General features: G+C 49.3%; 4 protein-coding genes across 9 annotated transcripts; 2 read left to right on the top strand and 2 right to left on the bottom strand.

Annotated features, from left to right (window-relative positions):
* Positions 1 to 3,567: 3,567 nt before the first annotated feature.
* On the bottom strand, positions 3,568 to 7,228 carry SNAI1 (snail family transcriptional repressor 1). The gene is made up of 3 exons (XM_075166090.1): positions 7,138 to 7,228; positions 6,008 to 6,511; positions 3,568 to 4,763 (listed from the first exon to the last, which is right to left on the bottom strand). Exons 1-3 carry the CDS (start codon positions 7,214 to 7,216, stop codon positions 4,582 to 4,584), a joined length of 765 nt encoding a protein of 254 aa, XP_075022191.1. The 5' UTR covers positions 7,217 to 7,228; the 3' UTR covers positions 3,568 to 4,581.
* Positions 7,229 to 12,032: 4,804 nt separating this feature from the next.
* RNF114 (ring finger protein 114) lies at positions 12,033 to 18,388 on the bottom strand. 2 transcript variants are annotated; one of them, XM_075166479.1, is made up of 6 exons: positions 18,165 to 18,388; positions 17,324 to 17,474; positions 16,147 to 16,253; positions 15,263 to 15,377; positions 14,271 to 14,378; positions 12,033 to 14,047 (listed from the first exon to the last, which is right to left on the bottom strand). In XM_075166479.1, the coding sequence occupies exons 1-6, from the start codon at positions 18,371 to 18,373 to the stop codon at positions 13,982 to 13,984; spliced, it is 756 nt and encodes a 251-aa protein (XP_075022580.1). In that variant the 5' UTR covers positions 18,374 to 18,388; the 3' UTR covers positions 12,033 to 13,981. The 2 variants fall into 2 exon arrangements, with proteins under 2 accessions (XP_075022580.1, XP_075022581.1); XM_075166480.1 differs by having other exon boundaries at positions 18,142 to 18,334.
* A 1,100-nt stretch (positions 18,389 to 19,488) lies between these two features.
* On the top strand, positions 19,489 to 56,690 carry SPATA2 (spermatogenesis associated 2). 4 transcript variants are annotated; one of them, XR_012676269.1, is made up of 5 exons: positions 19,489 to 19,745; positions 22,725 to 23,150; positions 24,935 to 27,326; positions 49,562 to 49,732; positions 54,812 to 55,209. XR_012676269.1 is itself a non-coding variant. In XM_075166474.1 (3 exons), the coding sequence occupies exons 2-3, from the start codon at positions 22,833 to 22,835 to the stop codon at positions 26,186 to 26,188; spliced, it is 1,572 nt and encodes a 523-aa protein (XP_075022575.1). In that variant the 5' UTR covers positions 19,489 to 19,745; positions 22,725 to 22,832; the 3' UTR covers positions 26,189 to 28,651. The 4 variants fall into 4 exon arrangements, 2 of the variants coding, with proteins under 2 accessions (XP_075022575.1, XP_075022576.1); XR_012676270.1 differs by lacking the exons at positions 49,562 to 49,732; positions 54,812 to 55,209 and adding an exon at positions 56,632 to 56,690; XM_075166474.1 differs by lacking the exons at positions 49,562 to 49,732; positions 54,812 to 55,209 and having other exon boundaries at positions 24,935 to 28,651.
* Positions 23,062 to 67,451, top strand: LOC142089699 (opsin-5-like). 2 transcript variants are annotated; one of them, XM_075166476.1, is made up of 7 exons: positions 23,062 to 23,150; positions 31,421 to 31,497; positions 58,619 to 58,706; positions 60,335 to 60,497; positions 61,124 to 61,251; positions 63,237 to 63,565; positions 64,400 to 67,451. In XM_075166476.1, the coding sequence occupies exons 2-7, from the start codon at positions 31,474 to 31,476 to the stop codon at positions 64,952 to 64,954; spliced, it is 1,287 nt and encodes a 428-aa protein (XP_075022577.1). In that variant the 5' UTR covers positions 23,062 to 23,150; positions 31,421 to 31,473; the 3' UTR covers positions 64,955 to 67,451. The 2 variants fall into 2 exon arrangements, with proteins under 2 accessions (XP_075022577.1, XP_075022578.1); XM_075166477.1 differs by lacking the exons at positions 23,062 to 23,150; positions 31,421 to 31,497 and adding an exon at positions 56,676 to 56,766.
* The last annotated feature ends 1,190 nt before the right edge of the window (positions 67,452 to 68,641 follow it).

Genomic DNA, 68,641 nt, shown 5'->3' with positions numbered 1-68,641 from the left:
TCCATTCCTACTGCCCTGGAGGTGGGGGAGGCATTTTGGGAAGCAGAGGCAGGGCTGCCTCCCACCCACCGCCGGCTTCCCTGCCTGGAGGTGGGCTCTGCAGGGAGCCCCCAGCTCAGCTGAGCCTGAGACGGGCTCAGCATGTTCCTTGTGTTTAAACACTTTCCAGCCCTTCTTCTTTTTCCCTCTTTCCTCTTCCCAATGTCCGGATGCCCCCGTGAGTGGTTTGCCAAGGACTTTGGGTGCAGAGTGGCCCCGGAGCTGCCCTTCGCCCTCACTGCACCAGGGCCAGGCGTGCCTTGTGCCCGTCCCCAAGAGAGATGGGGACAGAAAGGGGTGAAAAAAGCAGTTTTGGGAACGGCAGCCCCCAAATCACTAAGCAGATGAAGCTTAGCCTTTGCAAAGGTGGCTGTAATCCACCCGGTTCCCTTCTCGTCCCCTCTGGGATGCTTTGGATGCCCGCAGAGACAGGATAATTTCAAACAGCGGCGTCAAGCCTTAAAGCCCTTTTTAACCCGTGGGTCTGCCCCAGCTCTCTGCCCCGGGGGGGGGTCCCACGGCAGGGTGGGTTTCCAAACACCCTTAATTCTGCATCGGGTCAGGGAGGGGGAAAAAAACTAGTCCTCTCTGGGAAGAAAAGGCACGTTGTGGTTTCCCCAGAGCCTTTGAAAGGGCTCCAGGAGCCGAGGGGACGTACGTGCTTGTTTAAAGGTCCTGTGGAGGTCCGTGGAAATTAAACAGCGGAGTTCAAACACTCGACGCCATGGCCGTGCCGCCGCCCGGGGAGCGCGGCAGCCCGGAGCCGGCACAGCCCGCACCCCGGCACCACGGCCCCTGCCAGCGGGGCCCCCCCGCTACCTGCCGGGCGCTTGATTGAATCCCGGCTTTTACGAGCGCTGACACCGTAATCTGTTACAGATGGTCACACAAGGTGGTCACCAAATGGTTCCTCCTGTTTAATCGCCGGCTGCCCCCTCCCCGCCGCCCCCACCACCGAAACTGCAGCCTGCGCTACCTGGATGAAACAGCCGGGCTGCAGGCAGCGGCTTTACGGTGTGTTTAGTTCCTGTGGCATTAAAACAGAGAAGGGGGAAAAAACAAGGGAAAAAACTGCTGAGGTTTCGCCATAAACCTTCTGGCTTCGCCATGCAGCACTCATTGCTCGGGCAAGTGCAGGGGACCAGGGGCAGGGGACCACGGCACTGCTGCCAGCCGCCCTTGCTGCCAGGGATGCTGCTCTGGGGGGTTTTCTTCCAAAAATGAAATGAAAAAGCAATTGCAACTCATTCTCAGGCCCAGCTCCTGGATGCAATTCTCCATCAGCCCCAAAGGTGTATGGAGGCAGAGAAAGGACAGAGGGGATTGCAGCAGGTTTGAGCTGGACGCAAGGGTGTCCTTGTCATGGGCCCCAGCCCTCTGCTCACCCCGACAGCCCTCAGTGTAGAAATAAGAAATATTTTTGCAGTAGGAAAACGAGCAGCCGGTCAGAAAAAGAGGGATCTAGGCCATGTCCATCACCCTGCGACAGGGCAGCAGCTGGTCCAGACCTGGGCATAATTTGGGGAGCTGTGGGACAGCATCTGAGTGGCCGCGGGTCCCTGGGGTGCAGGGTGCTTGGGCAGGGCAGGGAAGGGAGCAGATGCAGGGGCAGCCCAAGTGCCAATGGGCTGCGCTTTTGTGATTCAGAACAGGCAGCATTTCTTTTTTTCCAGTGTTTTAAGGCTGCATTTGTGTTTGAATGCCGCGGGATTTGTCAGTCGGAGCCTAGGCTGTCCTCCACCCATTTTATACCTTCTCTCTAAAAGCCTTGTGTCCCAGCCAGGCTCTGGACAAAGCCAGGAACACAACTGAGAGCAGGAAAGATTGCTAAGGAGGAGGGTTCTCACAACTCTCATTGCCTGCCTAGCCACTATTAGTCGAAGCCCACTGAGAAGGAGCTGGCAGGGTTCCCCAGTGGGTGCCAGTGCAGGGACGAAGCAACAGCCTGAATGATGCCAGAAAGTGTCCCCATCCGAATCGGTGACAGCCGTGACACGCGAGGATGGGGGTAAGGCACAGCGCGTGCGGTGCGGTTGGATGCACGCTGCAGGGCCCTAACGCTAAGCAGTAACCGAGGGCTCTTGCATGTCAGAGCTGCAAAGCCACCACCGACCCGGGCTGGTGGGACAGCCTGCGCCGCCTCCCCGGCAAGCAGGGCTCGGCGGGCTTCTGCTCCCTGCTTACCCACTCCTCGACCCTCCTTTCCAGCTCCTGCAGGTGGTCCGTTCTCAAAATTGGTCTTTTTTTAACTATTTAGCTGCTTTTGCGGCTCCAGGATTTTATGGATGGAAAGCTGAAAGTAATTAGTGCCCCTCCCCCGCTTCCTGTTGGGAAAAGGAAGAAAAAAGCACACACAAGAGCAAACCCAAAACTTCCTGCCCTGCTTAATAATCAAGTAATGAGCCCAACTCGGCTGGGAAAGTCAGTTTATACTGGGTGAGCTCTTAATTAAAGACGGGCCGAGCAACAGCTCTGCTCACTTTTACAGCCACACACATCTTCCTGCTCCGTACCAGCCCCTGGGAGAGGCGCAGGGAGCCGGACGCCAGCGGGCTGGAGGGGGGATGAGTGCTGGGGGACGTGCGCTTTTATTCCCTGGTTAAAAGCAATGGCCTGGGGATGGCACTGAGGAAATGCGGGAGGAGAAGGATCAAATCCCAGCCCCTGGGGGAGGTAGGCGGCAAGACCGGCTGTACTGTCCTGGAAGCACCCCAAATTCGGAGGTGGCTGGGAAGGTGCAAGGCAGGTGGTTTGGGGCATTGGGACAGTTTCATTATGGAAATCCTAGAGGCAGGTACCTGGGGTATCCTGGAGCACCTGCCCCTCAGTTCCCTCCCGGCTGTGGTCACGCAGGGGACAGCCCCACCTGCGCTTGCTGAAGGGCTCTGTGGTGACAACAGACGTGTCACCTCTGCTGCCACACCACCCACATCGGGTCACCCACCCGGAGGCTCAGCTCACTGAGGTGCCTGGTGCTTTAGCCATCCCCAGGGAGGCTCAGGAGCCTGCCAAGAGCTGGAGGCAACCCCACCAGCCCAGCGGGGCAGTCCCCCGTGCTGCGGCACGGACCTGCTCCCCAGGGAGTTCTGAGGGACACGGCCAGGCTATGGGTGCTCCAGTAGCCCCGTGGGGAAGCCAGCACCCAGCCGGGCAGGCTGGGAGGGACAGTGCAAGCCCTTGCGCTTTCCCACTCGGAGCCAGGGAGATCCACTGCACCCCAGCAGCCTGATCCCCCCCCCCAGCCTGCATCACCGCACAGCTGCCCCTTCCCCAGCCCCAGCATTTTGGCAGGAACTGACTCAGCCTGCCTTTTCCTCCCCCGAGAGGCAACTGCTCTGCAGATCCCCCCGTGTGAATGCCACTTGCCATCCACCTGCAGCCAGAGGCCACGAGCGCAGGGTTGGGAGCAGGAGAGCCGAGTCCAGTACCCACACCCAGCCCAGCACCCCAGTCCCTGCAGCACAGGAGGAAGCCACAGCACTCCTCACCCGCTGCTGCATATTCACCCTAAGCACCCACAAAACCCTATTATAAATTAACCATTTTATTGAATATCAATAAACTGTATATAATTATATAAAAAGTTTCATCAGTACAAAATTGTGGCACAAAAATATAAATACCAGTGTACCTTTGAAATGTAAACATCCTCTTTGTAATGATTCCATGAAAACAATGTCCAAAGAAAGATGCATTCAGGAGGCACCTGTCAATACCCATAAATAGGGCTTTTGGCACACACCTGTCGATGGGCAGCCTTGGGACAGGCCACCATTGTATCGGCTGACAAGTGCCTGCTATTAGTCACAGTTCTCTTGAAAAGCAGTTGTTAAGAGTCATATTAACAGGTGCTTGAGTGCATAGCTGCTCTGTAAACAGGGTTGGTGTTTGAAATGGCTACCCATGCCTTTTATGGACACTGTTAATCTCGCAGGCATTGCAAATTGTCATTGTGCTGGGGAGAAGCAGCTGCTTCACAACTACTGGGATACTGTATTATTGCATAGTTACACCTTCTACAGGCGGCGTATATACACTCGGGGCGGGGGGGAGGGGGTAACGTTTTGTCCTTCATTAAAAAAATATTGGTTCTTAGAAGTTACCAAGTGGTTACGGTAAAAATAAACACAAAAAACCCCAACCCCTCCAAGCTACATGGTCGCAATGTTTGATACCGGCGGTGGGGCCGGGGCGCAGGTCCAACCCTGCAAGGTGCCTTCGGCAAGCGGGGGCACCTGCTGAGGGGCTGCGGCAGCAGCGGGGCGGGCTCGGGACTGCGTCCCCCGAGTTTCACGCACTCGCTTTGCCACCCACGCTTTGCACCGGAGTCCAATCCTGCACCCTCAGACGCCGGGATGGGAGAAGGATCAGGCCTTCGCATTGCACAGGAGGCACCGAGCAAGGAGTGTGAGGGTCTCGAGGGTCGGAGTAGCTGCGTCCGGCCCGGTGCGCACTGCGATGGCGACGGAGGAAACTAACTCCTACAGAAACTAGTTATAATATAGGTATTTGCGTGGTGAGAGGCCTGGGGGAGCGGAGTCCTCAGCGAGAGCCGGAGCAGCCCGTCTCCTCGTGCTTGTGGAGCAGCGACATACGGGAGAAAGTCCGGGAGCAGGTTTTGCATTGGTACTTCTTTACATCTGAATGGGTCTGCAGGTGGGCTCGGAGATTAGAGCGGTCAGCAAAGGCCCGGTTGCAGTGTGTACAGGAAAAGGGCTTTTCACCTATGGGACAAAGAGAAACGCTCCCAATTAACCAGTGCATCAACACATGGGGAATATCAAAGAAGGAGCCATTCATTAGCCAAAGTTTGTGAAGAGCACAGTGAAAAGAAGTGCTGGCTGTTATTGTCCGGAGGGAAAGCCGGGCGAGGTATGTACAGCATTCACTTCGGGGAAAGCCGCGGACTCGGGAATTTCCTACTCCCAGAAAAGCCTCTCCTATGAGCCACGGAAAATTAATGCTGGAAACATCTGCAAGCAGCAAGGCAGTTGCACATACAAACGAAGACACGATATTCGTCTCCTGTCTGGAGCCAAGTGAACCGTTTGCAGAGAGGCAGGAAAGCCAAGCACTATGTGTTAATTATATCATAGCAGGCAGCGGCTGAAAGGCGCCAGCGCCAGGGTGAGTATAGCTATTTCCTCCGCCGAACCCCGCGCTCCCCCTTCTCCCGCCCGGCTCACATTGAAAAGCCTGGCCAGGGCGAATTCCTCCCAGAAAGACTCTTTTGGAGGAAACAAATGCGTATGCTCAATTTGGAAAGCACAATTAAGTCTTCCCGGCTTCCTTCAGCCATCATCTTTAGTACATTAAGAGGGTGTGAAATCAGTGCCAAGTAACAATTACACTATCCCCGCTGCCCCACAAAGGATGCTCGGGAGATGCATTGTACGGGCGGCCGTGGCGGCCTGCAGCTGCGGCACCCGGACCCGCACCAACAGGTGCAGGGGGTGACGGCCCCGCGCCCCCAGCACCTGCCCGCCGGCCTCGCCGAGCCTTGCTGCGGTGCATCTCGGCAGCGAGCTCATCGCTGCTGAGCGGGACGGCGGGTTGGAGGCCACGGTGGTGGGTAGCTGGGGTGCTGCCCTGGCTGGCAGCCCTTGGTGTGGGCAGGGAGGGATGCTTCGGGCATGGTGGTGCAGAGGGAGGGAGTGTGAGCAGTCTCATAGCCCCAGTTTATGAAATTGAGCTGAGGCGTGCGCTGTCCCACCGGGGCCGATGGGCTGGCTTGCGGGCAGGCACGGCACTAACGGCAGCGGCACAGATTTACGAGCCGAGCCTTGACCCTGCGCTCGATTCCAGCCAAGAGGATATTTAAAGGACATTTTAGAGAGATGTGCCAAGGGGGTTTGGGAAGCCCTTATCTTCCCAGATAACACCCGGCCCGCCGATTCGCTGGGGGCCGCGGAGCTGGGAAGCGGGAGGCGATAAGGGAGGGAGGGAGAGGGGCAAGAGCCGGCATTACCGGTGTGCGTCCGGATGTGGCCCTGCAGCAGCCAGGGCCGGGAGAAGGCCTTGCCGCACATCTTGCAGACGCAGGGCAGCGTGTGGCTCCGGATGTGCATCTTGAGAGCCCCCAGGCTCACGTACTCCTTCTCGCAGTACTTGCAGCTGAAGGATTTCCTGGCCTGGGCGTCGCAGTGCAATTGCTTGTGCTTGGAGAGCCCGGCGAAGGTGGAGTAAGCCTTGGCACACTGGGCGCAGCGGAAGCGCTCGGCGGCGGCGGGGGCCGAGGCTGGGCTGGGGGGCCCCGAGCTCTTGCCTTCATCCTCCTCGCTGGAGAGGGCCGTCAGGTCCAGGGCGGGGGCCGCGCCGCCCGCCGCCTCGCTGCCCGGGCCGCCCGGGAAGAGGCTGGAGAGCAGCCCCGCGTCCCACACCAGCGGCGGGTAGTAGGCGCCGGGGCCGAGCACCTCGGGCGGGGGGATGACGGGCAGCGGGCACGTCTCGTACAGCAGCGGGGCGGCCAGCACTGCGGGAGGCGGCAGCGCTCAGCGGGGGCCCGATGGTCCCCGTGCGAACGGGGGCGAGGGAGCCCCGACCCCCCCCGGGGGACTCCACACCCAGGGGAGAGGGGTGCCCAGCCCATCCCCGGGGCAATGGGACCCGACCCCAGGCCATCCCGTGGGAGCCCCGCGCTCCACCCCGGAGCCGGAGGAGCAAAGGGACCCCAACCCACCCCACAGGGGCCCAGGGCTCCTGCCCACCCCACGGGGCAAAGGAGACCCCATCCCACGGGGGCTCGGCGCCCCTGCCCGCCCTGCTGCGAGGAATGGGGCGAAGGGGACCCCGCGCCCCTGCCCACCCCCGTCATAGGGAGCTCCCCGCGCACTCGTGCCCACCCCACGGAGGAGAGCCCGGCGCCTCCGCCCACACCGGGATACCAGGGGACGGCTCCACATGCCGGGACACGGGGGATCCCGCGCCCCATCCCACCTGAGACGCACGAAATTGAAAAAACCACCCCGCACCCCTGCAAAAAGTCAGTCACCCGCTCCCGTGTGGAGACAGAAGGAGATCCCGCACCCGTACCCGCATCGGAGCCCCCGCACCGCGTCCCACGTGCGTGGCCCGCCCCGCCGCGCCCCGTCCACGCACCGGCCTGGCTCTCTAGCTCGCTGTAGTTGGGCTTCTTGCTGGCCGAGAAGTGCTTCTTCACCAGGAAGGAGCGCGGCATCTTGCAGCCCCGGTGCCGCCGCCCGCTGCGGGGCCGCCGCGTCGCCGCGCCCGCTAATATGGGCCCGGGGGCCGGGGGGGCGGTGCGGGGGCGGGGAGGGCGGTGCGGGGCCGCCCCCGGGCCCCGGAGCCAATGGGCCGGGCGGGGCGGGCGCCCGGCAGGTGTCGGCCCCGCGGCCCCCGGGGCCGAGCCGAGCCGTGGGGATTGCCCACGGGGCTCCGGTCCCGCGGGACGGCCGCGCTGCCTGCCCCGGTGCCGGCGTAGAAACCTCTGCTGCTGCTGCTGCTGCTGCTGCTGCTGCTGCTGATGATGATGATGGTGATGGTGATGGTGATGGTGATGATGATGATGAGCGAGCCATTTCTGGCTTCTCTCCGGCGTGTTTCCCTGTGCCGCGCTCCCCGCGGGGACCCGCCGATGCTCCGGAGGGAAGCAGGGCAAGGAGCCATGCGACAGACCCACGGCCTCTGTGCCCGAGCTGGGGAGACCTGCAGCAGCGGGGCTGGAGGAAGGTGCTGTGGCGGGAGGGTGATGCCTGCGCTCCCCACGCGTGGCTGTCCTTGCCCCTGCCCCATCGCTGGCGACTGCAGTGCAGATTAGGACAAGCCTCCACCGTGCCCCGCTGTGCCGAAGCACTGCTGGGACACAGCCCGGCGGGGGCACCACGCTTCGCCGCAGGTTATTAATCCTCTGAGAAAAGGCAATGACTTGCACAGGGATGGATCCAGCACAGCCCTTGCTGACTCCCTCCCCCAGGCAGGGGTCAGGAGCACCTGCCCGGACACGCTTCTCCCTTCTGCTGGGCAGGTTTCAGGCAGCACAGCCTCCCCGAGCCGGCTGCCCTCTGGTTTTCTTCCCAACTGCCTTCCCCCGACTCCTTTCCCATGGCAGTGGGAAGTGTGGGTCAACAGCCCCAGTGATGCACATGCTCCCTTTGGTTTTCTGCTCCCCAGGGGACGCGTGCCCACAGGAAGGTGCCCAGGCCTTGCTAGCGGGTGCTGGGGGAGTGGTGAGCAGAGCCGGAGTGGTCCCCCCGGCCTGGCACTTAAAAATCCCAGCCCAGGCTTCCAGCTCGCCCCGTCCCCCCAGCTCACGTGGGGATTTCCCCGCTGGAAGGGCTCAGGGCACGGGTCCAGCCACCTGCTGCAGGAGCCACGCTCAGCTCCGGGCCAAGACAGCTGCTGGTGGCAGGCGGCTGCAGGAGGAGGAGGAACGGGACCTGCTGGGAATGCCTCCTCGCTCCTGGCCAGCTCCCGGCCCTGCCACTCAAAAAAGGGCCCATGGAGCTGGGCCACTCGTGACTCAGCTGTCACACACCGCTCTGCCAGCCCCCGCTGACCACACGTTACTGTTTAGCCACAACCCGCATGAAATGCAGAAGTGGGGAGCAAAGCTTTCCACTGCATGGCTGCAGTGCAGGGGGCTGAGCTCACCGTCAGTCTTTCCTCAGGTTAGGAACAGCTTGGAAAGCTTGTCCTGCCAGCCACACACAGTCCTGCGGAGACGAGATGCGTTTGCAAACTCTTCCCCTGCAGCCATGTGCTCTGGAGCTGGATCTGTCCCTCCTTTGCTGCAGAATTGCCCGTGGCTTTCAGCAGGTGTTTGTCTGCACAACCGAGCCCTGGATCAGCCTGAAGTTCAGGGGAAAATGTGCCCCCGAAGACCTTGGGGGATGCAAATCACAGAGGCCAGGTCCACTCCATTTCTCGCGGGGGTCCAGGGGTGCAGCACGCCGCGGTGCAGGGGGCAGCAGCCGGGGTGCTGCTGCAGGTGCCTCCCCCGGCGCCTTGCCAGTGCCCCCCCCCACTCCTCCACCTGCCGCGGATGTGGTTACGCTGGGGACACTTGTACGAGGAACCCAACTAGGTGGTTTTCTTTCAAGAAGCAAAGCCTGCTCCTCTGTTCTTTCTGAAATGTTAATAATCAGATCTGTTCCAACCACTGCGCGTGGAAAAAACTTGCATGTGCTAGAGGAAAAATTGAGATCAAGGGAGAGAGTGTCCTGACCTGCCTGTGCCCGTGAGCCAGCAAGCTATGGGACAGAGAGCAGGAGACCAGAGGGGAGGGGAACCTCTGAATGATTCATGGGCTGGAAATGGCCGTGGTTTCTTAGCTGTTCCACCCTGCACCAGAGCACTGGGCTCTGGCAGCTGCTGAGCCCCAGGGTGGTCAGAGCAGCCCTGCCACCAGTCCGTGGCACAGCTCCAGTCCCAGACCCACATGGACTGGCCCAAGGAGCTCGCAGGCACACGCTAACCTCCAGAGCAGCAAATCTGCAGCAAATTCTTCTTTTTACCTTCTTTGGTCCCATGGCTCCGTGAAGCATCTCAGATACCCTGCTGCAGAGCAAAGCTCCTGCTGCCAAGGGAGACTGTGATGGGGCAAAGGGAAGTTCTGGCCATGAGGCGTGGGGATGAGGTGTGCACCCTCACTGCAAGCCCAGAGAAGCTCTGTGAAACCCACCGCAGGCCCCTCAGCCCAGTGGAGGAGGACCGAGACGAGCACAGGGCCGGGAGGTGTACCGTTCTCTCCAAAATGCAAGACCTCCCTCTGCTGTCGGCGCACGCCGTGCTGGCCACCGCTTCAGCTGCTGCAGCGACCAGGGTGGGTTGATTCCCCCTACGCTCAGGTAATGGAAGGGAACCTCATTGCATGGGGGTACTAAAACAGCTCCCAGAAGCCCCACTGTATTATTTTTTTAAAGCCCAGTGTCTAAGTACTAGGTAAAGACAGAACAAATGTGTGAACAACTAGAAGAGAGACCCAAGCCTGGGTCAACGACACTTATTTTCACTAAGCACTGAGTATTTTCTGGAGTTTTGGGGAAGGAAAAGGAAGTGTTCGTAGCGGTTTCAACAGTCCTCATTTGTATCACCTGGAGAATAATGTAGTTTACCCATAAAAAATGAGTTGCTCTTGAAGAATGAAGCACGGACCACCGCAACTGTGACACGAAGCTCTGCGTTAGAAAAACAAACAAAAACCCACCCCCAAAACAGGCAAATGCCCTGTTGTCATTTTTAGTATATTTAAACCAAAGAAAACCTTTAGGACTGTGAGCACATCCCTCATTTGCTTTTCTGTGACTTAACATAGTCTTGGTATTGCGTGAGAGGTTAATCCTTCTTATGCTGGTCTTACCAGTCACCATCCAGTATAGCTGGCCAAAGGCCCCAATGCAAATTTGCTGTTCCTTTGTCAATCAGGTGACAAGGACCCAGAATACACTATTAATGCTTTATTATAGGTGGGATCCTTTACAAGATCTCATCCCCCTAGTGTAATGAGACCAGGAGGATTTATTGCTGTAATTCCAGACGAAGCGATGCCTTGTGTTAGGCAATTAATGCTGACAACGATTTATCAGACCTATTAAGACCAGTCTTTGACCAGAGACAGATTCATTTAAAAAATAGCTCAACCACAAGCTTGTCTCCTATCACTCTGTCCCTCTCCCTCTGCGCTAATCGTCCTCCCAAGGCTGACTCCCTGTGCCAGACACAGGGAATTTCACAGGTCCGAGGTGGCCCGATTGCATTATCACCCACAATGGGCACTTGGGATTTGCTGCGGCTGCAAGATCAGCTGCTGATGAGGTGAGAGCGGCTCTGGCAGAGTACTTCACTCTTCTGCAGTAACACTACACTGGATTTAGAAGCCCAGACTAGCTTGTTCTATAATAAGGCTTTTTTTCATCACGAGTTTCTGCACACAAATGAGATGAATCAAGGCTATACACAGAACACATGCGCCTCTCAACAGAATGTCTTTTTAAATCAACCAGCAAATGTCGGTAAGACATACCACAGCGTGTGTAAACACGTTTGTATTTGCTAAGTTGATGAAGTCAGCAGCATAGAGACACAAAGATCCTCAGCAGTCAGAGTAAGTGGAAGTCTATGGCTATTTACCTCCGAGGGTTCTACGGATGCTCACCACAGCATAGAAAGCAGTGCTGTGAATTCTGCTGTTATCAAGCTCGCAGGTGCCAGGACGTTGCTTCTTACTCCCACACTAATGTAATCAAAGTTAAAGTAGAGCTAGTGTGCATTTTCCAGTCAATATTTTTGGTCTGTACCTTCTGTGAACTAATTCCCAAGTAATAAATCCAACCCAAGTTGTATAGTCAAGGAATGGGTCTGCACAGACGGTTAGGGTACAATCACTCAGCACCAGCAATTTCTGACCGGTCATTGCTGCAAGCCAGCCTTCACCTCCTCATTTGGAGACACCTAAACTGAGGACAACACAAGGATGCAAACATCACAAACCTAACAGCCAGAGGAGTTAAAGCTATGGGAGCTGTAAAGGTTTCAACAGAAAAGCCCTGCTGGACAGCCACACTTCCCTGATTTAACAAGAAACTCGAGGGGGGTTGTCATGGTTTAACCCGGCAGGCAGCCGAACACCACACAGCCGCTCCACTAACTAAGAATGGCCATGGACCACCACCCACGGAATCGAGAAAGAGCTCTCAATCCGTCAATCCTGTCCGTGTCCATTTCTATAGGTTATAGGAGTATTCACATGCAAGGCTGCACCTGCTGTATTCTGGCCAGCTCTAGCAGAACTTGCTCTGAGCTCAATCCGAACGATTTTTCATAACTTGCATGGTCCTGTTTGAAAAATTATGAATAAATTTGCAACTAATCAGTACAAAATATTTAATGGAAGCCGAAAGTTGAAGTCTCTGCATTTCTCAATGTCTGTTGTGCTCCCCTGCAGCGTTACACAGCCGGCAAGAATTGTTTTTAGGGAGGTGCTGAAATGAAATGTATGGACCACGAGGAAGAAGTGACAAAAGTTGACACGAAGATAGGATTTTATAAATTAAATGACCTTTATTTGTAATTTGTCTTCAAAAGTCAAAACCATGACAAAGTAATTGCTCGGAAGCATCTAACTACTCCTTAAACATTTTATCAGAATTGCATGGAAGTGCACTTAGAATAGTAGCAGAAATCTAGATTCTGGTCAATGGGTATCCAACCAAACTGTGTTCTAGCCAGAACCCAGAAATCCCCATCCAACCACTAATACATTGCAATCTCCTTGTAGATCAAGCATTAAAAATAACCAACCCCAAACACAATACTTTTTCCACAGTATCATGAGATCCCCGCCCCCCCCAACTGATCTTACAGTCACCAAGCAGATACTTAAGGATGAGTCTATAAGAGCCCATACCAAGTTGGGGAAAACATACCAAAACCAAGTTCAACTTAAATATGTCAGAGGTCTGGCTGGACACAAAGTTTAATCAAGAGGTTTCAGGTGGGGTGCGTTTCATTGTTTTAAGGGTAAGGTTACACTGCAGTCTGCAGAGTGCGATATTAAGTTTACTGGTCAAATAAATTAATTAGTACTCAATTCTGTGGTGGTGCAGGTCCACTGCTCCAATTAAACATGCTTAAATTAGACTAGACATCTCAACACTACTGTGATTTACAAGTTCTGGTCAGGTGTCTTAGATCATTAGATCTCAGCATCTTGACTGTGCAGTTAATGAAAACGTTAAACTAACAAGGAATCTCTATAGCAAAAGTGCAGACTTGAATATAGTGTATCAATTTACCATTTACTGGAACTGTCATCCTGCTTTCTGGATTATATTTTACTTTTTCTTTGAAAGCTATACCTGCATATTATACATATAATATTATATGGAAAACAATCTAAGTACAGCTTCATCTACTTCAGCAACATTTAACTGAAGAACAGGAATTCAAAACACCTGTTAAAATCTTTAATGCAGAAAGGTAGTGCTATGCAAGTGCTATGAATTATTAGTAAGTTCTGCTACCAGTTCGCCTTGAAAGATGGAAAAAACTAGGAATATATACGAAAATTTTAGTTCAAATAGAAAGCAGAGGTATTGAAAAAAAACGTTCTGAATTCCCCTATCAGCACAAGGCTTAAAATCACTAGAAAACCAGTTTCAAAAACACCAATTTAATCATAAAGCCAACAAAGATGATTAATATTTGCTAAGATAGTTAAAAAATGATGCATTTTAACCAAGACCAACATTAAAGTTTATTTTCCAGGCTAGAAATTATGGTCAAAGTATGGAAGAAAGTAATAATCATGCATAGAACTAAAATATTTTGAACTAGTTGCTTACACAGGTGCAAAGATTTGCTAAGAAAGTTTGTAGTTTGAAGACTCATACTGAAGACATGTTTTCCATACAGTTGAGAGGCTGCGTGTAAGAATTTAAACACTGGGAAACATAATGAAATCACAGGCATCATAGGTCACTTTAAATGAGAGCTGGTCTGACAATTACAGTTAGCACCTAGAGGTCTCGCTAAAGGAAAACAGAGCTACAAATACACCTCTCATACTATCATTTAAGATATGTAAATGAGATTGGGAAGAGATATTTATTAAGTAGTTCAGGCCATTCCATTTGGAATGTTTTTGTTTTTAGACAGTCAAATGAACACAACTGCAAAAGAAACCAAGAAATAGGCATGGGTAAAGGAAAACAGATTTGTCTCCTCCATGTTGATCTACAATTAAGCTTTGTGGGAAGAAAGTGAGAAAATTAGGCTGACAGGGTTGAATGGCATAGACCGTGTTAACAAAAGACTGAGTGGTACAGAAATATCAAACCAGGATTTGAAACTGAGATAGGGATTAAAAAGTCTTCCATATTTCTGGATGCCTGAGTTCATCTTGGGATGTACAGGGAGAAGCGCGAGGATGGCGGGCATTTCCCCCTCATGGAAGCTTGGTTTTACAGTTAATCTTCTGGTTGGTTCATTTATCACGCAAAGAACGCATCAAAACCTGTGCCATCATATCATCTTCATCAGCATCATAATCCTATGAACAAAGGGTACAGAAATTCTTTTACTGCCACAGCCATGCTGGTTAATACAACACCAAATAAGAACAGAAAAAAAGCTGTGTCTTCCTTTGACTTGCCAATAATCCAATTTCTCTCATGATACCATCTGCGTGGATGAGATTTCATAGTAGTGGCTATGTAAAAAAGCTGGGGTTTAAGAGTCATCAGGCCGTACTCCAAGGGTGAGGAAACACATACCACAAAAGTATCATACGAAAAGCGATGTCGTCTTTGAAGGTGCTCCATGAAGTTAGCACTCCTGTAATTTGGATCTCCCCATGGCATTGAGGCACAAATTGGGCAAACCTTCAAGAAAAACCCAAAAAAGCCAATTAAGCCCCAAAGGTTAAGTGCTTTAACACTTACAGTAAGGAAGGGCAGGACAGAGATAGCATGGAAGACTGAAGGTCAAGGTTTATGACAATCACTATTCTGTATGCAAAATGATGTCAATTAGTTTGCTGGGACTAATACACAAGCCTCAGATAACCTGAATAATTACGATTCAAGTCTTAGACCTCTGAACTGGAATGGCTTACCCTTCTCTCTGCATTCCGAAAATCGGAACTGACTACAGCTGTTTGCTTTAGAAGATTTCAGACTTTATTTCTCAGTAATAGAAAAGTTTCCTTGATCTCCTTTGCAAAGATCACTTCTCTCCAAGGGAAAAAAGGAACTTTTTCCCTAAATAATTTGGAATTCCAAAAAACTTTCCAGAAAAATTGAAGTTTCAAATTCAGTTCCATGTTTTGCAATTCCTTTTATATGAGAGGGAGTATGAGCAGATGAAGATTACTAGAATGATACACTATTTTTTGCAAGCATTTTTCCCAATAGTTTATAATATCTTCTTGCCGAAAACAGCAGAGGAAAAAATTAAATGCCTGACATTTTTTTAAAGTTATATCTTATTAATTTTGTTTGTTACTGTGCCTAATTAACTTTGAATGTCTGCCATTTTTCAAACATGAAAGGAGCATGTGACCTAGCTGCAATAGGAATAGAGACAAGTCACCTCCAGAGAACGTATCGAAAACCAACATCAAAATTACATAAAAGTTAAATGCATGAACAGCATACCCACATTTGACTTTAACAGGAGTAATTATAAATATTTACTTAACTTCATGCTTTCAAAGGGATTTAAGACTAGACTTCATTGCAATTCTTGCACCAAGACTTTTTATTACCACTTGTTTTGCATCCATGCTGTGCAATGTTTTGCAGTGTTCAACTAGTCCTTCTTGATCCAAGTTTTTCTCGCTGCAATACGGGCAAGGAAAGGTAAAGCGATTTGGGAAGTTCCTGGTTAGGGGAAGAAAAAGAGGTTATTTATCATTGTAAAGAAGTTAAAAGTAAACGTTTTAGGATTCAATGCTCAAAAGTTGTCTTACCAGCTCTTAAGAATACAAATAATTTAAAGCAATAGTTTTATTCTATGCAATTAAGACAAGCTAATTCTTAGAATCAGAATTTTAATTTCCAACAATAGCTTAAGGAACTCTTAATATCATCCATATTTACACAGAATGAAAGCTCTTCTATAAATGTCATAAATGCCATTTACCATCTTGTTTGTTTGGTTTTTTTTGTTTGTTTGTTTGGTTTTTTTTAAAATGCACAGGGTACCACCCAGTATGCTACAATGCAGATGAGTGCACTGCAATCTTCCCTTCATTATAAATTACTACAATCAAGAGACAGAAAGATAAAAAGTTTTTATTTAAAAATAGCTACTTCTACTGAGTACCCTGATCTGTAAGATGTCTAGTGCATGGACTACGCAGAAAGCAGAATAGCTTGCCTGTGCACAGTCTGATTCAGGATTAAGGCTTAGTTTTTAACAATGTGAAAGGATTAAAACAATTAATACCCAAATTGAGCAAAGAGGTAAAGTCTGCTTTTACTCCAAAATTCTGTCGTTTGCATGAAACCCCATAATGCAGTTAAATTTTTTAAAGATAAAAGGATTCTTCTCAGAAGAATCAAAATTGAGATTTTATAATGATTAATCAGTAACAGCCCTGCTTTTGTGACAAAAAAAGACAAGTACTTCCAGAGAAGAGCTAGTTACCTGGTGTTGTGAAGTGGTTCTTTAGTTACAGCTTTCACACCTTCCATTATATAATTCTGGTACTTTGAACAAGAAGCTGCATGGCTACGCATCTTTGAGAGATACATCTGTGCGGGCAACAATTGCATAGCATGGTTAATTTAAACTATCTGCAGTTACTTCTACACTTTTAAGCAGAACAAGCAGCTTTTTGCAGGCAGTGTTAAAGCAGGAAAATCCAAACACTTCAGCTGGCGAGGCAGAAAGCTTTGAGATTATAGATTAGTTATCCTGTAACTTTGCTGCCTGTCATATTTTACGAATACAACACTGTTCAGGACAGCTCACTTTTCTTAACCTATACTATAGCATATAAAAAAATGCTTCATATAAAGCCAGTTTACCTGGCCACTGAGGAGAAGAGACAGTGTATGGAAAATAATTTGGCTTTTAGTACAGATCTTGGTGTAGATTGATTGCTAATTGTTCAATTTCATTAATGAAAATTCAAATTTACAATAAGGAAATCTGTAATTCAAGGCACTGCAGTTTTCTATCAGCTGGAATGAAGACAGAATGAAGACACCACCCAGAAATAAAAAGTGAAATTAACTGAACAGTTACCCTCACCTTAGTGTGTCTAATTATACTTTTCTTGTTGTTTTGCCATCTGCTAAGATATTTTCTTATACATTCAATTAACGCTAAGAAGCCCAACCTTATAAAGAGAAAGGAAGTGACAGGAAGGATGCCATACAGGTATTCAACATGCAGGACACTAACAAACAATAAGCCTATGGAATACACCACCCATATAAGAAAACTTTGACTCATAACTATTTTAAACAAAGCAAATATTTCTGTTTAAGAGCCAAAGAGATCACTATCTAAAAACCACATCCACTGTTTCATTACAACATTCCTCCCACAGAGACATGCTCACAGAAGAAACTTCAGAAGCAATATTTTACTATATTGCCTTCACCTGAAATTCACTTCCTGAAGAGGTAACAATAAAAAACTGTGGAAAGAATGTCAACATTTGGGTGCTGCCTATAGAAAATATCTTTAGCACTTAACAGAACAAACATTTTGACCTGATTCTGCAAAAAGCTGAAGAGCAAGCACTTTGTTTCCCTCTAAGCACTACGGCCAAGCAGGCACACCTCATGCATTTAATTTCCAAATACTTTCATACTTTTTTATTGCAGCCATTGCAAGTGGTTTCTGTCGTTTCGATTTGCTTTTCCAAGTCTAGAGCTCTGCTACCAGGCGACAGGGTACTGCGGCAGACACCACAAACTGGCTTTTTCGGCTTAAGACATTCCTGCAGGCATGGAGTGCAAAAGCTAGGGTGCGAGAAAAACAGTAGGTGATGAGAACAGCCCTCCTGGACACGCAGCAGAAATATCCAGAGCCCTTCCATGTCTTCTGCTCTAAGTGATGACGGAATCTCAAGAAATGATATCTAATAAAACAGCAGCCTGTTGACATTTGCGCATGAAGGGAGAAGTGGGATTCTAGTTCGTTACGCCCAGTGTTACTAGCTTTCGGACAGTGCCCCGCTCCTTCCGTTTCCACATCTTTCAGGAGGGAAAGCAATCGAAAGTGAAAAAATACTAGATTTTTTCCACTGCTTTTTCTTTTTTTTTTTTTTTTTCTCTTTTCATGGAAGTCCGAGGCCACCCATAAGACGCTGCCAAAGAGCGGAGCTGCCCGTGGAGCCCCCTTGTCCTCAGGCAGCGCTGCTTCACCCCATCTCCCCCCAGTGGGATCCAGCCCCTCCCGCGCAGGCGGCGGCCTTGCCCATCCCGACCCGCCTCGCTCCCGGGGGAGCGGAAGGGGAGGGCTAGGGGCAACCGAGCCGCGGCTCCCTCCCAAGGCCTCACAGCCCCCAGCCGAGGAAGGCGCCTGCAGACCCAGCTCCAGCTCCCCTCCCGCCGGGGGCTGAGGGCCCCAAACCGCCGCCGCCGCCGCAGGCCCTCACACCGCGCCGCGCCACCGGCAGCCGCTCACACGTGTCCGCAGGGCACGCGCACCGGGCTCTCGTACACCTCCAGGCACACGGGGCAGGTGAAGGGCGACAGCGGATCGTGCCGCCGCTCCGGGGAGCGGGAGGTGCCGCCGCCGGCCACCGCCATCTTCCCGCCGTCGCGCCCCGCCCCGCCAGCCAACCGGGGAGGGGCCCGTGCGCAGGCGCAGCACCGCCCCTGTGGCCGAGACACCGCCCCTCCAGAGGCGTGGTCATGCTTGATGGGCGTGGCACAGTGTGAGGGCGTGGCCCGGAGCTACCCCGCCCCCGCGGCGCCGGTTCGTGCCCGGCGGCGCCGCAGCTCGTCGCCGGTCGCGGGGATCCCGCTCGGGGCCTGCGGGCAGCGGGGCCGGCGGGAGGGGCTGCCCTCGGCGGGGAGAGCGGGCACGGGGAACGAGCGGTATCAGCAGCAGCTCAGCGGCACGGCGGGAAAGCCGTGGACAGCGGCAAGAGGGCGGGTGTCTCACCGCGGGCTGACGGCCAAGCCCGGCCCGTGCTTGCTCCGCTGTGCGCGGGGGCACGCGGGGGTGTGACGGTGCGGCCGCCTGCCTTCACCTCTGGGGCTGTCGTGGCTCTGCAATAACCACTGACCTCGCAAGGGAAGGGGAGCGCAGCTCCCCCCTGCGATTCCCAGGCCAAGGCGATACAAAAACCATTTATAAAAGAACCGCGATGTAACAATCGACCTTTGTTACAGCTGCCGCACCCGCCCCCCGCAGAAATCAAACAGCCGCCTCGTTTCCTGGTTGCATTCCTTCTCCCTGCCTCCTCAGCCGGGGGAAAGCCCCAGGGGCCGTACATTTTGCTCCCACAGACTTCAGCAGAGCCTTCCCGGCTCTGGGACCGAGACCGGCCCCGGCCCCGTAGCGGCGCGGCTCCAGCAGCCTGCGTGGCGCAGGCGCCATCCCATTTCACACCAGCCACCTTCGTTCCCACGCCCGAGCGCACACACCACCTCCGCGCTCGCAAGTGGAGCCGCCGAAGCCGCCCGCGCTACGGGACGAAGGGACGAAGGGCGAGAGCGGCCCCGGGCGCTGCCCGCCCTGGCTGCCCTCACCCTGGGCCGACCCTGGCGGCCGTGGCCTGCGCCTCCTCCCCGCCGGCCCAATCGGCCTCCGCCTCTCCCTCAGCCCCGCGTCCCCCTGCAGCCCGGCAGGCCCCGCGGGTTCCCCGGCCCGGCGGGGGCCCCACGGCCGGGCAGGCCCCGGGGTCCCTCAGCCCTGCGGGCCCTGAGGCGGTCGCCCCGCCCCCTCACACCCCGCCCCGCTGACGTCACGCGGCGGAAGTGCTCCCAACGGCAGGAGGCGGTGCCCCGCCCCCCCGCCATCCACTTCCGGGGCGCCGCTGTCAGCCGTCCCCTCCTGCTGGCCGCCGGCAGCCCCCGGGCCGGTGCCGGGAGCCCGAGCCGCGAGGGCGGGCGTGCCCCGCCGCTGGCCAGCCGGCAGCCCTTCCAGCGGGCCGGCCTCTCCTGGGACGCTGCGGGAGCGTGTGAGGGGCCGAGGGGTCCCCAGTCCGCATCCGGGTCACCGGGCGCTTCCGGCTGAGCGGCGGCGGGTCTCGGGCGGCAGGCGCGGCCCGGCGCGGAGCGGTGAGGGACGGGCCCGGCCCGCGGGTTGGGGGGCTCTGCCCGTCCGGGCTGCGGGCCCTCGGCGCAGCGCTGGCTGCTGAGGGGAGGGGGCGGCGGGTTTGCCGGGGGCGCGGGCGGCGGGGCGGGCTGCGGCGGGGCGGCGGGCGCTGCGCTGCGCCCCTTTACCGGCCAGAGGCTGGAGGAGGCCCCCCTGCGGGGCCGGCCCAGGGCTCGGCGAGTGTCGCTCACACCGGGGAGGCGAAGGCGTTGTCCCGGGGCCGTGTCCGCGGCTCCTCGCACCGGCCGGCGCCGTCCCGCTCTCCCGGCCGGGCTGGGCGTCTCTGCAACAAGTGTCTCCGTGAGAACGAAGGAGCGAAACGGCTTCAAGCGGGTGTTAATTTGTGTGTTGTTTTCTCTTTCTCCCGTGTTTTATGGTCTGAAATCCCTCAGCGGTGCGGTGTGCTCTTGTGCTATTAAATGGTCTTTGTATTCGGGTTAGTTTTCTTTTCACATGTTTGGTGAAAGCCTGGCATTTCTGGTCTCCTTAGCATGGGTCAGGAGAAGGTTGTACCTGTCCTGTGTTTCTCCGCTCTTGCTCTAAAGGTTTTTGCGTGACTGTGCCCTGCCCAGCAGCCCAGGGTAGGCAGAGTGTTGGTTCCCTCAGCTGAGGTTTTGACCCAGGAGATGGATAGAAACGTTGTCTTGTCTCACCAGTAGAAAATAGGCTCAGATCAGAACTTGTTATTTGTGCATCTCTATGAAATCTTGAGGTTTTCAGTCAATAATTTGTAGCAAAACAGCCTTGTTTCGTTATCTGTTCTGTCAGTCAGTGTGTTTCTTAAAACTATATTTATCTGTGCCTGCTCGCATACTGAGGTTTTTATCGAGCCTTGTAACCATGGTGGTTAGCTGTTCGGAGCCTGCCTGGCGCTGGGTGGGCTGCCTGGGACGGGGATGTTTTGCTTCTGGAAGCAACATGTGTGGAGGAGCAGCGCTGCGAAGGCTTGCTGGCGTGTTCGGTTTGTCGTGTTTTGCCGTTCAGCTGTGTGAACTCTGGCTTCTGTACAAACCACAAGGCAAAATCGGAGCTGGCAGTGGCTCTGAGTGTCACAGTCCTTAGGGCCTTGATGAAGGACTTTCATTTGGGGTCTTTCCTAATCCTGATGTCTCCTACATGTAACCAAGCGCTTTTGTTTAGTAGTTATTAACAGTGGAGGTGGAAGAACTGTAATACTCCAGCTCCTTGTCAACACAGGATCATTCCTTGTCCTGGGGGTGTATTACTGATATGCCAGACAAAGGTCTGTCTTTGAAATTCTCTCGTGGAGCCCTTCTGGCTAAGGAACAGACATTCTGTTGTCTTTGTCCACAGACTTCATCTTGCACAACTTAAGGAGGAAAGATCTGGGGAGAGAGAAGGGTTTACTCCTGTCCCTTATGCTCAGATGTTAATTTAGAACTCCACATTTCCTGTGATTCACAGCTTGTCTCTCGACATCAGTGCAATTTCTGGTTGTGGAAAGACCGAGAGCAGTGTGCCTTTGAGCAGAAATTGAACTGCTAGTTAACTTTTCCTGCATGGTGTTGTCATTAAGTGCAGCCTTTCATCAAGTAATATTAACTGCTAGGCTGTTGATTTTTTTGTTTGTTTGTTTTCCTGGCCTCTTGGTTGTTGGTTTGTGTTCCCCCCCCCGATGTATTTTGTGTTATGGCTCCTTTCATTCAGTTAATTTTGCTCTTAACAGTGATTTTCATTTTAACAGGAGTGTGTGGGGGCATTGATAAGTATTCTAGCAGCTGCAATTAATATTGGGTGGAAAGTCTTTTCTAAAGTGCTGTTTCAGACTGACTATAACCGAAACAGTGCATTGATTTCCCCCGCCTCCCCTCCCTTTGGTTCACAGTTGGGAAGTCCGTAAGGGTTAGATTGCATTTTCATTTAAAAAAACAAAGCCTGTGGTCTGCTTTTTGATCACAAGTTCCTCAGGCAGTCGAGGTGGAGTCTGTTGGTTAATTACCTTGGTTTTGGTAAAGTAGCATTAGGAAGCTTTTTCTGTGTAGTATGTAAGCTCAGTGAGGTGAAAATGTAGATCAGTATATACATAAAAACAACTATCCCTGCAAACAAAAGTGTACATGATGTAAAAACAGAATGATTTTGCTCTGTTCTAATAAAGCAGCTAAAAATGGCAGGTGTAGCTTTTTGCTGAAAAGATTACAATCTTTTTTGCAGCTGCCAGCATTCAGCTGAAACTTTGGCTGTACTTTGCAGCATTCAGGGGAGTCTGTTCTCTGTAGGATGGCTGCGGAGCTCTCCCAGCACAGTGATGGCCTGGCTGTGCCATCAGGTGGAATGTGAGCGGCAGTCAAAAGCCTAGCAAATGTTAGATGTAGAAAGGCAAAGTTAATTAATCTGCTCAGTCTATGGGCAGTCCTGTGCCACTAGAGGAAAAAAAAAAAGTAGATGCTTTCCCAAGTTGAGCAAAATGAAACTTCTTTGTGGGATTTTTTAATCTCTGTAGCACTGTGCAGGGCAAAAAAAACCCCAAACAGTGACTGATTAATATAATGTTTGTGTAAGTTGTCTGAGCTGAAAGGGCAAAATATACTGCAGAGAAGAGACCCTAAAAACTCATGCTTCTCCTTTCAATTTTTTGCTGTGAGTTACTTTTGCCTTGGTTCCCGAAGCCAAGGGGCCCTCAGTCTGGGCTTGAGCCTACACCAGCTTTATTGTATCAAACTCTCAGTGCCTTGCTTGATGTAGGCTTGTTGTGCTGTTTTAGGCAGATAACTGGAAGAGGAGTGGAGAATGACAGTGAAAAGCAGGACAACAGCATTTCTGTAGAACCCTTGTGCTTTTTCAGAAACCTAAAGAGGCAGTTCTGGGAGCTGCTGCTCTGTGAACCATTTTACAGAATCCTGTGAAGCAGATAGATGCTGTGGACATCTGGGATTTATGCAACTGTGATGACTTGTCTTTGTTTTCAATTTTTATTCCAGAAGAGTTGCCATTACTGAAGATTCTTAATGCCAGATAATCAACCTACTGCTGAATAACCATGAAAGAGACGAGGTAGCTGCCCAAGTGTGAGATAAAAACTGATTTCAATGGATACAAAATATAAAGACGATTTATTTAGGAAGTATGTACAGTTCCATGAATGCAAATTGAATGCCTCTGACAACAAGCAGCGTCCTATTAATGATGAGTATTTGCGAGTGGCAGCGGCAGCCTTACTTTGCCTTCCCAAAATTGATCCCTTTTATAGATTCCGGTTGATAAAATTTTACGAGATGGCTGAAAACTCACTGAGATCTGTGAAATCCTCAAGTTTACATTCTCTCCATAATGCATTCAGCGTGCTTGAGACAGTTGGAATTAATCTCTTTCTTTACCCCTGGAAAAAGGAGTTCAAAAATATTAAGGTAAGACATTTTATGTGTGGTTATAGTGAGAACGTGATTTGTTTTTTTCTTTTAACATGTTTTATGCATTTCCTTTAGAGACTTTTTTTTCCCCCCACCTATTAGCATGATGTATATATTTGTCTATATACAGTTGGTGAACAGAAGCCATAGGAAAGTTTCTATGTAAAATAAGTGAAGTTTGTGCTGGTGAGAGCATCCTGAGAGCAGAAGTACAAGTACTATCTGCATTTATGATGTAACCATAAAATAGAGGAAGAGCTTATTTAAGGTTTTTGTTCAGCCTACCCTGCTACAGTGTCTTAATTTCTACTTGGAGATGCTTTCAGTAGGGTGAGCAATCAAGTTGTGTTTAAGCTCACTCAAAGTTTGATTTTTGTCTTGCAACAGCTGTTAATGGAGCACAAGTACTAACAACCAATGCATGCTTTCAAGTGGATGCTTTGCTGAGTTTCCCACAAGTTATATGATAATGGTAAAGGAACTTCTCTGAAAGAATTGTTTCCAGAATATCTTTTATCTGCTTGTCAGTTCTCAATTAATGAAGTTTTGATTTTAATGTGCTTTCAAATTATTTACCTATGCCAGGATCTCAGAGGGAAAAGTAGGAACTTGCATATTGCTCGGCTTGGGTGCTGGAAGTCAGATAGTGAGTTTTCTGCTGTTGATTTTTCTATTTTATCTTTTACCTGTTCTTACATGCTTATTCAAAACTGCTGCAGCATTTCAGTAATGAATGCTGCAGGTGACTTACAAGAACAATTTTGAGATTTGAAAGCTGGATAAAAACACTGCTGGTGTAGGTATCTAAAGTAATTTGCAGGTTGTGTGCACTAGTGATGGGTATTTTTGTTTGTTTGTTTTTCTTAAAAAGACGCTGTTTCCTATTTAGCAGAGAATTTGAATATTATTAGAACATTTGAGAGTTCTCTGCTTCCCTGAGGGGAAACTTACCTTTCTTCAAGATCTCTCCATGAATCTTCTTCATCATTATGCTTAAGTTCTGGCCTTTAAAATGTTGGCTGATCCATCGAGGATATCTCTTGATGCACTGCTGATATTGACTTTGGTTGTGCACTGTGGATCCAGTACCTGTTCTATACAAAGATGTGATGGGCAGGCGACTCTCGCCTGCAGTCCAAAACAGTTTGAACTGGGTTAAGAACATACCTCAGGTATGCCAGATGCTAAGGGTATTTCAACTCGCACAAAATCATGTCTTTGTTTTTGGGGCTTTTTTAGTAGAAGTTCTTGACCTAATATAAAATTAAATAAAACAGACATTTGAAATTGCATAGTAATAGTACACAAAAAAGCGCGCACCTCAAATATATTTAAAGCTGAATTGAAGAGGACTTTGGTACTCCTGCAGTAATTCTGAGTTCCTGTTATCTCTAGCTAGCCCCAGGGGCAATACATGAAATCTCTGCCTTTTTACCTTTCATGGTACACTTGCTTGTAAATGCAAACATGTCTGGTATGCATAAAAGTTAATGTCAGCGTATAGCATAGTGATTTAAATCAACAGGGAGGACATTATGCTAATCAGGATTTCAATTTGAATGAAAACTCTCCTACTTTGAATTTGCCTCATGCAGAATTTCCATCTGCTGAACAGGAGGGATGCAGAAATGGAGTTCATCTTGCCATGGGAGTTGCATGTGTTCACTGTCGTTATTATTCTATTTAATTATATAGTATCTGTCACTGAATTATCTGAACATCTAGTCCACCACTGAATTTGTAACCTAGTTTTCCTTTTATTTCCCCCCCACCCCCCTTAGACCTACACTGGACCCTTTGTTTATTATGTAAAGTCTGCTCTAACTGAAGATGATATAAGGCAGATTTTGAACTACATGGGCTATGTCCAAGAACTGGGAACAATGTATAAGCTCAAAGAGCAGGTTGATGCCATTCAAGTGAAAATGGTTTCATTTGAACTCTTTTTGGCCAAAGTGGAATGTGAGCAGCTTCTTGAAATTCACTTGCAAGTGAAGGATAAAGGTTATTCAGAGATTGACGTTATAAATGAACGAAAAAATAGCAATGAAGATGTTAGAGGCTGCTCAGAAGCCATGAAACGGCGTGCAGAGTGCAAAGAAAACTTAAATACTTCTATGGCACGAATGGTACTCCAGAAATCAGCGAGTGAACGAGCCTCTAAAGATTATTTCAAGCCAAAGGTGAGCAAGCCTTCTAAATCAGTGGACACATATGATAATTATTGGGAAAGTAAGAAACCACCTTTGATGAGCTCACTGAGTCTCAGGAAAGAACCTATTTTAGTTGATGCGGAAGATGACATTAAAGATGAAATTATCCGTCCGTCACCCTCTCTCCTGACAATGTCAAGCTCCCCACACGGGTGTTCAGATGAATTCTTGCCAACTTCATCTCATCACAATGGCATGCTAAGAACAAATGTCCCTTACAGCTCCTATTTTTCTGCTCAAGAGGACTTAGATTTATATACTGATCCCGATTCCAGAAGTATGTTAAATTTTAAAAGACAAGAAGCTATTAAGCCTGATGTATGGGTGTTAAAAAGTGATGCCAACCCTGTTTACCACAAACGCACCCACCTAGCCAAAGAGACAGCTTCCCTCAAGTGCCAAAACTGTGGCGTACCTTGTGGCACTTCTGTTTGCCAAAAGTGTGACAATCTGTTCAACTCTAGGCAGGAATATCCAGCAGTGAAACAGAGCACCTATTCAATCAAACCACTTCCAAATGATGGCTTGTCTCCTGCGTCTGCTTTAAGGGAGAAATCTCAGTACACATCACAGACTCAGAGTCAAGAGAGAGCTGCTCAGTTCAGTTCAAAATCCAAACCTTCAGGCACCTCGCGCTGTGGCTTTTGTAACCGATCTGGAGCTGCAAACACTTGCACGTTTTGCTCAAAAGTCTCATGTGACACTTGCCTCAATGCTTACTATTACGATCCCTGCTGTAGGAAAAGCGAGCTTCACAGATTCATGCCAAACAATCAGTTAAACTATAAATCGTCCCAGCTGTCCCATGTAGTTTATAGATAGACTTGATTAGTCTGTTTTGGAGGGGAAGAAAAGGGGGAGGGGAAAGGGCTATCCTAACTAATGTACTGACTCCACTGATAAGAAAATACACTGACCTCTTACAAAAATGACATGTCCAAATACTTGGAACCATGGTTCAGTGATCAGGTGCCAGTTCTTGATTTTTGTGGCTTCACAGATGCTGCAGATACATTAGATTTCATGCTGCTATAATTTAGGTAACTCCTAAATGATCATTACTTTTCAATTTAAATGGGGGAGAAGAGCACATTTTTCTTTAAAACTTGGCAGCTGTTGCATTTTAGAAAAGTGACATCGCACCTTTCTATTACATTGCAGTCATCTCCTTGCCCAAATAAAACCATGCAAGGCTTGAAAATAAAATCTAAAAATTAAGATTCTCATTTTCTATGAGTGAAGAAGCTACTGCCAGTTTTTGATAAAGTATGACTTTAAAATGTGCAAGAAATATGTGAATGGCTTGTTTTGCCAATAAGGACTATTTTTTGAAGTGTGTCTGCATTTCTTGATCTCCAAAATGCAAACACCACAGCATCTCTTCCTTTTGTCTTTATGTTTCTTCCTTCTCCCCTTACCTCCCGGTTGTTTATCTCAAGCTTATATAATCTGAATCTGGACAATACGTGCTTTATTTTCTGGTGTTGCCAATATCATCCTACTGGTTTTACTGTATGGTATTTTAAAAAGGTGAACCTGTATTCATGTCACTTAAACTATGCCTAGAGTGTTGTCCTTCCAGATGAGTACTAATTTTCTTTACTTTCTGTTGCACATGTATTAAGTACTGTTCTTTTTACTGTAAATAGGTAATTTGGAAACAGTTTATTTTTAATAAATATTTAATATGTTGAGTTCTTAAAAGTGGTAAAATCATTATAACTATGAAGTCTCTCTGGGTTATTTGTTCAGGTGACTTTTCGTTTTTCCTTGTACTGTATTTCATAGCTTATTATAGTCACTGTGGCAGACTGATGTTCTTGGCACTGATCAATTTTTGGTTTTTAATCTGACATTTTTTCCCTCTGATAAGGCTACCGCTAGTCTAAGTGGAGTCTTGTCTGAGAATTGCAGGATTTTGGTTCTCAGTGCACGCTTTTCCTTTGTGGTTATGGAAATTGTAAGTATAAATGTTATGCTTGCTTCCAAATTCACTGCGAAGTCTGTAGTGTAGTCCAGCAAGTAAAGCACTGGCCTGGTTAAAAATCAGAGCTCATTTGTGACTCCTCTTAAAGTAAACCCATCAGTTATGGATGTAAATCAGATAATAATATTTATCTGTATTACTGTAGCACATAGGAACCCTAGCTGAGAACCAGGTCTCTGATGTGCTAGGCTCTGTACAGTTTTACCCCTAAACAGCACCTGATTATGAATAGGCTTTAGTTTTTTATTAAAAGGAAACCCACAAGAATCCTTCTAACCTCCTTATTCCAACTAGCTAGTTAGAACAAAGTATCAGGCAACCTAATCCGATGTGCAGAATTAGATGTGTTTAAAATATCTGTAAAGAACTCTAGCTGAGATGTAAACTATGTAGTCCACTTTGCACTAAAATTATTCACCTGGGGTTTTTTAAACACTGTTAGAGTCTAGGCTTCTAAACTTATATGTCCATTGATCCCTGTGTGACAGAAACATGCATGAATGATCGTTTGTCTTACATTTTTTGGGTGGGGGGAGGGCTTGAGGTAGGTAGAGGGGGAAACTATATAGGCTAACGTTGTAAAATAGGTAAAAAAATTTTAGCCATAAATGGGTGTCAGACGTATTATGGAAATAAGATGAAACCCGAGTCTTACAGAGGGCTGAGAACAACAAATTACTGTACAGTTTGCACTAAGAAACAAAGTGAATGGCATGTGTTTAGCAATCAGGGAAATTTCTGAATCAAGTGACTGCAACTGAACATAATGTTATAGGCAAGTATTGCCTTGCTGACCCTGAAGGTTGGGGTGAATATTGTTTAGGTGAATGATTTTAAGGTTTTCAAAATCTTGTATGTTTTTTTATAAATATATATATATATAAATATGACACAAATGTAGATACATTATGTATATAGTGAAGAATTTAAAACAATTTTACTATTAAAATACAGTCTAAGGGTGGTTTTCATTTTGGTGGTTATTTTGTTTTTGTTCATCTTCTGAAGTGTCATGCCTGTTTGGCTGCTATACAGTGTATCTTCTAGTTCACTAGTTCAATTTCCATATGGCTACTCACACTACAGTGAATAACTAAAACTGTGATGCCACGTAATTTTTACGGTGAACATAGCAGGGACTATACTTGCTTTGAAAAAGAAAAGTCCTGTGTATATATGTCATGGAATACTGTAGTACAAAACTGTGTTGAATTGAAGTGATACCATGCTCTATTTTTGTGTATCTTACTGTATGAGGTTGCTGTGATTGATACAGTAAAATATATGCTAATTTAAAATGCAGGTGTTTTGCATCTGATTTGTTTAAATTAATTTATGTTTTGAAGGAATTTAAAAATAAAGAGGCCTTTAAGAAAAGGCTTAACTCTTTTCTTAAAGTTGAGCGCATGTAGCTGTCTGTTTCACAACTGAGTTTCGCATGCAGAAATGAGTTGGTGCACAAAGGTAATCTTGGGGGCAAAATGGGCAAGTGTGTATGTATCATGAGCCTCAGCTTTGTGAAATTGGATGTACTGCCTGCAAAATGCAGAGTTTTTTTAAAAACCTTTATTTTCAAATCTTAGCAGCATGACTCATTTTGTTCCGTAAGAGCATGTAAGCCAATATGTCAGCAGTCTGCAGCAGACAGACCAACGCGGGGTAGAGAGCAGGTTTCATGTGCGAGGTGAAGCTAGCCTACATTGATTTCCAGCCTTGACTCTTGATGTCATACGCGCTTTTTCTAACTAGCTTCCTGATGTAAGCTGCATCTCTCAGAAGATGTGTGATATTACTGATGTACTTTTTGGCACTTGAGTTAGGCCTTCTGGCTCCTTTTTCATCCTGCTAGCTCTAGAGCCGGATAACTTCTCAAGTTCCAAACTAGATTTTTTTCTTCGTTTGTTCTTTGTGTTAAAGCATGTCAGGTGAATGTTTAAATGCCTGAAGTGCTATTTCTACAGGTCCTCTAGTCTTAGGATCTGTTGAGGTTACTGGAAGTATCAGGGATGATTATGAAAATCAGGCTCAAGGTAGCTAAAATATTCTTGCAGGAAATCTTATCTTACACTGCTATGCTGCTTGTGCTGACATATTTCTGGTGCATATAAAACAAGACTTTGTGCTGTCTTACTGTCTGACATTTCTGATTACAGACCTATATGTGTGTCTGATGAATCTTTTGCTCTTAACAGAAGTTTAAAGGTTCAATACACTGCCAAGTAGTTTAGATTTGATAGTTTGAACCGACAGCTCCTTAAATTTATTTTTTCTGGAAGATGACTGTGGATTACAGTCATTTAGTACATGTTGCTAATTATGCTGCAGAATCTTTTTAGAGGAAAAGATTCACCTTTCCAGCATTTGTTTAGAAACAGGAGCTAATCTGAGTATTGTGATAATTGATATGTTGCCAGAGTGACTGAGAGAAAAGCAGGAGGTGACTGCAAGTTAAGGTAACATGTCGATGTACCTGTTTTGGCTCCAATTTAGTTACTTCTCTGCAATCAGTGGGAGTTAATTAGGCCTTTTAGCATGGCCATTATTGTGGTATCTAAGCAGCAACTGAGGTGGGCTACAAATGTTCCTGACTGTTATTTGTGAAGGATGTTCCATGTTTCCTTTTGAAAATCATGGGATGTGGTCATGTTTGTCTAAAGATTGTAAGTATGTAAATGTCTTAGAGCTCTTATATAAAATTAAGTAAAATTGGACATTGCCGTTACTTTCAATTACTTTTTTTCTACAGTTGATCATATTCTCCTAGAAAATATTTTCTATAACTTGTCTTGCTAATCTGAAAATGTAGGGGCAGGGAATAAGTAATTAAGTAGTTTTCTGGTTTTGTACTCCTACATCCCTGCTGTGAAAAACAAACTCCGAGGGCAACCTTTTGTGTTGAGCCACCCTATGAAAATGAACAGACTAGTACATCAGATCTTCTTATGCGGTGCCTAGAGGAAGGCAAAAGGTTAAAGTATGTGATACAGCAACAGCTCTTTAACTCTGAAATCCTGCAGGCATGCCACATAATTGAAGCTCTTCCATCTGAGGAGAGGTGTAGGAGAGCCAGAGAGCAGCTGCTTTGTTTGACAGGCTTGCTGTACAGATTTCAATGTGCTAATGTGTGGAAAGCAAGGCTGTTCCTTACAGCATTGAAAGCTCTCTGCATTGAAAATATCTTGGCATATTTTATACTGTGTAATGGGTCCTTGGTTCAGACTGGGATCTGGAGCCCTGTGACAAGGTAACCCGTGTAGCACTAGAGGTAGATGGTGTGCTGATGGGCAGCTGCCTGCAGCCAGACTCTGTGCCAAAGTCAGGAAAGGTGATTGTAAAACCAGGCTGTCCATGTAGAGCTGCGGGGATAACTGACCTGTAACCAGGAATTTACAGCGCATAGCTGTGCCCAAAGTGGAGCAATCCTTGTAATTCCTTACTTGAGCCTTCCTGCACTGCTTTTGCTGCTTTCACAGTGTGAGACAGGCTATGGGGGCTCTGGCATTGCTATGAGTCATTGCGTTTTTGGGAACAGCTGCTTTGCTGCCCTGACCTCTGCAAAAGAAAGGATCTCATCTCCTTAGGAGTTTCTGCAAGCAGGGGAGACACTGCCTTGCTCAGAGACAGTGGGGTGCTGCCAGTTGGTTTTTGCTATTTTGTAAGGCAAAGTTGCTTCAAGCTTTTCCAAATGCAGGCAAAATGCTTCCTGCATTTGGGCCACGCTGCCACAGGTGCCTTCCCGTAGAGCTGGGTTTGCTGTTTCCTTACCTTGAGGAATGGCAGGGTGAGAGGCTACGATTACTGCTGCTCAACCACTACAGTCAGCTGCCCCTACTCCCGATCCTCTCTCAGCTAGCAGCAGCAGGTCTGGCTTTCCGCTGCAATAGCAGAGGCAAAGGGGCTGTGGAAGTCTTCCTGACACCCAGCAGCTTCTTATGTTGCCTGTGCTTAAAGCCAGGCATGGACTTCCACTGAACTTGGAAAGGCTTTGTGCAGAAAAGAGGTGGGCAGGTGGAAATGTTCCAGATAAAATTGAAACAACCTGCTCTGATTTTTTTTTTTTTCCTTAGCATCAAGAAGAAATTTCTCTTCCAGCATTCAGAATCTGGAAGGCACTGAAGTCATGTTGCAGGGAACTTCAGATGAGGTTAGAGATCGTTTTAATTACTGTTATTTTGTATTGGTGGGATCCTTTCCTAGTGCTGCAGATCCTGAGTGTAAGTGGTGGTGGTCCTGGTACTTCTGTTCAGGATGGGCTCTATCACAGCAGTTCCAGCTTTGAGATGAGGATGTGAAATACCTTCCGACTTGGGTAATACCACCCATTCGTTCTTCTCTTATACTGGGCTTTTAGTTAATTCTGCATGGTGCAGTTCATTGAAGACAATGTCAAAGCTCCAAGTAGCTTTAAGTAGTGCAGGATCAGACCTGCAGTGTGTGGCTGACAACTTCCATGTGGCAGCTGCTTCTGCTGTTGTGGGTGTGGGGCTGTCATGCTTCCTGCTTTAGAAATCATTCTCATGATAGTCATACTGTTCTGAGATTTTTTTCATCATCAACCTGCTTTAAAAAAAGAAAAAGAAAAATCAACCCACAACTGCTCATCAACTCCTTAGTGAAAAATGTTGCTTTCCCCCAGAGTAAGTAAAATCTGTTTTGTAGCTTTGTGTGCAACATTTAAGTGCCTTACCTGAATTTTTCAGACCAGCTTTCTAAAGCATGGCCAGTCGTGGTGAACTGTCTCCACCTAAGCAGCGATCTCTGCACGTCTCTCCATCACTGCACATGTGTAAACACTGCTCTGCACTTTACGTTCCAGTTAGGCAAGACTGAGCTTCTGTAGTGACCCAGTTGTGGATCCTTGCCACTGGCATGTGTAAACCCCAAGCCCTAATAAATGAACTGTTAATCAAAATAGATGCTACCAACCAGCAAGTCTAAAAAGGAACAGCCTGTTTACATGTCTTACTGCACTTATGCTAACTAGTGTATTCATGGTGAACCTTCCCACAAGGCAGCTCTGTGATGGAGAGGAGAGGCCTCTTCCTCTCCTGTGTGGTCTGCTGTGCGTGTCCCTTGCACCGCCAGGAGCGGTGGGTGTGCGTGTGGTCCCACCGCGGGGCCACAGAAGCTGGTAGAAGCTCACTGACTAATAACAAGAATCTGTGTGGTCCCTTAAAGGGTACAGAGGAACCCTGTTAGACACGTTAGCACAGGGTCAGAGGATCTTCTGAAGAGCTGAGTCCTGGCATGAAGATTCCCTCTGTGTTCCTAGGTGGAGCAGGGCTGGGTGGGAATGCTGAACGCAACCTCTGGAAAGAGCTGTGTAACTGTTCCTTGGCAGTTCCTGACACAAGAAGCCAGCAGACACCTGACAGCGCTTTGCTGGCTTGGTTGGGACGTGTAGGCGGGGTTGTCTAACTCTGAAGTGATGGGGTTTTTGCTTGGCTAGGTTTTTTGGACATATTCTCCGTTACAGCCAAGCACGCAGTGGAGCCTGTAGTTACTCGCATGGAGAGGGTTGTGTTGTGACCCCAAGGGGATGGTGGAGGGAATCGGCAGAGTGACGGCTCTTTCCATGCCTGGCAGCACGAGTGCTTGGGTGTGCCCAAGGAGGAGGGTGGCTGTACGGATTTACGGGCCGCAGCTAGCACAGGTTGACTCAGTGGCAGAAGCAGAAGGGGACAAGGATGCCATCTGCCACATCACCTGTTCCAAACCTGTTTCCTCAGGCTGCGTTGCTGGGGTTAGCCATAAGCCTTTCTGTCCGAGGGGTCAGCTCAGCACCGCGGTGAAACAGCTCCCCAGGAACTCAATTTCCCTTGGAAAGAGCTGGTGGAGGTGGCTCATTTATCGGTTCTGGGATGTGCACTGAGGGGAGAATGCCACTTCCATCTCTTTTTGCTTTGTGCTTGGTTCCTGGCCCTGAAAATGCAAACCTGTTCTAGCATCTTTTCACACAGTATTAAATGAGAAGATGTATTCTTATAGCTGTAACAGGCCTGTTTTATAAGCTGGCTTCGGGCCACCTCAGCAGAAATCAGTGGGCTGTATGCATATGCTCTGCTTCTCCTTTTTAGGAGAGAGTGGGGAGAGGGGCTTTATTCCCCATGCTCCGCCTTTCACTCCGGGAGAAGTAAAGCCCCTCTTAGGGTAGCTACTGTTACATCTTTTGCTATGATTAAATTCTCCTATTCTCCAGACCTTAATGACAGAAGTTTCTCTGAGAGGTATTCCTAATGCCAGGAAGGGGAGTGAGCGTGCGTGTGCATTTTCTACTCTGCTTTGCGAAGTCATGTGAAATAGCTATAGATGGCACTCTGGTACTGGTGACTGCTTGTGCCTAGCCGTTTTCGTGCTGAGAGGACAGAGCACAGTGAGACTCTATCCTGGGAGAGTAAGATCAATTTGGCCAGCTTCTGAGAGAAGATTTATGTATAGCTTCTGCAGCGAACACACGGTGTGAGCAAGACTATAGTTAAGGGTAGGAAGGGTAGAAATTAAGTTTAAGGAATAAGATGAAGTGGCAGAACAGCATCGTGTTACAGGAATACTGTTTCCTGCTATACAGATTTTTATAGACAGTGCTTCCATGTAGATGATCTGGCATTTTGGGTCTTGTGTTGATAAGGTTTTAAGGAAACTTTGTACCTCGTTTAGGGGGATGTTTTATTCAGTGTCTGCCCAGGCTTTCCATGCCCTAAGAACTGGTGCTGGAGGCCATGGTGCCCTACAGTACCAAGGGGACGGGCTGCAGTGCCTGTGCTGCTCGGGGGTTTGGCTGTCCTGGTGCTGCTCCGGGGCAGAACTGGGCAGGTGTTAGCTGAGCAGAGGGTGCGTTAGGCTCTGTCTCCCACTCCTTGGTCTCCAGAGGAGAATTTCAGCCCGAGAGCACAAAACCTCTTCATGTAAATCAGTAATAAAAATAAGATTTAGAATGGGTAGAAGGGGATGTTTGCTCTGTGTATGGCCCTTGTCTTACCGGCGAGGGTCTTATATCTTTGGAGTTTGTTCAAACTTGAAAGGCGCTTTATGCGCACAGTCAGGCTGAGGGATCCCTTTCTTTCCCTTTCTTACTCCTGCATTTCAATATTCAGGTAGGGAAGCACTGATTCATTTGAAATGCATGCTCTACTTCACAGATCACTGCCAGGCTCTGTGAAAAGTCTGCCATGTCTAGGTTTTCAAAACTGCCGTTCGCTTGGACTCTTTTAGTGACTTCTACCTCTTTCAGGAATCAAAGTCTGATTCACTTTCCACTGCGACTCTTAAAGTCTTGGACTATTTAGAGGCATATCAAATATTAAAAGAATACCTCCTGGCAGCATCGAAGCCTGTGGTGTTTGAATCTTTGATATGAAGATTTCTCCTGCTTGGAGAATAGTTCATTTTAATGCTGTGAAATAGAGCATGATAACTGTGCTGCTGTATATACTACAGTGAGCATTATGTGCTGCTTAATAAAATGATGCTCCTGTCCAAGAACTTCCTTTCATAATGAAAGAGGCAAGGTGCGGTATTCAGATACCGGTAACTCACACATAAAACTTTTGGCACAAATTTGTCTTTAGTGTAGTTCTACTGCCTGCAGCTGGAGTTAAATTCTTTCTTCCTGGTTCAGTGCTCACTGATTAAAATACAGCCTGTTAAATGTTGCAATGGTCTAGAGACTTTTGAAGCCTAGTGTCTGTCTGGTCTTGCTCTGCAGGGAGTTTGGTAAGCAGAAGAAGGGTTGAGACACGAAGACGTGGTGTGTAGCCATTGTTCTACTTGGGGTTAGCTGCAATACAATGGAAAGCTGAGGAAGAAAACAACCTGTTTTTCATAAAGTCATTTTTGAGATGTGTTAAAACACTGTGAGGTCTATAAATGTGATTTGGGGGAAAGAAAGATGAGAGATCCTAGGAAGCAACATACAGCTGCAGAAGTGCAAAACCTACAGGACTTTGCCACCAAGAACTCTACCTGCTAGGAATGATCAAAACCAAATGTTCCTTGTTGTTGTACAAGCTTAGGGTATAATCACTGTATTTTGCTTCTTGGCTGTTCCTGAGTTTGTAGTCTCAGGGCAGGTTGTAGGCATCTTCTGGTACTTTTCAATGCTTGATCTAAAAATCCTCTTCTTCCTTTCATTGTACTTCCTACTTCTTTTCAACAGCCTCAGAGCCTGTTGGCAAAATGACTTTTACTGAGCTCAAGTAGGGTACTCGCATGTCTTGGGAGTGAATGTAGGTTTGACACTGATTTGATTCTGCTTTTTCTGCCTGCAGCTTATCACTCAGGCTCTCCAATGAAGGACTTCATTTCCTCAGTCAAATATTTTCCATATGACTAGATAATAACTAGAGGCAGTGATTTTTCTGTCAGTGCTTGGCACTGTGGATTTTCTGTTCAAAAATTGTATGGCCATCTGAAAAGTAGTCTTAAAAACAAGCACTGCATTTGTTCAGAGTGACAGGATAAAATGAAGTGATGGGGTATTTTTATTTCCACGGCACTTAACATTGTCTTTTTTTCCTCAAGAAAGCTTGAAGTCACAGGGACGTTCATTCATTGTCAGCAGACACCTTCTCTGTCAAACTGAAAGTCATGTCCCAGTTTCTCCATTTGTACTCCCTGGAACGTGGTGCTTATGAAAAGCACCAGCTCAGCTGCCGGGGATGTCCAGATTTCACCCACGTCCCTGATGGGCTGTAGCTGAAAAGCTTTTTCCCTGATGCACTAACGTCATGACACCTGGCAGCTTTGCCCCAGAAGCAGCTTCGTGAAGGGGAGCCCAATTTCCAGTTCTATTCAGTCAACAGCTCTCCCATCACCAGCAAACCAAGAGGTTTTTAAGTGGGTTTGCGATTAGGGAAAATTGTCTGCTAGAAACCTGATTGAGACACCGAACTGGCTTATGCACCAGCCGCCAAGGCACTGTCTTTTAATTGTGACTACACAGTTTTATATTGAAAACAAAGGCTGGCACCACAATCTTTGTGCTGGTTTTATGCTACTGGAGGACCACTGATTACAATGTGGTTAAACCTGGTCTGTACAACAGGGAGAGGAACTGAGGGTACAGAATTAATACTAGATAAAACCACAGGTGTGAAAGGCTCATTAAAAACTATCAAGCCGTGGAGTAAGGAAATGTGGGAAAGAAATTACACCAGTGCCAAAGAGCAGTATGAGTAGGAAGATAAGGGGAGAAAGTTACTGGCCTGACAGTCCTTCAGAGAGGAGAAGAAAAAATTGGCCTAAGAATTGAGCCTGATAACGAAGTGGTATCTAATGACTCTACATGCAAAAGTGACTTTTCCTTGAAATATTAGTTTTATATTCTAACGCAGAAAAGCTAGGTAGTAGCAAAAGAAGTTGATAGATTTCAAAGAGAATATTAATTAGGAACAATTTGAAAGTCAGCCAAAGATCTATTTAAATTGATGCATTTCTAATGGAAATTAATCTGCCATGTGTTTTCCTAAAATAAAATAACTTGATAAGGTACTAAGTCTGCATGTGCTCAAAGTAGACTTCGAACATTAGAAAAGAATAAAACAAAAATTAAAGGAGTTCACTCCAGTGTGGTATGGCTGGTCTAGAGCGCTGCCTGGTGTGGGGCTGGGTGGCTCCGTCTGTGCCAGAGCGCCCGGCGTGCAGCCCTTCCCAGCAGTGCTGCCGCAGGGCTGGGAAACACAGAGCTAGGAAACACCCAGGAGGGGTTGATCCAAGTTCTCGTGTCTTTCTACGATGTTTTGAGCAACAAGATACTGATTCTTTTGTAGCTTGTTAAGATACGAATTAGCACAAGCTGTAGGCTAAGGAGAATAGTACCTTGCAGTGTTTTTGTCAAACTCGTAGCTAACTTTCAGTTCTTGTGGGAGGAGCAGGTAGGGCTGGGAAGAACACAAGTATGTGGCTTTCAAAGAAGAGAGGAGATGATATGTGGGGCATCTGTCTGTGATATGGGGCTGGGAAGGAAGGAGATTGAACAATAACCAGTTACATGTTTGCCTCTTTCTTTGATTTCATATTACAACCCTTTGTCAGCCCCCATATATTGCTCCTTTGGTGTCGCTTAGAGCTGTGTTTGATTTATGCCGGTTGAGAATCTAGTCCATAATTCCTAAGGATGAAGCCTTATTCACCACTACAGAGGTTATATTTCTTGTCAGGTCATTTCACACATGTGGAGCCTTTTACAAAACTACAGCACACAGATCTCCATGCACTTCTATTTGCGTATATTGGAACGTGCTTGATTTGTCATATGGCCATGCGGCATTTGCAAACTGAAGCATGATGTACAGCACCCTTGTGCAACTGAGACCTATGCTCCCTTGGTGACCTCTGGAAGAGCTAAACGTATGGAGAAAATCAGCCTTCGGAGTTGTTAATGAAACAGAGAGCCTTGCAGAATAGTTTAGTGAAGTGACAGACCTAAGAAGATTCTAAAATACTAAATTTTTCCTTTCCTGGATGAAACCCCAATTCTTGGCACCAATGTACCTTAGTGCCAGTAGGATTCTGCTCCTCTGTGTGCGTGTGTTGAAGGCCATGAGGCATGCGCTGGTCTGCCAGTGCTGGGTGCACCAGTTCCACTTTGCAATGCAAATGTGAGACATGGTGAATGCTAATGGATCTGTCTGCACGCTTGCAGAGATTTTGCAGAAAATCAGATTTATTGGCCTCATGCGTTCAATGTATCATAGGAGCCTAAAAGTGTGCCAATCTTTTCAGTTTTGTTGGGAAAAGCAGGCAGGTACGTGGCATAAAGGAGACACCACAGTCAAAGGACACGAGGAATGGCTGAGCTAGTAAGTGTTCTCTGATCTCAGCACATCTGTTCCCTTTGAGATAACTTCATGAAACGCTTAGACCCTTTGCGCCATCCCCACAGCTCAGCCCTTATCAGTGCTATGAAATAGCCATGAGCTGGAAGAGTTTTCTCTGTACTGATGTTTAAAGGTGACTGTCAGGTATCCCCTGGTGTGACTGGGATAACTGCAGTCTGTGTGGATGGTTTTTAGCTGCTCTGAGTGCTACCTACTTATATTTGGGTTTTATGCTCTTTGCTTTCAGGCTTTTGTCTGATCCTAGGAAAGTAACCCCAAGGCATGTGCTAACCCTTGACTTCCAGCATCAGAGCCTGCTCCAGGACCTTCAGCTTGTTGGTCCACAGATATTTGTCCCGCTCCCCTCTGCTTCGGTCTCTTCACTAAAGTTTGACTGCTGAGAAACTATGGCAAGGTGAGGTGAGCTCTTCACGGCAGGGGAAGGTGGAGAGGGAGCACCCTGGTTACTGTGCTGGCTCTTTCCTCCTGGCAGTGCTGATATCGGGTGGGGTCCAGCCCCCAGAGTGCTCCCGGGGGCAGTGTCCTGTCTGGTGCTGTGGAGCTGAACAGGGATGATTTTAGCAAGAGCCTGGGGGAGGATCTTGAAAGTTGAGGGTTAAACTCTGGCCAGCTGGACTTTAAGTAGCAGGCAGCATTCGAAGCACAGCGGACAAGTGGGATGTGAGAAGCCAGAATATGCAGGCACTGGGAATTGTGGGTGGCATTGAAAAGCCAAATACAAGAACAGAAACATGTATTTTAATATATATTTCCATTACAGTAACAAGCACAAATTGTGAGGGGGGAAGTGCATCTCAAGAGCAACATATGTGTTATCTCATGCCTCCATCTAAGTATACAAGCATGGGATTAATGTCTTTTTAACATAAAGCTGAAAGTTTGGTGTACAGATGGTAGGAAGTTGGGCAACAGCATGTGTAGCTTGTAGCATAGATCTGTCTTAAATGAATGCCATCACCTAGCGTTGTTTCTCACAAAATGTTACCCTTCAAATCCGTCCCTAACCCACTTGCAAAGATGCTGAGCTGCCTCTCAGCACAGGCGTACGCAGGAAATTATAGGCCAGTGAGTCCGACCTCAGTCAGGCTAGGTAAGAATCTAGCGATGTTAAAATGAGATGAGAACACAAAGCAGTGGGAGAAATATGAGTTGATAAAAATCAGCCAGTGGGGCTAAATCTTGTCAGACAAATGCAGTGGGGTTTCTCCCCCCGCTTTTAAGGTGATGATGCAGTGAGCAGAGTCGCACACAAGAAGCGATGGACACAGACGTATGTAAGACACTTGACACAGCGAGGCACAACAGACTGATGGGTAGGATTAGTAGGCACAAAATGTGCCTGGGAGATACCAAAGGAGAAAATGTGACTGGCATGCTGAAAAACTCATTGCATGCAGATTTCAGAGCCGTGCACAGGCAGCTAATAAACAGAATCTCATACAAAATGCAAAATAAATACTATTAATGCTGTTTTCAGGTGGGAACACAGAGGCCCAGTGAGATGACATGATTCACCAAAAGGGAGAGTAACAGAAATGGAAGTAATGCTTTCCAGATTAATTTCATTAGTATGATGTACTGTGACTGTTTTGGTACATCCCTGCTCTAGCCAAATAATTGTGGGATACTGAGAGAGGGGATGAGGCTTTACAGAGAACCTACTCTACGTTCAGGCAATTTTGCTTCAGAATTTTCTTCTGTGCCTATTTATGGTGATTTTCTTTGTCTTTATGAATCTGACCAAGCCCATCTTGAAAGAGAACTTATTTTTCAATCTGTTTTTATTGAGGCCAAATGTTAGGAGCATGCTTTTAGGGAAATATCTTTGACCTCGTTGATTATGTTGTAGTTCTGTCTTTTCTAAAGCTTAGGACACTGTCTGCTTTATGAACGCAATTGGAACCAGCACTTTCATTCTCTGCTTTCTGTTTACTCTCTAAAATCAAATGCTCTTGTGGTCTGAGTGGAAGCCAAGAGTGGTAGTATGCAACACTTAGCTGCAGCTGGCTGGCTTGGAGACCTCTCAACTGGTCTTCACAAATTTTCTGCCAAGTGGGGACGATCATGCTTCACTAAGACGCCCTGCTCATGCACGGCAGTGGAGCTGGGAAGTGACTTACAAAGTATATGCTGTGTTTGCTCCCTTTGAGCCTCTCGGTAAGAGGCATAAAACAGCCACTTGAGCAGAATCCAAAGCCCTCTCTTCAGCCCTCCGCACTTTTTATTTAGTGGATCAGTTCTGTGTTTTCCATTGTATTTAAAATAAATCTACTTGTAGATCCCTGTTTTTAGCTGAAATAATCCCCAAGTTGTCCGTCATGGGCTCTGTTCCTTCACAAATGATCCTCTTAACTCATCACTGCTTATTTTTATAGACCGTTCCATATAATATACTTGATAATTCTGTGAGATATTGGTCTATCACTTACTGAAGACTATAAACTTCTTTCAAAATCTTTTTGTTGATTGTCCTGAATGAATTTTGCCTGGCAGCTGCCGATACTCCTGTAAAATTTCCCATGGCAGACCTGACTAAAACATCACTGTGCCGATAGCTTTGGGGTTTCGTATGCCCGGGCCAGTCATGGACTGCAGGCACGTGACGTCCCTGTTATCCATCTGTTGAATGCTTACCAGTAAATGGGTTTAATAGTAGGATTTTCACAAGGGCTTAAATACCACTTCTGTCAGTGAAAGTTTTTATCTGTAATGTAAGGAAGCACGAGTGAGGATTTGTACTGACCTGACTCTTCATCTCAGTTATGGTCATAAAGCTTCGTTATCACCCCAAGAGCTGGAAAAGGTGCATTGTCAGCGTTGCATGATGGAGGTAGCAAGGCAGAGTTTCAGTCACTTGCCTGAAGTTACGGAACAGTTCAGTAGTAGAGCTTGGAGCTGTTCCTGCAGATGTGTGTAGCGAGGTCTGTAGCTTGCCATGCAGTGGGCAGGACAACACAAAGGCTGGAAGAAGGCTGCTGGGAGAAATGTCTTTGTTTGGGGAAACAAGTACCCAATGCAGGCTGAGGAATGCTGGAAAAAGGGTTTATCCAATAGTTCTGTGGAGGTGATAAATGTTAGCGGAAACCTGATGGCGTGCAACCTCTAACTCTGAGAATTATGAGTGAAATCAATGTCAAGACAATGTTTTCTGTGCTTGTATAGCTTCAGAAAGGAAGACTCCACCTTGGCTTTGGCTGGGAGTTTGGCTTTGGGTGGTGGGCAGTGTTGCCCACCATCTGTCTCTGTGGACTTCTGTGCCTTGAAAAATAAAAAACTTTTTACTGTCCTTTGAGACAGGATGTTTTAAGGATGCAATTTATCTAGAGCTGGAAGAGGCATCTAGGAGGAGGGACTTTCAGAGGTGTAAGCCGGCTGTCTCGCAGTGGGTAGGTCATTAGCCCACTGCCAGCCGCGTTTTCTTTGTGTTTGATCAGTACAGGCATTTACTTTGGTTGCACCACGGGAACAGTATGTGAGTAGGTAAATAATTGTTTAGAATGGCTTGTTTAGTCTCACATGGCCTTTTTTGCTCATACAAAGTGCTGAGAAAGGAGCAAGTCCTCCTAAGGGTTACTGTTTCCTTCAGCTCCCACTTGAAGCTTCTCCATTAGCTCATTAGCTAGATTTGGGCTGCAGTTGTGCTGATGGCTCTGTACGGAGAACATCAAACAAGGGCAGAAGTGAATCCCTAGCAAGGATGTCGTGCAAGATTTACCCTTTGGTTCTGATACCGCGCAGCGTTGTGCTCTATACGTGACTGGCAAAGTGGGTAAGCGTGCCCATCTGCACATCGAGACCTTTCTACTCCACCCGTGGCTGTTTGGTTGCTGCCCCTCACGCTGAAAATAGAGCTGTCTCTTAGGGAACTCCTCTTCCTCCAGCCGCTAGCGCTGGCCTGCGTGGTGGAGATAGTGTTTGCATCTGGTACTGAGCCTTTTGCTGCTTGCAGATATCCTTGGTATCGGACACAGCTGTTTGGACAGTTCTCTGAGTCATTAATCCAGACGAGCATTGAGATGGTTTCCTCCCAATTGTCTCTGCGCTCCCTTGTCCCATGAATACATCCACGGATTAATTTTTCATTCGACTGAAGGACGAGGCTCCTTTCAGCTCCCTGACAATGCAGGACGCAGCAGCATTTGGCTTGGGCAGCACAGCGCAGCTGGCTGACTCGTATTCCTCGTGACCGCCCGTCCTGGCGGTGAGACCCTTTCACGAGGCTGTGCTATTTCTGGTCGCTCTCAGATTCGTGACTGTGTCCCCTTTCGCACAGGAGTTTGAATTTCCATCTCCTGCTGACGTGCTGTACTGGCCTGCCTGGGCTGCCGGCTGCTGCACGCGTTCGCTCTGCCTCCTCGTGCTGTCTCCCCGAGCCTCCCGCTTTGCCGGTGAGCGACTGTGGGGCACAATAGCTCTAATTCCTCCTCTCCATCCCATTACACTGCTGCTCACCTGCTTGGGAGATGATGGAAAGGACTCACGTCTGAAACACCGTGAAGGGCAAGGCCACCCCCAGAGTCTCCATCTTCCCCGACCAACACGGAGTGATTATTCAAGCCTCTCTCTCTCATGAATAGTTTTGATATCGTGTTTTTTCAACTCAATATCCTCAGAGCTGCCACTTGAGCCCTGGATCCCTGCTCTCTGTCACTTTATTTTGCCTCTCCCGGCTTGATTATTGATGAGAGCAATTTGTAGTATGTGCCGCTTTATTCGGCAGGAACAAACTGGGTGTACGAGGGAGAAAAGTATTCCCATCCTCTTTGTAGGAGATTGAGCAATGTGCTTCCAAATCTCTCACACATGTACTGTCATTGATTCATGTTTCTGCGGACAGCTCTGTCATTTGCATACAAACAACTGTGGATCTTCCAGGCTTCGCTACGCCTCAGGCTGCAGCTGGGCTTCATGTTCATGCTATGGAACATGTTCCCAATCTGTATCTGTCATTGCTATTTAATGAAAAAGCTAAACATCGCTTTTCTTGCAGGGTCCTCTAATGGTTCAGTTTTAATTTGCGTGTTGCTGACTGATTTTCTGTTTAGGCTGTGATAAATAAAAATTAAGCATTAAGAACAGATCTCTAGCTAGTGATGTCAACACATTTTGAAAATTTAAATTATGCCTCTCAACATCCCTGCAATCTGCTTTCTTCTGAGAGGGAAACTGAGGCAACCAGAGGTGACCAAGGAAACTTCCTAATGCTGGAAGCAAATCTATTGCTGCCAGCACAGGGTCACTGGGCATGGTCCAGTTAACATCTCTGTGTGCCAGCCAGGGGCTGATCTGAGTTACCAAGGGCATCAATTGAAAGCTCTGGAAAATCTAGTTGTAGTGATTTAAGGCAATCCCATCCATGACTGCTCTCTTCCTCTGCCGGCCACGAATGTCACTGCAGCAGAGACTGCAGGAAGCTGCATGCTCCTGTACCTCAGCCCCTCCAGTCTGAGCCTCACGTTTCATTATAAACCTTCTTTTAGCTGAAACACCCGACTTTGCAAAGAAATGGTTCAAGTGTGGTAGAATTTCTTCTTTCTTGGCTTTGTGCTGAGGGTCTTCTCATTTGAGAGTTTTCTGTAAGGCTTTGTTCCTAGAAGTCATTGGAATGGAAATTAAATGTTTCACTGGACATTTAGATGTGCCACTGCTGCCATGGTATGTGCAAGTGATGCATATGCAGAGTTATCTACTCCTGACATCAATGTTCAGTGTGTTAAAATGACGTTTATGTTCAAACTCAAGAATTGTATGCTGAAGGGGAATGACATTTTCAATACCTGAGTTTCTAACATTCCTGGATGCTAGTAAGTGTTGTACTTAAATAAGTGTTGTCTCCTTACAGTTTTCTAATAGAAAGCCTGTCCCTTTTTAAAACTGAAATGTGTGATTAGAAGAGTTGTATGGGATTAAGTTCAAGGTGTAGGCTACACCTTTCATTGCCTGTAAAGGTCACTCATGTAAGTAGGCATAGCTATTTGTAAGCAACATTATCTGCCAACAATACAGATTTCATGGACATTTTGCCTGAATAATTACCTGTGTTGATAATGTATTCAGTACTGCCATTGCCAGAGACCTTTAAAATGGGTGTAACCATGTCTGTTTTCATAAAAAGGAAGAGAAACACCACGGTTTAAGACTGAGGGCAGAAGATAGTGATTCAAGGCTCAGCTTGAGCCAAGGAGATCATTGGGCATTAATTAAATGCTATTACTAATCAGCAACAGGCCATTTATAAAATTCCTCAGACCCTGGAAGTCCATGGATTTCAGGATAGTCTCAGTCTTATGATTGACTGCAACGATGTAGAGTCCCTCCTGCCTCTTAGTCCATCAGTGCTTTTATTGATGATGGAAGTGCTCACAGAGGATACTGGATAACCTCCTCTGATTTTAAAATAAAACATTTGTACCACCAAAGCACTAAAATCCAATAAATTCACAAATGACCTCCCAGCTGTGGTGCTGTAAAAATCCTAAATGGAAATCTGAACTCCATCAGCCCTTCACTTCTTAAAAACAAAATAGATAAATACCTTGAAAGGACCAGTAACCGTTTGGGAACGTAGGAGGTCTGTGCGATAAAACTGGCACTTGCTGCCTCGGCAATGGATCAGTAACAAGGAAAAGCCTAATAGCATTTTTATATAGCTGAAGCAGCTTGTGGATGCGTGTAGCACATCCACAGAGCTTTCTGTTCAAAAGGCAGAAGCCAAAATCTGAGCCTTGGTCATTAAAGCAACCATCACAGACTAGAAGGGCTGCTTGATTCACGCTCCGAGCAGCACAGCCCATAAAGGAGCCTGTCTGGCTACAGCTCACTCTCAAACCTGTCACCAGTGCCAACGCAACCCTCTTGCCATGGGACGCAGGCTGGTTTGGCCGCTGACAGCAGATGTTCACGCTCAGCAGCAGCATCGACCCAAGGAGCGTGCTGGGGCCTCCTGAGCGTGGGCTGAACTCCAGGCTGAGGTTGGAGAATTGCTACGAGTTGCTCACTGAAAACGGTAAGGGTGAGGCCCTAGGGGCTCTTGGTGGGGATGTAACTCAGGTCCAGCTGAAGGCATCATCCCTGCGTGACAGTGACTCCGTTTTACTTTGTTTGCATGGCCATTGATGAAGAGCAAGATAAGGGTGTAAAAATTTGAGCTTTAGGGGCAAGGTGCACAGTTCATGCTGCCTTCTTAGGGACCGTGGTTTAGTTAGACCTGTCTGTGGTCATGGCACGTGGTCTAGACTTTTGTGTTATTGAGGAAATTAATGGCTAATTAAAAATTCTTTAGTTAGATTAGTACCAGATGTTTCACAAAGCACTGTTATAAACATCTGTCCAGCTGCCTTAGCAAAATTCCGTTTGATAATGCAGAGTCCTACTGGTCTTCAGTTTGAGAAAATATACTTGATAAAGTTTTCATTTTTTGGATCAAGTTTATGTAAATATTTAAAGATTTATTGGATTAATAGGACTTTACAGTAACTCCAGAAGCACTCTTCTACTTCACAAATACAAGTAGTGTCCAGCAGCAGCCTCTGAAGATGGATGACAGCTCTCAGTTTGATTGTCAGTTACGTGTTTATACTCTGTTTGACAGATAATTTTTTCATGGTGATTTACTCTTCCTCATAATCAGATGTAGCAATTAGAATATCTTATATCTTATGCTGGAATTTTCTTCTAATGATGCTGTAGCTGGATGATCTCTCAGACACCTGTTGCACAGCCGAGCAAGCATGGGAATTTACTCTCCACCACACCAATCTGTTTCTTTCTTCTTTTTTGTCCCCTTTGAATCATTTTAGTCTCTGGTATTGGGGAACTTCCACTGTTTTCCCAGGATATTCCCTATCCCCAGTTGATGTTTGTTTGTCTTACCTTTATTTAAGTTACTTCCTTACAGATCTGATCAGCGGGCTTGCTATCTTTTGCTGGGCAGCAGCATCCCTCCTCCTTTGTCTCAGAAAACAGATGCTCTGCCATGTCCCTTTGGTACCCCAAGGAATGCTTTTTCTTTTCACCATCAATGCAAAAAAATGGCCAGAGATGGAAGAAACATAAAGAACTGAGCACCTGGCAACACTGGCAGCACTGCCTGTGGCTGTGTATCCTCTTGTCCTTGGCCTATTAAAAACAGCTTTCCCTGCTCGCTATCGCAAAGCACGTACTGTAAGGATGAGAGTTCCCCGCCAGAGATTGCCGCTGGGGCAGTACTCGGTGTCAGGGTTGATATGCAGAAGAGAGGCATGGCTGTGTGTCTATTTTCTGTGTACAGTTATCACACAAATCAATTAACTGTAAACACGCATCTCCATAATGAATGCTTGTGTGTCAAAATGCCCAGTTGGCATGGAAAAGGTTGTAATATTTGCACATACAAATTAGGTGCACAATTATGTAATTTAAATGACTGAACGCACTGGTACGCTTACAAATTCTTGCAGTCAGTGTCTTCCAGCACAGGGGCAGAACCACAGGGAAGGAAGTCCAAACACAGCCAGACCACCCGTTCTCAAAGTCTCATCTCCTCCTTATCTCCAACACTATCAGAGTTGTGCTGCCAGCATTTTAATGGGGTGCTCCCAGGAAAGGGTCCTGTATCTGGTGGCGAGCTGGTAGTTTCTAAAAGGCAGAGGGATGAGAGTTTCGGGTTACTTCCAACCATCTGGACTACAGAAATGCTAAGCTGAGGCTGGGCAAGGACACAGTGCTGCAAAGCACCTCTGATGGGTAGCAGCTGGGCTGCACTGTCCCTTCTTCACCTGGTGCAAAACTGATACCTGCACCCGTGCTGGGCCAGCTGGGGAGCAGGAGAGCCGGCCCCGCGGGGGGAGAGCAGCGACCTGCCCTGAAAGGCTGAAAGCCTGAGCAAGCAGCAGTGAATATAACGTTTTGTTGGTGCGCCTGCAAAACAAGGCAACTTTCATAGATTTTTGTCACTGAGCTGGTTGAAGGCTTTGGGAGGTGAACCGTGTTGTTCTTTGGCTATAACATGACTTATCAGGTTAGTCCGGACAGGCAAATACAGCATGTGCACACAGGTGTGGGCGTGTGCCTGTGTATTTTCTTCCCCTACCAGCTTCCCTTGGCTGAAGGAGAACCCAGATACCCATTTTGAAGAGCCATAGTAATTTGATTTCATTTGTTTCCATTTTCAAGTTCTTTGCACGAAAAAAAGCCCATAAGCTTTATTTCAAAGGTGAAAGCTGGAACACTTGCTCCTGGGTCCGGAGGCTGGTGGTGTTAAAGGGGAGGTCCTACCAGCTGCTGCACCGGTGAGCAGGGGTGTTCCCCTGTCCCTGTGCTCATTCCCCTCAGTTTTCTGCGATTATGCTGCAAATTCTGCGATTGTATGCTTAAAACCCTAAATGTTTAATTACATGAAAAGGCTTGCTTGATTTGATTAGCACAGACTTACAAAAGCATCCAGAGAAAGTATCTTCCAACAAGGAAGCTCTTCTTGACAGGAGAACAGGATTGAACAGGCATTTAGAGAGTTAAACCCTCGTCTTTTTTTGAGGTGTAGCTGGAAACCAAGTCCTTAGACCAACAGAATCTGCTGTACAAAGCCACCTCAGCTGGTGCAAATGGGCTCCAATGGATTAGGAGCAAAACCAAGTACTTACAGTCTCGAGATTTAACACAGACAGTGTGGATGTCTTCAGGATGTGACCAAAGAAGAATCAAAAACTTCTGGTTAGCCTTCGCCTGTGGCCCACGGGGCAGAGAGGGAGAGACAGAGAAAAATGAAGCGGGATTACAGTCCCAATGCTATGATTAATGTTGTTGTTGAAAGGGGAACAGGGCTCTCTGAGTTGCCTGCCTAATCGCAGGCTGTAACCTGCTTGGCAAGCCTTCTCCACTTTAGACTCTTCTGGCTGGCAGCCAGAAATATTAAGTCTGGGACAGGTGACATTGTGTAGGTTTGACATACCTCTTCTGTTGTCTTTGTAATGCTGCCAGCGTCCTGTGGTCATTTTCTGTCAATTGGGCGCTTGTTCCTTTGGGGAACTGATAGCTTGAATACTCATTCTTTCTTTCTGGTTGTTTTTTGAGGGGGAGAAAGAAGAAGAAGAAGGGAGAGCTTAAAAAACAAAATTAGATGGTTGAGAAAACACGGACTATTCCGAAATCTCTAGGATTCACAGCAAAGAATTATGCTTCAGGTCAATTTTGATTTCTAGAAACCAACCTGTTGGTTAAATCCCAGTTCAAAAGTACTCCTTTAAAGACTCACTCTGTGCCTTGACCATTGCCATAAAAAAGCGATGTTGAAGGAGTGTGGTAGGTCTGGGTTTGAGCACGGCTCACCTCATGCGTAGGCTTTAAGAAAAAAGCTGTTCCATGAACAGCCGACCTTATGAAGTCTAGTTTCCTGCAGGTTTGGTTTTCTGTTCTGTCACCTCTGTAACGCCCAGCTTCTCCATCTCTCTCTCGAAATCTCTTGCAGACAAGAAGGGAGGTAGCAAGCAGGGGTCTGTGGGCGCTGCTTGGTCAGCTGCCTGTCCATGGCATCTCCACTGAGCTTTCTCTCCTTCTCAGCCAGCTCCTTTGCGTCTTTCCCCACTGTACAAACAAAGAGGAAACTAAATTATCTTGAAGACTTCAATTCCTCTTCCAAATTTGGGTGAGAACGGCTGATGAATGAAGTGCTGTTGGGGAGGAGCGGTGTTGCTGAGGAAAGACAGACTGAGATGGAGGTCTGTTTCCCAAGGAAACTATGCTAAAAAAAATAATGCAATTATGCAAACATTCTCACAAAGTTTAGTAACTATTTGCAGTCCCTGTGTATAGTGGAAAGTGCTGCTGCTCCTATTTGAGGTTGTGATTCTGCTGAGGGCTCTCTGTGTCCCTCGGCGTGTCACTGAACGTCGTGCCTCAGGTCCATCCCAGGTGAAAGGGAGAAAATGGGGCACATTCCCTGATGGATGTCGGGCTCTTTGGGTTAACTCTGGCCATGTGGAGGGGACTGCACAACGGGGCCTCAGACTTGGCTGAGGCCTTTGTGTTTCTGGAACACAAACACAACTAACTTCTGGTTTATAATAATCTCAGTGTGTATCTATTTACATAGCTGTTTAGTCCATAAATGTTTCTCATGAAGGCTCTTTCCAAAGCACATAGAGTACGTAAGGCTATTGCTGGGCTATTGCTGTGCATTTCTCCAGCTTCGGGGTTCCTTTCTGAAGCAAATTTAAGCACCTGAATCCAAGCTGACCAGCAGTCCTGGCAATATTTGGAGCTCTAAAGATACGCACTAGGATTTTTGATATTGTTCCCATTTCTAACTGGCAACCAAGGGAAAGCTCTTGGCGTGGAGAGAATTAACAAAACGCATGGTTAAGTGATGGTCCTGACTCGTGTTGTGCCAATCAGAGACAGGTCAAATGATTTGGGTGGGAAACAAAACCCAGCTCCGATTGGCAATGGGCTCGGCACAGTGATCCCCACCTCCTCGTCTCCTCTGTCACTCTGAGCATGTCCTTGGAGCACCTCATGGCGCAACATGGGGTTGTGCCGGGTGGCCAGCCAAATCTTCAGGGAGAGGTGAGTGAATTGCCAGCCAGCCTCCCTTGGGGGGATGATGGCCGAGGGGAGGGAAGAGAGCGCCTGGGGATGCTGAGGCCATAGGGTGATGCTTTGAACTACACTCCTGTGCCTCAGTTTCCCTTGCTATGAAAATAGCGGCTCCGACGCCAGGAGGGTCGCCTGGGCTGAGTGCCTGGTGGGGAGCGGGGTGCAGGGGAAGGAGGGTGCCCGGGCCAAGCTGGCCGTGCCAGCGCTGCAGCACAAGAGCCGCCCCGCCTGCGGGGACACCGTCCCTCAGCCTCCCCGGCCCGGGGGCCGTGCCCAGCGCCGCAGGCAGGGCTCAGCCCCGGTGCGGGCAGGGCAGGGCAGGGCTCAGCCCCGCTGCGGGCAGGGCAGAGCCCGGGCAGGGCGCGGCGGGAGCGGAGCTGTCCGCGGCCGCCGGTGCTGAGCCGCGGTGGCAGCCGCCGCGCTCCCGCGGGCGCGGAACCTGCGCTCTCCTCCCCCCCGCCGCGGAGCTGCCGCGGGAGCCCCGGCAAGTTTCTGGCGGCGGAGAGCGGAGCGGGCTGCGCTGGGGCTTCCTCCGGGAAAGGTAAGGGGGGCCCGGCCGCGGGGGAGGAGCTGCCCCGGCTGTTCCCGGGAGGGACACGGTGCCCCCGAGCATCCCCGGCCCTGGGTGTGGGGAGGACGCGGTCCCCGTGGACGTCCCCAGGTGCAGGAGGGCAGGGACCCCAGCCCTAGCTGCGTGCCCGGGGCTGAGAGAGACACGTTCCCCTGGGGGGTGTTGGAGCACAGCACCGGGGCAGTGCGTGTCCAGGGGTGGCCATGGGGGACCGGCAGTGCCAGCCCTGGGTGCGACCTCTGGTCCCCGCCTGGGCAGCCTGGGGTGCTGGCGCGTGTGTGAGTGACACATCTTACTGAGAGCTTTAGGATGCGTATGTGTATGGGGTTGCACCCTCTCTCAAAGGGGCTTGCAAGAGTCCTGGGTGGCTGGCGGAGGGAGGCGGAAAGCAGACTTGTTTTGTCTGTAACTGATGGGGATGGACAGCCCTGGCAGAGGAAAACTCGGTAGTTTACAAAGTGATTTCAGGTAGGGGACTGAGGGCTGCCTTTCCTTAGACATCTGTCCTTCAGATACCGAGCAATCACTGTGCTATGCTCTTTTGCTCTTCTATGACTTTTTAAGGCTTGCTTTATTTGCTAGGCAGGCAGGAGTGTCTAAGCTTCCCCTGTGCTAGGAATTGCAGGAATCGATTCCTGCTATTTACTATTGAAAGAGACGGGAGTTCAGCTGAGTTTCCAGGCTCATCAGGTTTCCTCCTCCTCTCCAAGAAAGGCTCTGGCTTTGTGGCATGTTGGCTGAAGAAGAGCAACTGTCCAAGTCTGGAGAGGGAAAGGGCAAAACCAACAACCACACAAAATAAAATGTATGGTTTTTCAGGTAGTCAGTCAGAGTGCATGTGATCAGACCAGTCCAGCCGTGCCAGTGTCCTCCCAGGTGCCAGGTATGGACATGGGATGTAGGTTTAGGTTTGATTCTTCCTATCAACATAAGAATAGGGTCTGGGATGCAGAATAGAGGGTTTCCTGGTAATGTACCTGTGGCAGCAGCTGCTTGGAAAACTTCATCTCATTTTGAAGTCTGATTAAATTGAGGAGAAAGGAGCTTTCACAGTCTGTCTCTTCTCAGAACAGAGTCTGAGCAATGGAGCTTAAATCAAATTCAACAGCAGCTTTGTATGCCCAAAGACTACGTGGCCGAGCAGTTTCATTTTAAAGGGCTGCGTTGTGCCGGCTGGGTAGCCCCCGATGAGGCATTCTCGTCTGAAGTCCCTCCCAGAGGAGTTACATATTTAGTCTTGATTGAGCATAGTCGCGTTTTTGAAATTATTTTGAGTTGGAAGAAAACTCCAGCAGCTCCTTCTGTCAGAAATGAGTGCGAATGTGTTTAGTACCTGCAGATGCTTCTGCAGCTTGTGACTCTCCACTAAACACGACAGCACAGGGAAAGGCTTGTGCAAGCTTCCCCCTCTGTCGCACGCTCACCTGAGGGAGCATCTCGGAGAGAGGGAAGCCTTTGGGCAGGTTTCCAGCAGGCAAGCAGAACCAGAAAAGGTTTGTGAATTGGCAGGGAAGCAGGTTACACGCTGTCTTGTTTCAACAAGGGTAAAGACCATGTAAGCACCTCCTGGGGCCAGGTGTGAAGAGGTCCCAGCATCCCCCTCACAGAGGAGCTCAGATAAGTGCACCACCTTCTCATTCATCTGGGGGGAAGGCTTTACAAGCCTCTGGTGAAAGCAGCAGGGGAGAGCCTGAGATTTTTGCAATAGTTTTTCTACTGATTCTACAGCTTCACTTGCCTGTGTGCTGCACATAGCTACGGTAAGTTTACAGGATCTAGTTTACGATTTTACTTTCAGACACAAAAATGTCTGAAAATAAATATTTCTGTCAAACAGAAATCATATTTCTGTAAAACAGATTTATTGTCCGTGTGTCAATGATATCAGCATATCTATCAGTGCAAGAGATGCATTTTAATCATTTTCTGTGTTACAATGAGAGATGTGTGCTTTACAAATAGCTCAAGCACACCCATAAAAATAAGGCCTATTCCAAGTGATATATCAGAAATATCTCTCCCCTGGGTTATTGTTACTTTTTACCAGCTTGATCTCACAGGACACCTGTAGCTCCCCTGATGTATTGCAGGATGGAGACCTGCCAGGGTTCTGAAGGAAATGAAGTCCTGCAAGCTTTGCCAGTTCTCTCCTTCCTTTGCTGCGTGTGTGCATGCACGCTGAGGAGCAGGAACAATTCCTTCCAGACTGTTTATGCTGGGCCTTGCCCTGTCTCGTCACCAGTGCAGCTGCGTGACCACAGTCTCTCCTTTTTCCCAGGCTCCATGTTCTTAATACACGTATGCTCTGCTGAAGCATCTTGGAGAGGTGGTGTGCATGTGCTGTGTTCAGCATGTCTGCTTCCAAAGGCTCTTGAGGAAGAATGAAATATGGCCTAGGGGAGAACTATGCATTATGAGAATTTCAGGAATGATTTGCTCAGCCCTCAATAAAGGTTGTTTCCAATTAGGTTAATGAAGGACGTCATTCTCATGGCCAGAGTTACTCGGTCTGGTACAGGGAGGTATAAATCACCTGTCCCTGTACCATGGACGCTCTTTACCCTCCAAAGAGCACGGAGGAGTAAGGGAGATTATTTTCACTGTGCTGTGAAGCATTTAGCAGCCAGGGTGCTCTGTGGAGGAGATGAACCCAGCAGCCCCCTTTCACCACCAGCGCTATGTCCTCCTGCCCACCCATAGTGCAAGGGGGGCTGCCAGTGTCCAGCACCTCGACATCCTCCTCTCCTGCTGGATTCACTTTCCTCTGCAGCAACTTTGCTCCCAGGGTGAGTGACCCCCAGTCCCGTTCCTGGGTGCCACTTTGCAGCCCGGGACATCACTCCAGCACTCTGACCCCTTGGCTGGGTCTCACCCAGCTTGCACCATTGCAGGGCTCTCATCACCAAACTGCAGCTCCCTTCCTTGCGGCCTGATGTGTGTAGGGATGGTCAGAGCAACAAGCAACGCTGAAGATACTTGTATGGACAAGTGGTGTAATTCAGTGCTCCAGCCAGAGCTAGCCTGATGGTGTGTGCATTTATCCCAAAAACATAGGCTCGTATCTTAGTGCATGCATCCAAAATGTGCCTCTGGGAGCTCTGTCCATTTTTCATCTGTTTGTGGTTAAGGGGAAAGAAAGAGTCACTTTCTCAAGAAATTCTGAAGAAAAACTTAGAAGCTGATGAATATGTAGCAAAACCTCCTTCCTCCTTTCCTTTCCACATCCACAGTGTCATACTGTGGGTCTAGTAACTTGGTGGTTTTCTAATAAATTTAACCTTAGCATCAATTGAAATACTTTGGCACACAAGGAAGGGAGAGGTGGGCTCCTGAGGACATTCATCATAGAAAGCATATTGAGATTGGATTTTCGTTAGCTGTGAAATTAAATACTCTGAAGCAGCTTTTTCACCCTGACAATTATGAATATGCATCAGAGTGATGTTCTCACCCTGCTCTGTCTGCTCCTGCATGTTCTGGTGAGGAGGAAAGCCCATTTCTTCACAAACCTTTTAGAGGGTCGCCTGAAAAAAGGAGAAGTTGGGCTTCAACCCTTTCTGCTTCCTTGTGAAGGAGAAATCTTACCTGATAACTTTTCTGCAGCATCCTGTCAGTACCGCCTGCTCTCTTCAGTTAAAGCCTTAGATCCCCTAGTTGTCTGTCTTGCAGCTGGCAAACTTGAGTCTTCCACTAAAGCCAGATTTGCCATTGCTGCTTTTTCTTACGATAAAATGACTCACAAGGTTTTAAACAAAACCTGAACACAAGCCCCGTTTATTTTGCTATTCTTTATGAGTCACTGCATAGTATGGTGAGGATTTGAGGCTAGGGACAAGATTTGCACAGAGCAGGTGAAGAAAGGTTGGGAAATGTTTCCCTTTTTCCTGCTAGGGATTTCTAGCACTTGTGTCCAACAAGTCAGGATTGTCAGTGAAAATCTCAAGGGAGACCTTAATTCTCCACTGGACAGTCAATAAAGGGAGAGATTCGGCTTGAATCCTGGGTGCGAAAGCACTTGGAGTGCTTTCAAAGGGCTCACATTGCAGGGTCAGTACCAGGTATCCAGGAACATCCCTTTATTGAAATAATTGATCTTGTAAAGGGAGAAAACAATCATCTCCCACCACCAGAGCCACTATGCCCACCTCCTAAATGATTTTGTAGTCTCTCTGCAGTCAAGCAGTGTGTACTCGATGCCCGGAGCCTGGCTTGCACTGAGGTGTAACCTCGCAGGAGAGCAGCAGTTGGGCTGGTTTCTGCAGGCTGCCCTTGCAGAGGGAGCACGCCCAAGTCACAGCGCCTGGGGCTACCCAGCTCCCAGAACAGGCAACAACAGTTTTGCTATTGCTTTAATATCTGCTGAAAGATGGGCCCAGCACCGGGGCAAGGAGGGACAGCTTAAAGCTGCCTGGTGTCACCTCTGTGCTGGTGCCTCTGCCGGGGATTCATGGGCTCCGCTCAGGATTCCTGTCGATTAGGTTCCCCAAGCTCCCAGGAGCAAAAGGGAAAGGCAATCCTGGCTGGACACCGGCATGTCCCAGTGCCTCGGCGAGCAGGCAGGGAGGAGCTTGCCGGAGCTGCAGATGCCATCAGTCATGCTGAGGACACAGAGAGGGGACGGTCACCTTCAACATAAACCTGTAAGTAAAAGCCTGCGAGCAGGTGATGAGCTGGGCAAACCGAGTTACTCTGGGGTGCTTTTAGTGTGGTGCAAGTGCAGAAAGATCAGGCGGTGAATTGCTTCCCTGGGTATCCAATGCAGGCTGAGGACTGGCGTGCAGCTTCCCAAGTTAATATTAGCTGGGGTAATTTCCTGCCTAAACCTTTTTCCCTCTAAGCAGAGCTCAGGGTGGATCTTGACCCATTGCTGCTCAGACTCCAACCTTGCGTGCCCTGATAATTATGTTGTGCAGGCATTAACAGGGATGGCCAGGGAGTTTGCACTCTGCCCAGAGCAGCTAGAAAGCCCAAAGGAGCAGATGGAGGTTACAGCGACTTCTCATAACCTTCTCGTGAGCAGCTTCTGCTGCTGTGGGGCCACGCTGACAGGGCTTGGTTCTCTGCACTGTGACCAGGCAAGATGAACAGGGAGAGGGCAGGAGGGGCGTAAAGCAAACACCTTGTGAATTATGTTTGCTAAGAAAAGCAAATTGATGCAGCTGAACTATGCAAATGAGGACACTCAAATGTGTTAGAGTGGTCCAAGGCTACCCCAGCGCCAAAGCAGAACTGAGAGAGCAACGTCCACCAGCCAGGAAAGCATAAGGAAAAGCAGATCAGGGGAGCGTGCACCTGCAAAGTGTGTGCTGGGCTGGCAAGGAGAAGTCTTCCAAATCAAATTGCTGCTCTGACACCAACACTATATTATTTAAAGTAGGAAGCCTCTAAGATGCAAATGTTAATATTTTCCTTACATATTTTAGCAGGCAATTATCAAAAGGTGATGAATTTTTAAGGCTGAACATCAAAACTGCATGTACATAAATGCAAGGCATGATGTATGAGAAGTTGCCGTACTGTATTTGTATGTAGTGGTAACAAGACAGGGGACATTTGGTATGTTCAAGCAGCAAACGGGCTGTGTGGCTGTCAGCCTGCCTGGGCAATCACACTGCTTGGGGCTTTTTCCCATAGGTGCTTGCATATCAAACCCCAAGGGCTAGCAGCCTCTTCCAAGCTGACAGATAATAGCTGGAGTTTATTTCATGGTAAAGCACATGCTGTTGTTAAATGAATGCTTTGTTTTGCACAACAAAAGATTGGAAAAATCCCAGGTGTGGTAGTCATTTCTCTGGAGAGAAAAATTGTGGCAGGAAGATCTTCTGTACTAGAAAACCCAAAGAGAAGTGGTTAGACCTCCTGGCTGTGCGTGTTTGCCTTCACGATGTCCATACTGTGCCGCAGACCAGACTTTCCAGACCCAGGCAGGAGGATGGGGCATTTCAAACCAGTACAGTATCTCCTTCTCATCACCAAAAGCCAATAAATGAGTTGGGGACGGAGGCAAGTGTGCTGCACAGCTTCCTGAGAGCCTCTGTCAGTTTAGCAGGATGATATAAATGGAGCTTGATTTAAAATCACATTTGCATCAAGCTGTCAAACCAGTGACCTGGGCAAAACATGTCTCAAGGATGTGGGAGGGCTTTGGCCATGTCTACTAGAGCCAGCGAGCCAAAACCTGGCTTGCTGTTGCTCCTTCTGTCTTCAGTGCATGACACCTCTTTCTGTGCAGCACACACTTGCCGGGACTGTTTTGCACAGACCAGTTCTCTTGCTTTCCATTGTCTTTATTCATAAGGGGAGCAGGAACCACCCAGAGAGGCCAGAAGTTCAACAGAGTGAATTGAGAACCATGGATGACCATTGCAGTTCCCATTGACTAAATTAACCAGCATCCTGCCTGGCCTGCAGAGGCAACTCCATCACACTCATGGTACGTAGGCACCGATCATAAACGTATTTGATTGCTTAACATCAGTTGCATGAGATAGTCCCACTTGCTACTTTTCAGTGAGCCTATGTGAGCTGTAAACATCCCATAGGTTGTGTGCCCACCTAACCCAAGAAAGCCATGAAGTAGGCTAGAGGAACCATGGTCCATCGGTATTTGGCTGTATGGGCCAGTAACGCAGAGAATGAAAAACTATTGGCAGGATCTCTTGGCAGTTTAACACCAATTAGTGTCTTAAAATAAATTTACACTCAAAGCTAATTTACTCATTACTTCAAGTGATTAGCTCCATCTGTCATGCAGCCTTGGATGTGAGGTGGGCATTCTCACCTGGGTACCGATAACAAGGGTAGTTGCTCTGTTTGTGAAGTCCATGTCAGCAAAACTCATGGAAAGAAAGGCTCCGTCTCCCACGGCTCTCGGCCCATTCGATAGCTCCCCAGCCACCTCATGGCAGTTAGAGGTCAGGTAGGGATCTGTGCTGGGGATATTATTTTTATTCACCTCCTCCCCGTAAGGCCAAATCTGTTCCCTCTTCCAGCTCGCAGCATGGCCCTATGAAGACTAGGCTATGGGGCAGGAATAAGCAGCCCGTTGCCACTTGCGAGGGTTAAATCATGCCCAGGCTGGCCCCAGCCGCCGTCCCCCCCAGCCCCTGCTCCCCGGCAGGGCACTGTTTTCCGTTCTCCCGCAGCGTGCAGGTAGGGACCTTGGGGAAGGAGGCAGGAATACTGCATGCATTAAACATCCCAGCAAGCAAGCTAACAGCTATCGAAACATATAATTAAACCATTATTTTCTCTCACCCCTTCTCTTTTTTTTTCTTCACCTGAACGAAATATTTTTCCATTTATTTGTTATCAGTGAAGGGAGTGAATATACTGAAACGCGTCTGCTGTTCTGCTCTACTACCCCCTATTAACTTCCTAAGCACTTGGGAACCTTTGGCTCAGCTGCACAAAATAACAGGGAAACTAATTAGGCCAATAAAACTCAATGATTGAGTCAGGCACCCTGAGAAAGGGAATGACTTTTTACTACAATATTTTTTTTTGTTAATACATGTGTTCACCCTCACGTTCCTTACCGCCTGCGCTGCTGGCAGCACGGATCAGATTTAGTTACAGCTGAAGAAGGAAGGTCCCAGCCAAGCGCAGTGATGATTGGGGTGACAATTCCTTTCCGTCCGCAGCCGTGGGGTCTCCTGGGCCGGGGTTTGATGAACAGCTTGTTGCAAGTCCCCTTGTCTGCACAGGCCCTTCTCGGCACACGCAGTGCACGTCTCACAGTCGAGGCAATTAATATGCCGCCGGGATGGCACATGAACAGGTCTTGGCTGCATCGCAAGGGCAGTTTGGGCCAAGTCTCTCTGCTGACGGGGACAGGCAGAGGCACGAGAAGGACGGGACGAGCCTGGAGGAGGTGGGGGACTTTGCAGAACACGAAGCCTCCAGCTCCGAGCAGCCGGTCCCCATGTCCAAACACGCAGCGCCTGCTGCAGTCAGCACATGGCCGAGACTTGCAAAGAAAATTTAGACTCAAAAGCTAATACTAATCAGTAAAATCTGTAACTGAAGAAATGGTAATCAAGTGAGATTACCAGCCTGATCCCGTTATCGGCCCCCTGCCCAGCTGGTTGGGTCAGTGCTGCACACAGCGTTAATGAAGCCACCTCCCGCAGTGGCGGGGCCGGGGGGGTGGCAGGCTGCCGGCTTGGTGGTAGCACCGTGCCAGGAGCGTGTCGTGGAGGTGTCCTCCCCGGGAACCGAGGAAGCCGAGCACTCCTTCATTAGCCAAAACTCACTCTCACTTGTATTTGTATCTTGCTTTGCAGATGGGAAATGTATCCAATGCCTCGGTGTTCATCTCCACCTTATCGGAGAGGGAAGACCTGATTTTTGGCACGCTCTACTTAGTCTTTGGTACGGAAAGACAGGCTGTTATACCTGTGTCTCTGCTGCGGGCAGCCCAGGTGCCCTCCTGCCTGCCAGAGACATTCAGGCCTTTTGCGGTCACTGATGCTTCCAGAAGTGTTCAGTCATTAGCAGAATAATCAAACTGGCCCTTCCCACGTTACTCAAATAGATGATCTGGCCAAAGCCTGGTGACTGCATTCCCCTTTCAGGGGAACTGCAAGTACCAGTTATGTTTTTAAATATTTGAAGAACAACCTTTGAGGAACAGGCTGTAACTCCTGCTGCAGCCACCCGATGTGAGATGGATAGGAACTCTCTGTTAGCATTGCCAGCTTCATGACTGTTGAAGGTGATTTGGACCTCCAGCTGGCCCTTGCTTTCTGCAGAAGATGCTGGACAATGTCCTGTGATTTGGAGTTAGTGGCACTGAAAAGCCAGCAGGCAAAACTTGAGGGGCTGGGACATGCTCTGAGGTGGCCTAGACCTGGTTGGTGTGGGCCAGAAATGAATGATGGGCAAAGAAAAGCCTTCCAATTTTCTAAGCCCTGGGCACGTTGTCTCCCAAATGCTAGAAGTTTTTCATGCCTGTGAGCATGGGGAACCCAAGGGATGCTCACGCCACCGGGACTGCCAGCAGTCCTATAGGCACCTACGCTCCTAGGAGTTAGTAAAGCTAATCAAACGTGCTTAGTACAGCTGTAAGTCTAGCTCTGTGGGAAAAGCACCTCGTGAGGCTGGGAACAAGGACAAACATCTCGGTACTCTACCCTCCAGCAACTCCCAGACCTCCAAAGCCCTGGATTTGGCCAGATCTTGTGTGGGAATCCCGAGAGGAACTTTAGTGTTGGCTGTTCAGCGGCTTTGGAAGCTGGTTCTTACCATGATATTTAATTTACAGCCTAATCCATTAGGGAGGAACTCTCGTCCTACCCAACCTGCCCCAAGAGCAGCAAAGATTCCCCTTCTGAGGACACTGAAACCTCTTTTCAATGAAAGCACAATTACATAATTAAAAAAAGAGAGAAAGCCCTTGCTATAAAATTTTAATCACCACTGTTGTTTTAAATACACTAATAGCAAACAAAGAGCCTTCTTTTGTTTAGTCTGGATTTTCCTTGATCTCCATAATGCCTTTCTTCTTGTTTATTTTGTTACCATGATATTGGACAACACAGACTCACAGGAGTGACATTGCCAGGAAGAAATTAAAAAGGCAAAGGGGCCCAGCTCCTTGGCCTCACATCAGAAGAGCAATCGCACAAAGCTCCCGTTATTTATCTAGCTGGAAGGAAATGCCCCCCTCGCTCCTTCCAGCTGGAAGAAGTGACTCTGGCCAGATCCTGCACCCGGAGCCCATTGCAGTCTCATCCCATCACTGCCCTCCTACCAAACGCCTCTGTAGGATCTCAGGAAGGGGAAGGGATCAAATTCAATGTAAAGCAGCTCCAGATGTGCTCACAGAGCTCTGCAGGTCCCATGGGCTCCCCTGCTCAGCCCGCTCTGGAGATGGAAGCCTGGAGCCCTTTCCACCCTCTGTAGACATCTCTGGTGTTTGCTTCCAAACATCTCAAGATGATCTTGGCTCTTTTCCCGGCTCTGTTACATACAGCACTGTTCCTCTGCGTTCTCCACAGGCATTGTGTCCCTCTCTGGGAACTCACTGCTCCTGCTGGTGGCCTATCAGAAGAGGTCCATGCTGAAGCCTGCTGAGTTCTTCATCGTCAACCTGGCCATCAGTGACCTGAGCATGACAGTGACGCTCTTCCCCTTGGCCACCTCCTCCTTCTTTGCCCACAGGTACCTTGTGGAAGCAGCTCTGCACTGGTCAATGGCCTCGGGTGCAGTTTGCAGACCTTGCCTTGAAACAGGGAGATCCCTGACAGGGGTCTGCAGGGACCCAAGGAGTCAGTCTGGTGGCACTGGGGCACTGTGTAACCTCACAGACATCCATCCCACAGCAGGGTGGCTTGCTGTTCCCTGTCCCTCCGGTTTATGACACAGACTTGCTGTAAAAGGGGTTTGGTGGTGGGTTTCCGAGCTGGCACCCACATGGCATGGGCATTGCAGTGGTGTGTGCTGGCGTGGATCAGGGCAGCTCCTGCACCCGTGGCTCCATCTGTGCCTGTCACTGGGATCCTCAGGGAACAAATTAAGGGCAAGACCATGCCCATATTTTCTCGCGCAATCAGGTGCTGGTATCCGTGCAGTCCGTTGCAGCTACCCCACGCATGGTCAGCTTTGCTTCTGGTGTGGGACCAGCAGCTGAGGCCCCACCACCAGGAGAGCAGCTGGGAAATACCCAGCCTTCCTCCAGAGCAGGGACCACAGAGACAATTCCCGTCCAGCCGCGTGGCGGGGGCTGTCATCCAGCCTCCCCGGGCGGAGGGGAAGGGCTGGGTTTACCCGCAGGCTTTCCCTTGCAGGTGGCTGTTCAACCAGGCGGTCTGCACCCTCTATGCCTTCTGCGGGGTCTTGTTCGGGCTGTGCAGCCTCAGCAGCCTGACGGTGCTCAGCACAGTTTGCTGCCTGAAGGTCTGTTACCCAGCATACGGTAGGTGCTGGCACGCGTTATCTGATCTGTACTTACACCCCTCTCTGTTAACATAACCCTTTTTCTTCCTTCTCTTACGGGCCAGATCCACCTCTTCTGGGAAAGCTTTGCCCCAGGGCAACCTATTCCCAGCAAGTACATGGGTGCAGCAGACTCTGAAGGCTTTTATCACTTTGTATTCACCCCCCTCTACCTGCGTGGGGCTACGGAGCCCGGGCACCCTGTGCCCGTGACCTGTGCGTGCACGTCAGCCGTCCCTGCCTCCAGACCCTGCTTCACTGCAGGGCTCGGGAGCATCACCCAGAAAAGTATCAAGGGGGTTGTCCTCCCCCTGTAGAAAAGTCCCAGCTGCTGCATCACAGCAGGTCACAGGATTTCGAACGTCCAAACACAGACGTGAGCTTAGGCCAGAGCAGACTCTGCATCTGGGAAGCCACAGGCTCTGGCAGCGCAAGGAAGAGCCGCTTTCCCTTGTCCCTGCTGGGAGAGCCGTAGGCCAAATGTATTTAATTCACTGAAATAATTAATACAGGAAGGCTGGGTTTGCAGTGTTGTAGCTCTAGCAGTGTTGTAGCCCTATTTTCACCTGGATTCCCTCCGTGGAACTAATGTGAATGTTTGCAGCTCTAAGCTTGGGCACCAGCTCTTTGGAGAGGGCATGCACTGCAGAGAGCACCTGAGGCAGCGAGGGGACCCAGGGATGTCCCCGACATATTTACAGCTGCTCCTGTTTGGAGTTGCTTCTTAATTTCCTCAGCTCGGCTGCTAATCCTCCATCTAGCATGTATCTTCAGAACAGACTTCGGATTAAAGACCAAAAATAGAAATAAAATGGGAAATCAAAGATATTAGTTTGATTTGCAGACCAGCACCCCGGGGTGCATCCTCACCCCCTCTCCCGTGGCTCGCTGCTCGTCTGCCCCGAGCCTGGGGCTGTTGCCAACCGCCAACATGTTTTGTCCCCAGCAGTTGACAGTGCCTCAAGGATGATGCTGGAGCCGAGTCACCTTGGTTATGTGCCAGCACAACAGCTCAGGAGATCACTAAAAAGGTGGAAGGAAAGATAAAGATAAAAGCTGGCTGTTAAAAGGCAGCCCAGGTACGCGTGGCTTTTCCCTGCGCAGGTTCGGCTCTCTAGATGAGCCGGCGCTTGGCAGCCTGGCACGTTGAGCTTATCTCCCCGTGACCCCCCGGCCCTTTTTCTGTGAGGAAATGGCTAATCTCAATGTGCTTTTAATTGCTTAGTTTCAAAGAAAAATGTTACTCCTATGTATGGCTGAAGATTTAGCCCTTTATGCTGAGCTCTTAGAAGATCAGGGAGTTTTAGATTTGATGGGGGATGGGACAAAAAGGAAAAAACCCACCTCCCCCAGTGCTTCAGTCTGCCAGCGAGGAAAAGGTCCTTCAAATGACGGTGTCTGGGATGGCTTTGAGCACTCCTGGAGCCAGCTCTCCCTGCCCCGTGCTCAGGCTGCTGCAGCCAGGCAGCCTCCCTCCCTCCCGGCTGCCCGTGGGGCCGTGGGTGCAGCCGTATCCCCGTGGGGCCGTGGGTGCAGCCGTATCCCCGTGGGGCCGTGGGTGCAGCATCCCCCCAGTGCCACCAGCAGCCACACGACCTCCCAGCAATTCCTCCCGAAGCCAAGAGAGGCTGCATCGCTGATCCTGCCACTTGCTGCCCAGACTGGGGCAAACCCTTACGTTTTTCTTGGCTCCTTGCTGTGGCCGCCTGCCCCAGGGGACAGGACGATGCCCGTGTGTCCCAGGGCCCGGGGGTGAGCGGTGGTGCGGCTCTGCCCGCCCCATGGCTGCCGTGCTGCCATGCTGTGCACAGCAGCTCCTGCCCTGCCCGGGCAGCCCCGACCGTGTCCCAGGGCGGCTGGCCTCGTCCCCAGTGCTGGAGGTGCAGGCAGCTTGGGGTCACAGCCCCTTGCTCCGCTCCCCTTCGCCCATGGGAAACCATCCTCACCCCAACCCCTCTGCTGCAGGCAACAAGTTCTCATCCTGCCATGCCGGAGTGCTGCTGCTGTGCGTCTGGGCATATGCCCTGATGTTTGCCACGGCCCCCTTGGCCGAGTGGGGCAGCTACGGCCCCGAGCCCTACGGGACAGCCTGCTGCATCACGTGGAATGCCTCGAGCAGGGAGGCCACGCTCTACATCCTCGCCCTCTTCATCTTCTGCTACCTTCTCCCCTGCCTCCTCATCCTCGTCTCCTACTCGCTGATCCTCTGGACGGTGCGGGTGTCCCGGAGAGCCGTCAGGCAGCACACATCCCCCCAGCGCAGAGCCCGCAGCGTGCACAGCCTGGTCGTGAAGGTAGGGGAGGGCTCGGGGCGGTGCGGGGTCTCGGGGTGCCCCCTGCCCCAGCCCACCACCCCGTGGGCAGGCGAACGCGGCAGGACCCCTTCTGTCAGGGTGTCTGCCGCTCCCGATGAATTCTGCAGCTGTTTGTATCAATGTGGGTAATAACACATTTCTCCTCGTTTAAAGCCATCAGGTGGAGGAGTTTTCATTTTAAATTACATTGGAAAAGATCATAAAAGGAGCTTGCATGAGTCATTGTTCCCCAGACTACAAGCTAATACTATAATTTACCAAGGCTATGTCAAAAAAAAAATTGGATACCCTTTAAAAAAAAAAAGAAACCCAAAAGAAAACAGCTTGCAAGCCTGGCCTCAAAGGAAACGTTCGTGTCTGCTTAGAGGAGGGGGGTCTGAGCATGGCCCCTTTCCAGAGCCTCTCGGTCGGTCTGCACACCGGCACACACATTGCTGGAGGGGTTTTCAGTGCTGGGGAAAGGCCGTCGGAGTCCGATGCTGGCCTGGTCCCAGCCGGGTCACTGGGTGCTTCGTACCCGTCTGCCGCGGCGGGGTGAGGCAAGTCCCGAGTTTCCCAGGTGGGACGGGTGTGAGTCGCCTGAAGCGAGTGCAGGTTTCTGCGCCCACGCTGGGATGTGCTGAGTTGCTGCCCTGATGTCTGACACCCCGATGCTCCAGTGCGACGGGTCCAGAGGGCTGAGCACCTTTCCCTGGGGATGTGACCGACTGCTTGGGGTCCTGTTGCACATGGCTGAGTTTTGGGGAGGATCAGCATCCCGCGTGTGCCGCAGGAGGTTGACGGCACCATCGTCTCCATCTCCTTCTCTTCCAGCTGAGCATTGCCGTGTGCCTGGGGTTTCTGGCTGCCTGGACCCCTTACGCCATCGTTGCCCTGTGGGCAGTCCTCGGCGACGCCAGCCAGGTGCCGGTGCTGGCCTTTGTGCTGTCGGCCGTCTTTGCCAAGTCCTCAACGCTCTACAACCCCCTGGTGTACCTGCTCTTCAAGCCCAACTTCCAGAAGTTCCTCTCCAAAGACATGGTGCTCCTCCAGGCCATTCGCACCCTCCTCTGCTGCGGCTGCCCGAGCGCCGCGCTCCAGCCCTTCCCGTCCCCGGGCTTCGGTGACCACCCCGGGGCATGCAGGAACTGCAACGACACTTTTGAGTGTTTCAGTAACTACCCCAAGTGCTACAAACTCCCCCAGGCACCCGGCAGCTCGCCCCGGCGCGCTCCCCTGGCTATCCTGGCCGACGGGGCTGCTTGCCAGCCGGGGCTGAAGAGGACGGTGCAGGTGATGGTGCTTGTCACACGGAAAAGGTCAGGTCTGGGCGCTGCGAATGTGGCGGGGGAAGCCCTGCCGTCGGGTATCATGAAGGACCTTCTCTGAGCCCAGCCGTGCCTGGCTGTGTCCTACCAGCGCACTGGAAAACAGACCCAAGTGCAAGATTTCTCTCACCTACATATCTGATGGGTCCCCAGCACGTTCTGCAGATGAAGTGACATGAAAATTGAAGACCAACCTTGCCTCCCTCTCTGGTTTGGCTCTTGCAACTCTGAGCCTTTTTTGCTCTTGCAAAAAAAAAATAATAGACCCCAGTGCCTGAAATCTGCCCAGGGTGCAAGTCCAATTTCTCCTGCGGCTTGCTCTCTGGGCCCTTGGCCTTTTTTTTTTCCATCCTGGTGCTCTGATGACCAAGTAGGAACCTGGTTGTCTTAAGAAACCGTGCCTGGCAGGGAGGGCTGGGGGCCAGGAGGCCCCGAGAGGTGTCCTGGCTCCAGCGCCACCTCCTACAGCCCCCGCTGACCATGTCCTTTCCCGTCGGGGAGTGGGACCACGCCGCTCAGCTACCTCACTTGGGATTATGAAGCATCTTTCTATACCTCTCAAGAGACTACTCTCTGGGCAGGCTGGGTTACCCTACTGCCTTGATTTGAACGCAAACCCACCACCGACCTATAGATCGAAATGGGAGCTTGTCTTTAGAGTAAGGATTTGGGATTAAAATAGTCCCGGTGCGAGTAATAGCAGTCCCAGGTTGTGCTCTCCAGGCAGGGAATGACGAATCTGTGGCTGAGCACCATCCTGGAGGCAGGGCTGTGGCCATAGGTGTCTCCCGGCGGCTGGGACGATGGGGCAGCTCATGCCACCTGCATCCCGCGGGCTTCAGTCGGCATTCGGAGATCAGTCTGGGCAGTTCACCCACGGGAAGAGCCTGGGACAAAAAGGACCGAGAAGCTGTGAAAGGGCCCGATGCAAAGCCATCGATAGAAAAGTCCCCAGGTTATGGCAGACGCAGGGCAGGCTTGCAGATGTCTCTCTCCAGTAGCATGCTGGCAGCCCCGCGGTGAAGCTCACCTGGGGCTGAGCTCGGGGGGTCCGCTTCCCACCCCCAGCACCGAGCCGCTCGCGTGCCCAGCCTTGAGCGCAGCGGGAGATGGGTTTGCTTTGCAGGGGGTGAATAACACAGCCAGGGTGCTGAGAGAGGTTGGTTATGCCCCCCAAAATTAAAAGATGCATTCAAGGTGATGAGAAGAGTCAGTAGCAGAGGTGCTGCTCTCTGGCACCCAGCCAGCCAGTTATTCGTGGGAGCGCTTACGTTGTCCCTGGTTAATGAATAAAACCACGCCACAACCCATTGCCAGAGCTGCAGCATTAAATCATGGATGTGCTAAATGGGAATAGTGAACTGTTTTCTGCACTGAGTGCTGGGAAACAGCCGCTGCGGTCGCTGGCTGCGCTCTGCCTGCCAGCCCTGCCTGTAAGCCGACCCCGAGCTCTCCCTCTTCCCTCCATATACAGATATTGCTATTTTTAGCAGTCCCTCCCAGAACCGGGATGTATCACTGCCTTTTCTTAGCACAGATACAGCAGCCTCCTCTCTTCCGAGGACGCAGAGCACTTCACAAAAGACCCGCTAGCTGCAGGGGTGTGCAGAAATGCAGGGGGGCGGGTGTGCTCCCCGGGAGAGCAGAGGCAGATGCCCACCACCGGTCATTTAAGGTTTTAAAAACAGGAGTTGGGCTTTTTGGCCTCAATGTTATGGCCCAATTCCAGTGTAGGTGGCACCGGGGTCAGTGCGAGCTCTGCGGTGGGGAAGGCGGTTGCTGCATGCGTGCAGAGGCACCCAGCGAAGCAGCGAAGGGTGCTGGGCTGCGGGTCCTGCCCCTGCTTTCTGTGTGTGCCATCATTACCGGCTGCTGCTGCACAGCTCTGATTAGCGCACGACAGCATGGCAGTCGTGGCACTTGCTTTTGTCCTTTGGTCATTTCTACTTAGCCGCTTTAATTAGCTGTTTCCCCGTGCCAGGAATGGGTCACCGATACCTCTGGGGTGCATTTGCATCCTCCCGGGATGGTTTTGCCCATGTGAGATACCTGCAGTGCAGATGGTTGGGGCAGGGCAGGGTTTATGCACAAGAGCCAAGTAATAACTGAAAAGCCACGCGGGGAGCGAGCTCCTGCCTTCGCTTCCTATTCCTGCTATGCAAAAAACCCCCACCCACCCCAAAGATGCGCAATATTTGCAAAATGCTGCAAACAAACAAAGAAAAATCAGCCAGTGAAGAGACAGGACAAAGTTTCCAGCGTGGGTGCAGGTTTCTAGGAGGGCCAGTCACCGCCCGGCCCCGGGGCATGGTTTCTCGACCCCTTCCCACCCCACAGCTTGGGGCGCTGCTCCCCGTGCCCCGTCCTGGCACTCCGGCACACGAGGGAATCACAAGCACTCGGCGTCTCTGCTGACCAGTCATCGCGTTCCAGAAATTGTACATTTTTAAAGTAAATTCACTCATGCAAAACTGGCGTTCGACTTGGTTCAATTATGCGTTAGCAGCTGCACCCCGGGATAAATGGAAGTATCGCGGCGGTGCCTGCCGCTGCGCGTGGGCAGGCTTGTGCTGTGGGTGAGCGGTCGCAGAGACGGGGCGCGGGGACTCAGGGGAAGCAAGGCTCTCCTTCCCCGGGGTGAAGCAGCGATGGAGCAGCGCTCGGTGCTGGTGCTGCACCCCGAGCTGGGCTGCACCCCTTGGGCTGCCGCCTCGGCCAAGCCCCGGCTGTATCTGCTGCCCGTCGCTGCCCTGGGAGGAGAGGAGCCTCCAGAGAGGTGTCCAGGGGCTGATTTCCCACCAGAGGACACGAACACGAAGGGCTGCTGCCATCTCCTGGGGGCTCTCCTGCTTGACCAACCTGATCTCCTTCTATGACCAGGTGGCCCGTGGATGAGGGAAGGGCTGTGGATGGGGTCCACCTGGACTTCAGTAAGGCCTTTGACACTGTCTCCCACGGCATTCTCCTGGAGAAGCTGGCGGCTCACGGCTCAGACAGGTCCACTCTTCGCTGGGTAAAAAACTGGCTGGGCGGCCGAGCCCAGAGAGTTGTGGTCAACGGAGTTAAATCCAGTTGGCGGCCGGTCACGAGCGGTGTTCCCCAGGGCTCAGTACTGGGGCCGGTCCTGTTCAATATCTTTATCAATGATCTGGACGAGGGGATCGAGTGCTCCCTCAGTGAGTTTGCAGACGACACCAAGCTGGGCGGGAGTGTTGATCTGCTGGAGGGTGGGAAGGCTCTGCAGAGGGACCTGGACAGGCTGGATCGATGGGCCGAGGCCAACTGTATGAGGTTCCACAAGGCCAAGTGCCGGGTCCTGCACTTCGGCCACAACAACCCCAGGCAACGCTGCAGGCTTGGGGAAGAGAGGCTGGAAAGTGCCCAGAGGAAAAGGACCTGGGGGTGCTGGTTGACAGTGGCTGAACATGAGCCGGCAGAGTGCTCAGGTAGCCAAGAAGGCCAACGGCATCCTGGCCTGTATCAGAAATAGTGTGGCCAGCAGGAGTAGGGAGGTGATCGTGCCCCTGTACTCGGCACTGGTGAGGCCGCACCTCGAATCCTGGGTTCAGTTTTGGGCCCCTCACGACAAGAAGGACACGGAGGTGCTGGAGCGTGTCCAGAGGAGGGCAACGAAGCTGGTGAAGGGCCTGGAGCACAAGTCTGATGGGGAGCGGCTGAGGGAACTGGGGGTGTTTAGTCTGGAGAAGAGGAGGCTGAGGGGAGACCTCATCGCGCTCTACAACTCCCT

The sequence above is a fragment of the Calonectris borealis genome, chromosome 17, assembly GCF_964195595.1.
Source record: "Calonectris borealis chromosome 17, bCalBor7.hap1.2, whole genome shotgun sequence".
Lineage (NCBI taxonomy): Eukaryota > Metazoa > Chordata > Aves > Procellariiformes > Procellariidae > Calonectris > Calonectris borealis.
The sequence above is the reverse complement of the archived record's forward strand: the minus strand, read 5'-3'. Positions and strand labels throughout refer to the sequence as shown.

Coding starts and splice junctions, on each gene's coding strand:
- SNAI1 (XM_075166090.1), bottom strand. CDS start 7,216: ATGCCGCGCTCCTTCCTGGTGAAGAAGCACTTCTCGGCCAGCAAGAAG. Junction 6,512..7,137: donor CGAGCTAGAGAGCCAGGCCG/GTGCGTGGACGG, acceptor CGCCTCCCGCAG/TGCTGGCCGCCCCGCTGCTG. Junction 4,764..6,007: donor CCACATCCGGACGCACACCG/GTAATGCCGGCT, acceptor TTTGTCCCATAG/GTGAAAAGCCCTTTTCCTGT.
- RNF114 (XM_075166479.1), bottom strand. CDS start 18,373: ATGACCACGCCTCTGGAGGGGCGGTGTCTCGGCCACAGGGGCGGTGCT. Junction 16,254..17,323: donor GCAATGGCTGCAATAAAAAA/GTATGAAAGTAT, acceptor TTGCCCGCACAG/ATGTATCTCTCAAAGATGCG. Junction 15,378..16,146: donor GAACCACTTCACAACACCAG/GTAACTAGCTCT, acceptor TCCCCTAACCAG/GAACTTCCCAAATCGCTTTA.
- SPATA2 (XM_075166474.1), top strand. CDS start 22,833: ATGGATACAAAATATAAAGACGATTTATTTAGGAAGTATGTACAGTTC. Junction 23,151..24,934: donor AGGAGTTCAAAAATATTAAG/GTAAGACATTTT, acceptor CACCCCCCTTAG/ACCTACACTGGACCCTTTGT.
- LOC142089699 (XM_075166476.1), top strand. CDS start 31,474: ATGTTGCAGGGAACTTCAGATGAG. Junction 61,252..63,236: donor GGTCTGTTACCCAGCATACG/GTAGGTGCTGGC, acceptor CCTCTGCTGCAG/GCAACAAGTTCTCATCCTGC. Junction 63,566..64,399: donor TGCACAGCCTGGTCGTGAAG/GTAGGGGAGGGC, acceptor CTTCTCTTCCAG/CTGAGCATTGCCGTGTGCCT.